This window comes from Rhinoderma darwinii, chromosome 12 (assembly GCF_050947455.1).
Source record: "Rhinoderma darwinii isolate aRhiDar2 chromosome 12, aRhiDar2.hap1, whole genome shotgun sequence".
NCBI classification, from domain to species: Eukaryota; Metazoa; Chordata; class Amphibia; order Anura; family Rhinodermatidae; genus Rhinoderma; species Rhinoderma darwinii.
The window spans coordinates 12,610,655-12,682,743 of NC_134698.1; the positions used below are offsets into that span (position 1 = coordinate 12,610,655).

The 72,089-nt window shown below is 43.2% G+C and overlaps 2 protein-coding genes across 2 annotated transcripts; both read right to left on the minus strand.

Moving 5' to 3' along the window:
- Window positions 1-8,578: 8,578 nt before the first annotated feature.
- On the minus strand, window positions 8,579-9,508 carry LOC142664523 (olfactory receptor 6N2-like). The gene has a single exon (XM_075843665.1). It carries the CDS (start codon window positions 9,506-9,508, stop codon window positions 8,579-8,581), a length of 930 nt encoding a protein of 309 aa, XP_075699780.1.
- A 13,911-nt stretch (window positions 9,509-23,419) lies between these two features.
- Window positions 23,420-54,731, minus strand: LOC142665119 (uncharacterized). Its single transcript, XM_075844667.1, has 10 exons — window positions 54,546-54,731; window positions 51,406-51,510; window positions 50,433-50,559; window positions 48,601-48,693; window positions 43,112-44,038; window positions 39,094-39,154; window positions 30,430-30,517; window positions 27,482-27,608; window positions 26,513-26,593; window positions 23,420-24,529 (listed from the first exon to the last, which is right to left on the minus strand). The coding sequence occupies exons 2-10, from the start codon at window positions 51,496-51,498 to the stop codon at window positions 23,583-23,585; spliced, it is 2,544 nt and encodes an 847-aa protein (XP_075700782.1). The 5' UTR covers window positions 51,499-51,510; window positions 54,546-54,731; the 3' UTR covers window positions 23,420-23,582.
- Between the last annotated feature and the right edge of the window lie 17,358 nt (window positions 54,732-72,089).

A 72,089-nucleotide genomic window follows, 5' to 3' on the forward strand; every position in this document is an offset into this window, starting at 1 on the left:
GTGTGGGTTTCCTCCCACACCCCAAAAACATACAAATAGGGAATTTAGATTGTGAGCCTCAATGTGGACAGTAAAAGATTGGTGCTATATAAGTAACAGAAATAAATACATTACCACTGTATCTAATTACACTGATTCAACCCCCTCCTTCTCCTGACACTGGCCAGAATAAGGGAGGGGGGATTGTGTGAGGACACTAGAGTGTGTGTCTACCCCATATTTGCAGTGTAACCACATTGCCAATGCTGCAATTTTGGGACCAGCACATGGAAATGTTATAAATCTAATTTAGAATATTTCCTGACTTGTAAAAAAATGTAAATAGATTAAATAAACTTACATAATAACTGTTTAACTTTAAAAAAAAAAAATTCTAGCGACACATTCCCTTTAAATGTTAGCAGGTATCTATCCTAACATTGGTTTTGACATTGCCCAGCACATGGGGAGGACAATGGCAGTAGCGAGAAACCCCCTCAAGCAAATAATTTCCTTTTGTCATGGATATCAATTTAGTTCTTAGCTTCTTATCTGCCAGACCTGGTGTCTCTAACCTAGCAGGGTGCCTCACATCCAAGCCAGCTTGAGTTCTCCAGGGCAGTTTGGAAAAAGACCAACGAGGATCATTGCCAAAGACAATATTTTATACTGCGTTTGCTCGTTCATCGGCTGATCGTTGCCCTGTTTACATAGGGCAACCATCGGGAACGAGCGTTCATATGAACTCTCGCTTGCCCGATATATGGCCCGTGTAAAAGCTGGTGTGGGACTTGGAGTCTGGTCTAGGGGTCATGATCTCGTCCAGACAGTCCATCAGCAGGAGTGACGGAGTTGTGGATGGGGAAGCGATCTCGTCTGCGAGCCAATCTTAACCTGGGCATCTACCTGAAAAGCAAAGAGACACGTTGAAGCAGCTTTACTGGAGAGCACAGCAACCTAAGAAAGATGCGAAGGCCGCTGGTGGCTGACTAAACCTTGCAGTGCGGATAAGTGGAAAGTTACACTTTGGCGCACCCTGTGTAAAAGAACATTGCGCGGATTCTTTGAGAACTGGACAAGGCTGTGATTTGGTGAGAGTGACGGGGACTAGTTGAGGAAACACTTGGGTGATTGATTCATTATTTTACTGTATTTGCTGTACTTTAGTTATTTTAGTATAGCCGTGATGTATAGTTTTTTAAACCAATACGCCAGAGTACTGTACGATCCCAAGGAGGCACCTGCAGCTGGCCAAAATAAGGGCTTCCTTTGAAAAGGCGGGTCGGCCTGATATGCAAAGGGTGGCCTGAGTCCCGATGTCTTCATAGGTTGTACCATGAAGACAACCTTTTTTAAATTTAAGGCGGCACGGCAATCAGACACCCTCATCAATAATAGCTGACCGCTGGGGGTTTCTGAAGCTGGACACAAGCTGCGGTTGGCCCTATATTTAAGAAATGTACTGGCCGATCATGAAATATATGGACGAGTCAGGTCCACCAAAGTGAGAGCTTATCTTTGTTGTTGTCTCTCCACATTGGCTTAAGGAGGGGGTCCCGAGCGGGGAACCCCATCAATAAAGTCCCTATGGCCTAATAGGGCATATGAAACGGAGTAGTCCAGGTGAGAAAACCCCTTCGAGGCTTATGCGGGTGAGAGTGGGTCAAAATGGGAATCTATTAGCCACACTGGAGATCCACCAGAGTCTATGAATTACATGGACATCCACTGATTTCAATGGGTACCATTTAATGGTTCCTTTCTCCGGCAGTGAAACCTTGAGAGGCTATATTACAAAATAATATTTCATATTACTAAATATAATGACATAATATATTATTTTCTTTCATGCTGTTGTAAAATTGTCATCAACTGTGAAGACATTGCACGTGATTATGTCATAGATGGCAATAATTTCACGATATGACTATTAGGCTGGGTTCACATGACCTATTTTCAGGCGTAAACGAGGCGTATTATGCCTCGATTTACGCCTGAAAATACGACTCCAATACGTCGGCAAACATCTGCCCATTCATTTGAATGGGTTTGCCAACGTACTGTGCCGACGACCTGTAATTTACGCGTCGTCGTTTGACAGCTGTCAAACAACGACGCGTAAAATAACAGCCTCGTCAAAGAAGTGCAGGACACTTCTTTGGACGTAATTTGAGCCATTTTTCATTGATTCCAATGAAGAACAGCTCACAATTACGGCCGTCAAAGACGCCTCGCAAAATGCGAGTACGAGCAATTACGTCTGAAATGATGGAGCTGTTTTCTCCTGAAAACAGCTCCGTAATTTCAGACATAAATGCAGTTTACGTGTGCACATACCCTTAGAGTGAGAAGGATTATTTCAGAGTCATTTAAGGACATTCAGCATAGAAAGATTTACAACAGAATGTAATCTTGTATCTTCACTCTTTGGCTTTGTGATGGATAATTGGCCTCCATGGTATTGTATGACTTAATGTGTAGCCATGGGACCAATAAGCTATGCCAACATTGAAATCTCAGAACAACACAGGGCAATGGATGTTATGTAGGTCCTTCATCATTACCATGTCTAACAATCATACCCTCAGGATTAATTATGTGAGACAATATTAGTAAAGGATTCGTTTTTATTTTCAATTTTAATTAAAGGTAATTCATTGTTTAATGAAAAGTTATACAATTTTTCAATATTATTTCTGTATTAAATGCAAAGATCACATTTCCAGAGTCCAGTTTCTACGTGCTTTACACTACTCCAGCAGACGCTTGGCATTGTGCGTGGTGATCTTAGGCTTCTTGACCATGAAAACCAACTTTATGAACGGACGCATAGTTCTTGTTCTGATGTCACTTCCAGAGACAGTTTGGAACTCTGTAGTGAGTGATGCAGCATAGGATAGGTGATGCTTACACGCCACACGCTTCAGGATTCAGCTGCCCTACTCTGAGTTTGCATGGTCTACTGACTTGGAACAGAGCTATTGTTACTTCTAGATAATTCCACTTCACAATAATAACACTTACAGGTGACCGGGGAAGATCTAGCAGATCAGAAACTGCACAAACCGACCTGTGGTAAAGGTGACATCTTATGACAGTGCCAAGTTTAAGGTCACTGATTTCTTCAGTGCGTCCTGTACTACCACCAATGTTTGGTTCGTGTCGCCTGGTGGGCCGTTGCTTGGCCGAGCATGTAAGCAGCTGCACAGAGTAAGTGTTCATGCCAAAATATCTTAATAAAGTGCTTTGGGGTGCAAAAGAGCAGCTGACAAAGGACCTCACACTATTACATACCGCTCTAGTGCCAGCGAGAATGCAGAAGATCCCAGGGGCAGCAGCCAGGAAGCATACGGAGGCAGCGGGACATCCAACGTGGCTCCGATACATCTGCAGCGTTGAAATACTTCAGCAAAGTGCTAGTAGCAAGGGTAATGTCCAAGCTACCCCGCAATGCCAGAATACCAGGTCACCACACTATGACTGCTGAGGATGCTTTTTCTACTTCTGAACGAAGTGAGCAGGCAGAGCAGTGGCATAGCTATCAGAAGGGGGGGGGGGGGTGACGGCCCCCGCTCTCGCCATGACCGCCGCCACGCCACAATACTTTTCAATTTAGCAGACGTGCCGCACGCTAGGGATGCATACAGGGATGATGGGGTTATATACAGAGATGATGGCTGGTATATACAGGGATGATGGGGTTATATACAGAGATGATGGCTGGTATATACAGGGATGATGGGAATTATATATGGGGATGATGGCTGGTATATACAGGGATGATGGTGGTTCAGCCATCATCCATGTATATAACCCCCATCATCCCTGTATGTAACTCTCATCATCCCTGTATGTAAACCCCACCTTCCATGTTTATACCGGCCATCATCCTTGTTATATGTAGGGGTGATGGCTGGTATATACATTAACAGGGTTGATGGCTGGTATATACAGGGATGATGGGGTTACATACAGGGATGATGGGGGTTATGTACAGTGATGATGGCTGGTATATATTCTTTCATTTACTTTCAGAGCGGTCTGTAATACTTTCTAGAGCAAACTCCTCTGTCAGATGTCAGAGAAAAGATTAAATTTTAGTAAGAATGAGAAATATAGCAGCATATACTGCACAGCGCTCATTCAGAATGATGACCACTAGAATTAGAATGTGCCTCTTCAGTTGTAAACATGTGTTGGGGGGCACTCAGATATGTTTCGCCCCTCCGTGTGCTAAACCCCTAGCTACGCCTCCGAGGCAGAGGATTGGGTAGAAGATGAGACCGCTCAGGAGGAAACTGACCTCAAGGATGTCAACCACGTGGCTCCTCAGGTATAGTCAGTTAAACAAAATGGGGCACAAAAACCACAGGCTAAAGAGCCTGCACTAAGGCTGAGTTCACACGGGGCGGATACGCTGCGTAAAAGCCACAGAGAATTCCAGGTGAAAAACAGCACCAAACTGTGGTGCAGTTTTTCCCTCGGATTGTCCACTACGGAAAATTGCAGCACGTAGCCGGCCTGCCAGCAGGCTTACCTCCTGGATGACATCTCATCCCAGGAGACCACTGCAGCCTGTGATTTGCTCCAGCGGCGGTCACAAAAGGATGAAGCGTCAACCCAGGAGGATGAAACGCAGACTCATAAGTATATTTTTTGTTTTCTGAGTTGCGTTATTTGCCGCGGGATCCCTACAAACCCGACGCAAAAAATTCAACAACTGCTATTTATTGCAGGTTTTACCTCCCCATTGACTTCAAAGGGGAAATCCCGCAACAAATAAGCAGCGTTTACGTAAATACAATTGACATGCAGCGGAATAAAATTCTACACCGCAGGTCAATTTCTGAGCCTTTTTCCGCTCACTATTTACGCAGAGTTTGGATGAGATTTGTTTTACCTCATCCACTGTGCTGCAGATTTTTCACAACTAATTTTGTTGCAGAAAATCCGCAGTACATCGTGTTCCAAATTATTATGCACATTGGATTTAAGTGTCATAAACATTTACTTATTAGTTTTTCAATGAAACTCATGGATGGTATTGTGTCTTAGGCTGGGTTCACACGACCTATTTTCAGACGTAAACGAGGCGTATTATGCCTCGTTTTACGTCTGAAAATAGGGCTACAATACGTCGGCAAACATCTGCCCATTCATTTGAATGGGTTTGCCGACGTACTGTGCAGACAACCTGTCATTTAAGCGTCGTCGTTTGACAGCTGTCAAACGACGACGCGTAAAAATACAGCCTCGTCAAAAGAAGTGCAGGACACTTATATACATTATATGCAGGACACTTCTTTCAGACGTAATTTGAGCCGTACTTCATTGAACTCAATGAAGCACAGCTCAAAATTTACGGCTGTCAGAGAAGCCTCGCAAAATGCGAGGAGGAGGAATTACGGCTGAAACGAGGCAGCTGTTTTCTCCTGTAAAAGCCTCTCACCGTGTGCACATACCCTTAGGGCTCTTCTATCATTGTAATCAATCTCAGACACCTGTGATAATTAGTTTGCCAGGTGTGCCCAATCAAAGGAAAACTACTTAAGAAGGACGTTCCACATTATTAAGCAGGCCACAGGTTTCAAGCAATATGGGAAAGAAAAAGGATCTCTCTGCTGCCGAAAAGCGTGAAATAGTGCAATACCTTGGACAAGGTATGAAAACATTAGATATTTCAAGAAAACGTAAGTGTGATCATCGTACTGTGAAAAGATTTGTGGCTGATTCAGAGCAAGGACGGGTTCGTTCAGATAAAGGTATAATGAGGAAGGTTTCTGCCAGACAAATTAATAGGATTAGGAGAGCAGCTGCTAAAAGCCATTGCAAAGCAGCAAACAGGTATTTGAAGCCGCTGGTGCCTCTGGAGTCCCGTGAACCTCAAGGTGTAGGATCCTCCAGAGGTTTGCAAGTGTGCATAAAGCTATTATTCGGCCACCCCTATACAATGCTCACAAGCAGAAACGGTTGCAGTGGGCTCAGAAATACATGAAGACTAATTTTCAAACCGTGTTGTTTACTGATGAGTGCCGTGCAACCCTGGATGGCCCAGATGGATGGAGTAGTGGATGGTTGGTGAATGGCCACCATGTCTCAACAAGGCTGCGACATCAGCAAGGAGGTGGCGGAGTCATGTTTTGGGCTGGAATAATGAGGAGAGAGCTGGTAGGCCCCATTAGGGTCCCTGACGGTGTGAAAATGACCTCTGCAAAGTACGTAGACTGACTTTCTTCTGTGGTACAAAAAGAAGAACGGTGCCTTCCGTAGCAAAATTATCTTCATGCATGACAATGCACCATCTTATGCTGCAAAGAATACCTCTGTGTCATTGGCTGCTATAGGCATAAAAGGAGAGAAACTCATGGTGTGGCCCCCATGTTCCCCTGACCTCAACCCTATTGAGAACCTTTGGAGCATCCTCAAGCAAAATATCTATGAGGGTGGGAGGCAGTTCACATCAAAACAGAAGCTCTGGGAGGTTATTCTGACATCCTGCAAAGATATTCAAGCAGAAACTGTCCAAATACTCACAAATTCAATGGATGCAAGAATTGTGAAGGTGATATCAAAGAAGAGGTCCTATGTTAACATGTAACTTGGCCTGTTAAGTTTATTTTGATTGAAAGAGCTTTTGATTTGTGTAAATATGACCTCCTGATGCTGCAAATTCAACAAATTACCATTTTAGTTCTCTTTACAACCTTTAAAATGTTTTGATCTTTGTTGTGCATAATAATGTGAAACAGTGCATCTGTTATCATTAGCAGATTTGTTCAATACAATTTGCATTCTACTCCAACGGTTGATGGCTTGAAGATTATACTGACTGTCATTTGCATCGACTATTTAGGAAAATCAGCGAAAAATAACATTTGCATAATAATTTGGAATGCGGTGTATTTACGCGATGCGTGAACTGGCCCTAAAGGATGTGTTCTTCTTGCTGTTAAACAACAAAAGTAACGCGTGGCTGGTACAGGTGCCTTACTCTGTAATATGCCCAGAAAGTGTGTTGTGGGGAAAACCCAATTTTTAGTAGTACCCCAAAGATGCTTTACATTTATAATGGCCTCCGCTGGCCGCCGCGCTATACTTACCGCTCTCCAGCTTCCTGGTCTACAATGTTGTCCTCTTACTGCAGCTCTGCTCCTATTCCCTTGAACAGGAAAAGCTCTGCAGTACGGCCACTATATAGAGGTCGGAGCCTTCTGCTTCCAGCATCGACCACTATATAGCTTTTGACACCCGGAGGCAGTCAGATATTGGAATAAGACAAAATCTCTACATATGGTTTTTGGAGTTCTGTAAAATAATTTTTCTTACATCAAAATAAAGGACTTTCTGGACTTTTCTTCACTTATGGACATTTGCAAGTGGGAGTAGTACATATGATTTATGTTTTTGGTAGTTGAAGGATTCTTAGTAGTAGGGGTTATGAAGGTCTATTTCTGCAATTTTAAAATCTCAATAAAAATATGCAATTAAAAAGAATTGTCAACGGAGATTATATGGCTGTGTGCTTGATTTTATGCACCTGCTCATAGCTGAAACACGTGAAAATAATTAAACTTTGTCACATAGTGTATTTTGCTCTGTATGAACCCAATATTGTTTACTATTATACAATCATGAGCTTATCTGAAAAGGAAAGGCATTTATTTCCAGACTGTATTTTATTCTGATTATTTCAAGGCTTACATACAGAAAAATCATATTAAATATTTATATGGATCTTAAAAGGGGCTTCCGAAATCGGAATAAACGTGACCGGGGAAGGGGGGGGTATATGCCGTTAAATAATAAAAGATCCATTACCCACCTGATAAATCCCCCACCGTTCCAGCGCTGCTGCTCTGGTGGTCCCCACCGGTCTATGTTTACTGTATACCCTAGAGAAAGTGTCCGTATGCATAAGAGACCACTAAAACCAAAACACTGGCCTCAGCAGTCTCGTGCCTTACACCACTGAGGCCAGTAATTGACTGCAGCGGTCATGTGGGTACAAAACCGGTGGGACCACCAAAGTGACGGCACTGGAATGGTAGGGGATGTATTATTGTTTATTTTGTTATTTTATAGCATTTCCCCGCTGGCAAATTTTTTACCGTTGTCGGAATTCCTCTTTAACGTAGCAAAAACATAAAAAAGACAAAGTCATCTAAATGACAATGGAACATCTCAAATAGGGATTAGGAAATATAATGGATTTGCAAAAAATATTAAAAAAAGAATGTTTGCTGTAAGTATAGTCAACGTCATATAGATGATCATCAAAAATAGTCTTAGGCCTTGTGCACATAGAACATCTATGTAAGCCGTCTTCAGCTTGACAGGGATCGCCGATCACATCAGAAGGTGCAAGGCTCTCAACGGTGGTTGTCTCAGCATCCGAACCCCCACCGATCCAAACTTTTAATAGGTCTCCATTACATATCAAAAGTTTAATAAAAGTGTAGTTGCTCTTTAAGTATAAAGGACAATAAAGTAAACACATAAGGACTGTTGTATAAAGTTCACTACAGTAGTAGGCCTTACTAAAAGGAGAATTGTACAAAGTGTTCAGTAGTTGCAATCCTACAAAGGCGACTTAGACTCTCTAGAATAGTTCACTGAACTTCTTCCGCAAAATCTCTCTGATTTCTCGATTCCGCAGGCTATAAATGATCGGATTACACATTGGAGTTAAAACGGAGTAGATGACAGCCATCACCCGATCATAGTTCACTGAATTATTTTTGGTCAGTCTTATATAAACAAAACTGACGCTGCCAAAGAAAAGCAGGACAACGGTAAGGTGGGCACCACAGGTAGAAAAGGCTTTTTTCCTGCCTTCTGTTGTTTTTATTTTTAAAACGGCAGAAATTATTTTGATGTAGGACATGATAATGCATACAAAGGCCATGTAGAGAAGGAACGAGTTGATGGCAAAGTCAACTTTGACATTGAGTGAAGTGTCAGAACATGCCAAGTTCATCAGTGGAGTAAAGTCACAGAAGATATGTTCAATCTTGTTTGACCTACAAAAGGAAAGCCGAGAGAGCAAGAGGATCTGAGTCAACGGTCCAAAGAAACCTAAAACCCAACAACAAGCTGCCAACTGAAAACAGCAACCATTCGTCATTATGGATGGATATCTTAATGGGTTGCAAATGGCCATATAGCGATCGTAGGCCATGACAGTTAGAAGATAGGTTTCCGTAATACCGAAGCAATGAAGAAAGTAGGTTTGGAGAAGACAACCAAGATATGAAATGATCTTCTCATTCAGCAAGTTGGTCAGCATTTTTGGAATAGTAACTGCCGTGTACCAGATTTCCAGGAAGGAAAGTATCCCAACAAAGATGTAAAGAGGGACATGGAGGTGATGATGAGTGCAGATTAGAGATATAACTAGAAGATTACCACTAAGGGTGAAGACGTAGATAATACTCAGAAGGGTGAACAAAAAGTATTGAGCTCCATTGAGGTCAGGGAAGCCCAAGATAATGAATTGTGTGACAAGAGACTGATTTGAAGTGGCCGTCATGCTGCTGTTTAAACATCTCTTACTTTACATCCTAAGAAATGCAAAGGCTCTTCTGGAAATATCAAGTTCATTGGATCAAATGGTTTATTTTTACTTTTTGTATAACTATTTCTAATAGTAACTCACATAAAAGGTAAAAAGTCAATTATCCTGTAACGCTGATCTAGGATTCTAGAGAAAAGCAAAAAAAAAAAAAAAAAAACATTAGGCAAATCAAAATAAATCCCTTGATCAACAACCGTCTACAGTAATCTAAGTAACCATATCTGGTAATAGTATTACACTCTAGAAAGACATCCAGGCCTCCTTTAAACTCCTTTAGTGAATTAGCCATGATAAATTTCTCTGGCAGAGCGTTCCATAGTCTGATTGCTCTTACAGTAAAGAATCCTCTTCTAAGTTTGTGTAGAAACCTTTCCTAGTGCAAATAAGACGGAGTGAATGTAAAATTTTCATATGTGCCCATGTGGCGTGATTGATTTATGAGCAAAAATAGCACAATCCATCATATTATAGGGGCCCCTAATTCAGCACTTGAATTCATCTAAGGGCTACACATCATACTCAGCCAGGGATATGTCATGGGGTAGGCGCACACAAACACACATACTGTACATACATATAACTTTTTTTTGCACAGCTGTATTTGTGGTCTGAATTATCTGTATATATTTACCTAAAACAGGCTTAGACTCCACAGAAGCAAAAAAAAAATAAAAAATCCCCAAAAAGATGTTTCGAGACCTTTCGACATAAAGTCAACACAATGTTTGAAGAGGAGAAAGATACTATAGTGCCCTATAACAGAAAAGCTCTCCTGTTTTTTTATGGTTGGTCTGAACATGGAGAGTACGAGACCCCTTATACCTGATCATTATGTTTAATCCCTTATGGACCAAGCCAATTTTGTCCTTAAAAAGGACCAATCAGTTCTAAGAAAAACACAAAAACAAAATTATTTTGATTACATATCATTAGCGAAACAGCGGATTTCCTTCAGTATTACAGGGACTCTGTTTCTACATTCATTTCAGCAGAGTACGGTCCAAATCTCATGAGATTTGCTTCTTTTCTGGGAAGTACCAACTGTGAGGGGGAGGAGCTGATTAGTAGGGGTTTTGTCGATTTGTTGGTCAATAGAATAGAATCAGAGTTTTCTGAATTCCCAGCCAATAGTGCTGGAGGACAGCTGTCAATCCAGCCAGGTGATCGTACGGGCAAATCTTCTGTGCCCCATGTGATCACCATGACTTACGTCGAGATGCTTCCCCCGATTCTGTATTATTAAATTTCAAGCAAGCTTTAAATTATTTATTTAAAAAAAAGTTTCACTTTTTTAAATATAGCTTCTGTGTGTCCCGTATCCTGCCGTCAAAACCAAATCCGTCAGGTCAGCAGGACTAACGGCTCGACAGAAAGCCGGTACTGCGCATCTCTGACACTCAGGTTTCATCTGTTATCGATCACGTCTAATTTCATGAACTTATATAATCGTTATTAACTGGATCCTGAGTGTCAGAGACACGGAAGACCCGTTCTCAGCCGAGCCGTCAGTCCTGTGACCTGACGTATTTGGCTTTGATGGCAAGATAGAGCTTCTATGTTTACAGGATACATAGAAGCTGTATCTTAAAGAGTTATAAAAAAAATGTAAAATAAAAGCCAAATTAAAACTTGCATAGAATTTTAGAACACATTGGTTTTTTTAAAAAAAATAATTAGTTCAAAGGTTACAAATCCTCTAAAAAGTTTTGGTTTTATTTTTACTAATACTAATTTAGAATCTGTATTATATAATTTGGGAAATAAAACACTACGTAAACCGATTGAGCTAACAAGTATGCTGCATAGGTAAAGTAAATCAAAACTTAATTGAAATGAAACAAAGAGGTGGAGAAGAAGAAAACGAATTACGAGGAGAAGAAAGAACATAATTGCTAGATCTTACCTTAAAGATGACAAATCTCTAAAAGAAAAACGATGTCAAAGTAATGCGTTAGCATATATAGGCAATAATATATAGCATCCTTTTTTGAATTATTGAAATAATAGAGGAAAAAAAAATAGATTGCTAATGTTATACATAAGTACAGACGTAATAAGTTATTTACAAATGGGCAGAAATGATGAGGAACAGAACTGGCAGATACTTATATACCACTACAACAATCATCACCAGGATTCATCCATTTGGGATATACATTCTGCCGGAGTTAGCTAATGATTATACAACAGATAAGTCACATGAGTCTCGCTCCCGAGGCGTTTTCTAGAACCCAATTAAGAAAAACTTGTAAAGTGTCTTACTGAAATTGTAGTTATATTTTAAAAGAACTTTATAAAGTACAGGATATACACTTTGATTTCTTGGAAGTTTGGTCACATAAAAACTTAAAGGCCATGTAGACCTTTGGAGATATTTTTTAATTGAAATCATTTTTATTTAGTTTTTAAAATGACTTTTGTAATGAACTTTTATAAAAATAATTCAGTTTCACTTCTGCAGCTTCTATGTATCATAGTACATAGAAGCTGCAGAAAGCCGTTCTGAGCCAAATCCGTCAGTGAGATGCATGGACTGCTTGGCCGACGGCGGCTCCTGAGCGATTTTCTATGCTCAGGTCTGCTCAAGTCAAAGTGGATCTACGCAGGAGCCGCTGTCAAGCAAACCCTCAGTGCAACTCACTGACGGATTCGACTCAGAATGTCTTTCTGCAGCTTCTATGTACTGTGATACATAGATGCTGCAGAAGTGAAAGATCTTTTTTTTAAAGGTACATTACAAAAGAGTTTTTAATCAATAAATATTTAAATAAAGAAATAGTTTACACTATATGGCCAAAAGCATGTAGATACTTCTTATAATTATTCAGTTCAGGTGTTTTAGCCACACCCATTGCAAAGAAGTGCATAAAATCAAGCACACAGCAATGCAATCTCCATAGACAAACATTGCTAGTAGTATGGGTCGTAGAATGCCACAAGTCCATTTATGAAAGATCTGCCCCAGTCAACAGTGCCATTTTCTTCTTCTGTGCTCCCATATTAAGCCCATCCTCTGGCAAAGCTTAATAGGAGGGCATAGAAGGCAGACCTACAGGCTGTCACTAGACCTCCATGTGCCATTGCGACCGGGCAATTTAGTTGTGGTGGAGGGGGGGGGGGGGAATCGATCAAGGGACAGAGGGAGCCCCCTCCCTCTGTCTAACTGCTCAGATGCCCGGTCGCTATTGACCATGGCATCTGAGGGGTTAAACTTCTGGGATCCCGACCACCCAGAGCCCGAGTCATATTGACAGAGCTCACATCTGACATGTCCAGTGGATGTTGCTAAGAGGTTAATCAGGCCATTTGTTGACTAGGATCTAGATGACGGAGAATTTTGGACTGTTTAGTTTTGATGATTTTGTGAAGATACCGTATGTGCATGTAGACAGAGGTATAAGTGGCATGCATGAACTTTTCACACTTGAACTTTTATTTTTAGGATGTTCTTGTACATCTAAGGTTTTGCTTGGGTCAATTTGAATTTTTATGCATTATTTACAAAACATTATGTTTTGATGCAAAATTCTACCCCTTGGACCTGGGATACATTTCACCGCGTGCACCACCCATGATTGGGGAGTTGTCCTTTCCTGCTGGTGAAACCTTTTTGGCTGTGCTGCTGATTTCTTGAATATATGCAAAATTGCATTAACAGGTTAAGGACTAGGCTGTTTTACAGCTAAATGACCAGAGCAAATTTCACAATTTTGCTATGCGCTTCTTTAGATGACTATAACTCTGCAGGTGAATAAAGTTCATCTTTGAATTTTATACTCTTTTTAAAGGACAGATAGGGCTTTGTTTTAGTGGCATTTGTCAGTATATATCATTTTTATTTTTTTCTCTAAAGTGGGCAAAATTGGGAAAAAATGCAAGAATTTAGCAATTGCGTCAGTTTATACCAGCATTTTTCACACGCAGTATGGACCACGGACAAAATTAATCTCCTTTCACATTCTTCCACTTCTCCCGTGCATGGGGATACCAAATATGTGTGCCTTATTCACCGTGCGGGCATGTGCCAGGGCTTGGCATAAAAGGAGGCTTTTTGGCCTTTTCGGTCCAGGAATTTTGCATTTGATTTTATAGCCGCATACTGTTTTGTTGGGGGCGTAATCCTGCTGAAACATTAGAATCACCCCATAAATGACTTCATTCATGCAAGTAGACCCCACAAGGTTTCCTTCAAGGGGTTTATCATATTTTTAGACAGTCCAGTTTTCTTCTGAAAGTTTCTTGAATAAGATGGAACAAAAAAAAAATCAGCTATTTTTTAGCAATTGCGTCAGTTTAGGCTAGTATTTTTCACACACGGTATAGACCATGGACAAAATTCATCTCCTTTCACATTCTTCCACTTCTCCCGTGCATGGGGATACCAAATATGTGTGCCTTATTCACTGTGCGGGCATGTGCCAGGGCTTGGCATAAAAGGAGGCTTTTTGGTCTAGGAATTCTGCATTTGATTTTATAGCCGCATACTGTCTTCTGGGGGGCGTAATGCTGCTGAAACATTAGAATCACCCCATAAATTACTTCATTCACACAAGTAGACCCCACAAGGTTTTCTTCAAGGGGTTTATCATATTTTTAGACAGTCCAGTTTTCTTCTGAAAGTTTCTTGAATAAGATGGATCAAAATAAAATTAGCAATTTTTTAGCAAATGCGTCAGTTTATACCAGCATTTTTCCACACACGGCATAGACCACGGACAAAATTAATCTCCGTTCACATTCTTCCACTTCTCCTGTGCATGGGGATACCAAATATGTGGGCCTTATTATCACATAGAGATGTAGGAGGGCGGACGATAGAAGAAGCTTATTTCACAAATCGCTTTTTTTCAAAGCTGGTTTTACAAAACTCAACAGAGTTTCTATAACACTTCCAAAATATCTGCTCTTGAAGCAGAAATCCCAAAATATTCATCTAGGGGTATAATGGGAATTTATTTTTTGGGGTTTTCTAAAATAAGAAATTGCAGGTTTATGCAAATGGAGCCCTCCAGCAGATGATCTTTAGAGAATATGCAAACATGACATCCACCCCCCACCCATTCCCTCCCTCACCCTTGGAGTAAAATCAGGGGAAAAATAAAAACGTAATGTAGGGCAAATATATTTTCAACGAATTAACTAAAATCTAATAATTCAGAACAGTGTGGTATTTTTTAAAACATGGCTCAATGCACAGGCCTGGTTGTGAGGGACATGAGGGACAGAAATATCGGGAATCTTTGCGGTGCCCGTCTTTTCTGCAGACGCGGCACTTTTTCTGAGGGTTGCTTCTGGTTGGTGTTGGGGGAATCCGACTGATGAAGTGTCTTTCAGTCAGTCGCGTGACATCCTCAGACTGGGGGCATTCTCTGGTGTCCTGAACATCAAATATGAGGCATTCAATAATTTTTTCCTGGAAATCCAGGTATGTGTCTCTGCCTCTGTTTTTTTTGTAGAGCACGAATGAGTTGTGGATGGCCACCTGTAACAAATAAATGGCCACTTTTTTGTACCAGGTTTTAGTTTTGCGTTTTACTAAATAGGGCTGTAAAACCTGGTCGCTTAAATCCACCCCCCCCATGTACTTGTTATATTCGGACACGCTCACTGGTTTGTGCTTGTCCGATGTTGCCCCTCTTTCCCTCACTGCCACTGTTCCTGCGGTATGAATCGTGTTTAGCACATATACATCTTTGCGATCCCTGAACTTGACCGCCGGCAATTCTTCAGATGCATAAGCACAGGAGTCCCCCTTTACCATGCTCTTCCCCACTAATTGCTGTGGAAAACCAATTCTGTTTTTGCGCATGGTACCACATGCCCCAGTCCTTGCAGCATGCAAATGCCTAAACAGGGGCACACTCGAATAAAAATTATCACAGTACAGGTGGTACCCTTGTGAAGCAGAGGCTGCATTATCTCCCACACGATCTTACTGCTGGTGGAAAGATCAGGGGGGCATCCAGGAACATTTATTGTGCGGTCCCGCCCTTCATAAATCCTGTAGGCGGTGGTATATCCTGACCCGCTTTCACATAATTTGTAGAGCTTAACACCATATCTTGCCCTTTTGGAAGGTAGATATTGGCGAAAGCTAAGTCTGCCATGAAAGTTGAGGAGGGATTCGTCCACACTTACATTCTGCTCAGGGGTGTACAGTTGCAGAAATAAATTATTCAGGGAATTTATTAGTGGTCTTATTTTGAACAACCGATCCCGGTTTGCATCGGTACTTGGGGGGGCCTGTGCGTTGTCATTGAAGTGGAGGAACCTCATTATTGTCTCATAACGAGACCTGGGCATTACTGCAGAATATACTGGGGTGGCTTGTGCGGGTCTTGTTGACCAGTAAGACCTAATGGAGGGCTTTTTGACAATACCCATATTTAGGGTGAGCCCAAAAAATTATTTTAATTCCTGTAAATTGGTGGGCGTCCAATCTCTGGCATGGGTGGATGAAGGTTTCTGCCTAATATATTGAGTGGCATATAAATTCATTTTGTGGAGAATCTGATTTAGGATGTCGTCCGTTATAAATAAATGGAAGTAATCCATTTGGACAAAATTTGTATTGTCCACGGTTATGCCAGGAGTGGCAGTAAATCCGTGGATTCTAGGCCCAAAAGATGGGGCAGGTGCCCATACAAGAGCCTGGACTGGAGGGACCAGGCTGTCCCGTGCTACAGCGCTACTTGGCCCTGCGCTTTCATGTTCTGCAGTTTAAACTGCATCAGGGACAACGTCCCCTGAAGATGAACCTGAAGTGACGCTGTCATCGTCACTGCCCAAAACAGGTTCCATCTCTGACGCCATCTCTGATGCGGTCTCCGACTCAGACCACAGCATGGCGTATGCCTCCTCGGCGCTAAACAACTTCCTCGCCATAACGTAACGAACACTAACTAAACAAATTATTTTTTATTTTTTTTTATTTTTTTATAAAACACACAAACTAACTGCTATATATATCTACACTACCGCTAACAAAAAAATAAACCGCTATTGCTATATATATTATATATATGTGGATATATAAATAATTATATACTCCCTACCTGCCTATTCTAATAGAATAAAAGAAAGAAAGGTAGATAGATAGAAAAAAAGATAGATGGATAGATAGATTGTATAGATAGATAGAAATCTATCTATACAGGGAATGTTTTAGAGTGTAACTGTATTTTTTCACTGTATTCTTCTGGCAGCAATTCTCCCGAGTCTCTTCTTCTCCTCAAACTGAAACAATGTTTGAGGAGAAGAAAAGAGGCAGGAGATTTACTGCCAGAAAAGTCAAAATAAAACAAATGTGGTCGCTGTGATTGGTTTTCACAGCGACCACATGTTCAGGGACCATCAGATTGGTCCCTGATACTCTGCCCAGTGCCCAGAGCTGTTGGTAACAGCATGAGCACAGGGCTGTGTGCACGCGATCGCGTGCACACTGTTTTCTATGCAGAAATGCATGTGATCGCTGTGATTGGTTGTCACAGCGATCACATGTTTAGGGGCCAAAAGATTGACCCCTGACATTCTGCCCAGTGCCCATGGCTGTTAGCAACAGCCAGGGCATAGAGCTGTGTGCACGCGATCGCGCGTGCACAGTCTCTGAAGTCCGCCGTAAATAGTCTATACGGCGGACTTCAGAGACCCTGACCGCTAGCCGTATAAATACGGCCAGCGGTCGGGAACCTGTTAGAGGAGCTCATGGGTGTAAACCGGTAGGGTGGCATTTTCACAAGGTGCCAGGTTTACTTTCAGAAAATATATAGGTATAGGGGTATACTAGTCCTTCTCAATGAATTAGAATATCATCAAAAAGTTCATTTATTTCAGTAATTCAATTAAAAAAGTTAAATTCATATATAATATAGATTCATTACACACAGAGGGATCTATTTCCAGCATTTTTTCTTTTAATGTTGATGATTATGGTAACAGTTAATAAAAATGTAGTCTCTCAAAGAATTTTAATATTATATAAGCCCAATATCAAAACTTATTTTGAATACCAAAATGTTGGCCTAGTGATAAGTATGTACAGTATATGCACTCAATACTTGGTCGGGGCTCAGACTGGCACTGCTGAAGTGTTATCAATGCGGCGTGGCATGGAGGCGATCAGCCTGTGGCACTGCTGAGGTGTTATCAATGCGGCGTGGCATGGAGGCGATCAGCCTGTGGCACTGCTGAGGTGTTATGGAAGCCCAGGTTGCTTTGATAGTAGCCCTCAGCGCGTCTGTATTGTTGGGTCTGGGGTCTCTCATCTTCCTTTTGACAATACCCCATAGATTCTCTATGGGGTTTAGGTCGGGCGAGTTTTCTGGCCAATCAAGCGCAGTGATACTGTGGTTATTACACCAGGTATTGGTACTTTTGGCAGCGTGGACAGGCGCCAAGTCCTGCTGGAAAATGAAATCAGCATCTCCATAGAGCTTGGCAGCAGAGGGAAGCATGAAGTGCTGGAAAATGTCCCGGTAGACGGCTGAGCTGACTCTGGACTTGATATAACACATTAGATCAACACCAGCAGATGACATGACCCCCAAACCATCACTGACTGTGGAAACTTCACACTGGACCGCATGGAACTTGGATTGATGCCTCTCCACCCTTCCTCCAGACTCTGGGACCTTGATATCCAAATGAAATGCAAAATTTACTTTCATCTGAAAGCAGATGGACCACTGAGCCACAGACCAGTCCTTTTTCTCCTTATAAACCTATTGGTACATGCAGGAAAAGGGGTCTAATAAGTATGTATATGAATATACACTATACTAATGCCTATACATAAAAGGCTAGACCTCAGTGCGCTAAGTAACCCTTGGTGTGTTGCCCTAAACAACTAATATAAACCTATAGAATATAGGGCACAATTAACACAAGTAAATTGAAAAATGTATAAATTTTATTAGATATTACAACATTAAAAAATGAGTCATAATGAGCATGAAACACAGAAGACGTCTGACACATACAGAGAACATACAGAAAAAATATATTAAATGACACTGTCACGGGTGGCGGTATATATCTCTATCCCTAGGTGATGTAAGCCTTGTACCAGATAGTTAAAGCTTCTGTGTGTTTGAACATCTGCTGCCAAGTGGACACATTTATGTATGCAGTTGAAAAGAGCTAGAATATAAGACATATGTGCCCAGTGCACAGATATGACAGCAAAACTGCAAGCTTTAAGCTAGGGTCTGGTGTGAATAACACAGCATGTCTGCAGTGGTAGTGAAGGTAGTTGAATTAAACAGATACAGGGGAGAGAAGATATGTAACATACCCATTTGTAGTCCTCTGCATGGAGAGAACGTCAGTCCCGACGCGCGTTTCGGCGAAATGCCTTCGTCCCGGGGTGCCGTCTCTCCAGCAGGAACCTCCCTCTTTAAAACATATGGCCGTCCAATCGTGTCAGCAATTGAGGCTCACATGGGGCAGTGAAAGTGTATACACTGGCGTCATGCATCGGGAGCAGGAAGACTCGTAGCAATCCCCCGAACGCGCGTCATCAAGGGGGCGTGGATCAACGGCGACTGACGCCGCAGATACACGCCCACCCAGATGCAGACGCACGAGTCAGAGGGAAGCCGAGAAAACCCTCCCGGCGCAAGAGCACAAGCACCTACTGCTATGAAAGAATGTATCCCATGAGATATACGCAGTGCAGGATCAGACAGCAAATATGAAGTAAGAAGGGAATGAAAATACAATGTTTAAACAATAGTGACCATATATTCCATCAGGTGCGACAGCTATAAGCATATTTGACAAACTGTGGAACAGCATGAAATCCAATCAGGAACAATGTACATAGGACCCAACGACACATTTAAGGATGTTACTAAATATATGTCAAATTGCACTATATATAAGAAGACAGATATAAGATATTGGAAATAAATCATGTATCTCAAACATAACCACTGCAATACAAATAACAGCAGCATCCATGAGTCAAACTTGTATGACAATACATCCAAACAATTATAAATAGATAAAACTGCATATACATTGGTTTTTATATATATAAGACAAAAAAATATTAAAACAAAAAATATATATATAATACATATAACTAACATATTAGGAAAATATATATAGATACAATATCTGTGTAAAATAAAATTTGATAATGCATACAAAGCTTAGTGAAAAAATGATAAATAAGGAATAATGAATAATTTTTCTCCTTAGCCCAGGTAAGACGCTTCTGACGTTGTCTCAAGAAACACGACAGTTGTAGCCCATGTCCTGGATACGTCTGTTTGTGGTGGCTCTTGAAGCACTGACTCCAGCCGCAGTCCACTCCTTGTGAATTTCCCCCAGATTCTTGAATGGCCTTTTCTTGACAATCCTTTCAAGGCTGCGGTTATCCCTGTTGCTTGTGCACCTTTTTCCTTCCTCTCAACCTTCCATTAATATGCTTGGATACAGCACTCTGTGAGCAGCCAGCTTCTTTAGCAATGTCCTTTTGTGGGTTACCCTCCTTGTGGAGGGTGTCAATGACTGTCTTCTGGACAACTGTCAAGTCAGCAGTCTACCCCAGGATTGTGACGCCTACTGAATCAGACGGTTGGACCATTTTAAAGCTTAGGCAACCTTTGCAGGTGTTTTGTGTGTATTAGCTGATTAGAGTGTCACACCATGAGTCTACAATCCTCAACTTTTACCCAATATTCAAATTTTCTGAGACACTAAATTTTGGATTTTCATTAACAGTTAGCCATAATCTTCAACATTAAAAGAAAAAAATGCTGGAAATAGATCCCTCTGTGTGTAATGAATCTATATTATATATGAGTTTCACTTTTTGAATTGAATTACTGAAATAAATGAACTTTTTGATGACATTCTAATTCATTGAGAAGGACTAGTATAATGACTTTTTATTTTAAATTGTAATTCAGGTATTATTTTTGTATATCAAAAGTGGAAAAAATTGTCCCGTAAGCCATGGCAGTAAAAGATCTAAAGCAGATGTCCAGTTATGGAATAAAAAAATATCTGAAAGGAACTACATCGGAGAAAGGTTTACATGCAATTTATTTTCTTCAGTGTTGACAGCTTTTCGGTTCAACCCCATTAGGGAACAACTATTATCAGTGACTGCAGCTTAGCTGCATTATCTAATGGAAGTTAAAAGGAGCCTAAAATCCATCGATGTCAACACAGCTTTTCACTGAAGCTCTGCTTTTTCAGACTGGCTGATGTATATTAGCACAAGCCCACCAGGAAGTTAGTACATAGATGGATAATTGACATTAAAACAATAGATTTATTAACTACAAACAGCCTAAAGGGAACAAGTTTGCACCATGAAATAGAGACAGGTGCACTTACTTTACTCTGGCTCGTCTCCATCTGGCTCAGCTTAATTGACAGGTCTCTCTCCATTTATGTATAGGGAGAGATCGGTCAATTAAGCTGAGCCAATTCGATAGAAGACCGAGGAGAGCTGGATGATTAAGTCTTTTCCTCACTCAAAGTTGAAAAGTGTACCCGTCGCTTCAGGTGACTTTCCAGAATAAGATCTCGTGTGTGAATATGGGGAATAACACGATTTCTGGGCATTATATGGCTGGTCTTTGGAATTTTTTGCAAATTTTCAACTTTGTATGATCTCTCTTTCATTGTCAGTTTTTCCTGAGTTTAGCTCCAGAGGGAAGCAGAAACTAGATGTTATGATGTCTCCCATAACCTGCACATACACAATAAAGATCCTACTCTTCTACCTCTCTGTAGCACACCCTCAGAAGCAGCAGCATGGAGGACATTATACAGCAGCAATGAGCAGTGTAGCTGTGAATCCAGCACCGGGGTGAGATATTACACTTCGGCCCAAAGCACACAACCGTAGATTTCGTCCGTAATTACGGACCTATTCATTTCTATGGCCGATGGACCCCTTCCCATATATTTACGGGGAAGTATCCGGGCCGTAGAAAGGCTCTGTGAGAAATAGGACATGTCCTATTGTTTGCTTTTTACAGACTGAGTTCCCATACTTTATATGGGAGCACGGGCCGCAAATGCGGGTGGCTGTCCACGGCTGTTTACGGGCACAGTCGTGTGCATGGGGCCTTACAAGTAGCTCCTGCAGTTCCCTCCACTTCCCCTCACCATATACTTTTATGGGCATCACGTAACCTGATCCCTCAGTGAGCTGATAATCTCTCTTGTGAATGAATGATCAGCGCTGGAGGCAGTGGTGAGGAGAAGAGAATCGTAAGTGGAAAAAGAGGAAGTTTTTTCTAATAAGAAATATTACAAAGTTTTATATATTCGCTTGTACTATTGATTTATGCAAAGTTTATTGAAACGACTGTGACCATTTAAAGATTATCTGACAATTCAAAAAAAGTTCTGACAGGTCAGTCAACTTTTGATCGTAGGGAACACAGGTGTGGAGATCCTTAGGATACAGGGAACGAAGAGGCAGATGCGCTCAGCTGAGCAATGTGCCCTTTCAGCTCTGATCATCTTTTTCTGGATCTCCTGGGCTCAGAGAAGATCTATGGACTGTACACTACTTACCTCGCATCTCCCACGAGTGAAAAAACAAGCGGAGCCCTTCTGTCCCTTTTTGGAAACAATCCATAGTGGTCTTAGCACCTGGACCCGTTTTGATCAAAGCTTGACATGTCCCTAGGTCACAAAGTTTTGGAAATGCTAGTGACCCTATATAACTAGGACTGTAGGACTAGAAAAAAAATACAACATTTCATGCTGTGCCACTTGTGCTATTTAACACAGTACAGCTGTGTGCACTTCTGCTCTTCTTCATAGCGGTTCATGATAATAATGAAAAAAATAGTCACTCTTAGTAGAAGCCGCTCCTGCGCTGGTGTGAAGGTTTGGACCAAATTCCCAGTCACAGCAGAGTGTCACAATAAATGGAAATGTATTTATTTAAAAAAGACATGTGTGATGAAATGTGTTGCACAGGTGGTCACAGAAGCTACGCGTTTCGACCTCAAACTGAGGTCTTCATCAGGCTTATATAAGCTTTTTTAAAGAAATAAATTTCCATTTATTGTGAAACTCCGCCTTGACTGGGAATTTGGTCCAATCCTTCACACCAGTGCCTTCTACTAAGAGTGACTATTTTTTTCATTGCTATCTGGAACTTCTTCTCCACGTCGAATCCTGCCGATTCTTCAGCCGCCGGTGTCCACTCTGAAGGCCAGCAGGCTCCACATGCTGGATGATCGAGTTGTGCCGACCACCTAGTACAACTCCAAAAGGTTAGTGTAACACACACACACACACACACACACTATTTTTGACCACCCTGTTTCTGTGGAATCACCCCAGAGGAGCGCTCTGTGTCTCTTTCTTTTTTTGCTACTTCATTGCCTCATAGAGGTTCATAAGTGTGAAAGTAAGTAAAGTGTGTTTATGTGACTCGCTTGTATGAAGAATCTATTGTATAGTTTGAAGTATCTGTTCCCAGTAAAATCAAGCTCATGCTGGGACGGTCTGTGAACTCATGATTTTACCTTTCCTTATCTAGGTTTCCTATGAGAATGTAGAATTGCTGGCTTTGCAGCTGTAAGATTCTCGTAGGAAGCTTTATCTTACTCATGATTTCTTATGAGAAACCTGCCTTTTTTGGGATTGGTTCAGCTCGAGCCAACTCCCCACTTATGGTATACAATTGTAACTGCATGCTAACAATAAACTAGAGAAGGACTTTTGGGTATACAAAGCATGTCTCGGTGTCTTCTCTCCGATATATCGATATAACTACTGGATTTGGATCTGGGCAAATTAACTGAAGGGTGTCCGTTGACACACCCATCCAAACCTTCAGTCTAATATATTTTGCACGGGATTGCGTCAACAATAAGACATGTATGCAAACAAAGCTTTATGTTTCAAGACAATTACATTCAAAAACATGTGCTGCAGTCTTTACATTTACAAAAGTAAATGTCAAAACCAAATGAGGTACGAATTTACAAAAGTATCTCCTAAAATTAATCCAGATATTATAGGTACTCTGACATAAATCGGGTCATCATTCATTTACATGATGCCTTTGCTGATGTCTTTGGAGCAGTGGCCTCTGGGAAAACTTCTTCTTGCATTTATCACAGCTATATGGCTTCTCCCCGGTGTGTTTCCGTTTATGTAACACAAGGTGGGTGCTGTGCTTAAAGGCCATCCCACATTCTTTGCATGGATAGGGTCTTTCTCCAGTATGGGTCCTTTGGTGGGTGATCAGGTGGGAACTAGAGGTAAAGCCCTTTCCACATTCAATACAACCATACGGTTTTATACCCGTATGTATTCTTTTGTGCGTAACGAGGTGAGAACTTTGTGTAAAACTCTTCTCGCATTGGTCGCAGACATAAGGTTTCTCCCCAGTATGAGTTCTCAGGTGAACAATTAGATAATTACTAATACTGAAAGTTTTGTCACACTCCGAACATTTATATGGCTTGTGCCCGGAATGAATTCTCTGATGTTTCACCAAAGAGGAACCGTCACTGAAAGATTTGCCACAATCAGGACAGGCAAACGGTCTCTCCACAGCATGGATTCTTTCATGTCTCCTTAGATGACACCTTTGTGTGAAAGACTTATCACATTTCATACAGATATAGCAGGACACGCCTGTATGTAATTTTTGGTGTTTGACCAGGGTCGATTTCTGCTTATACTTTTTCCCACATTCACTACAACAGTACAGCCCGCTAATCGTTGGTTTTATTTTATCATATCTCAACTTCACCGGTAAACTTTTCTTCCTCTTAAGCGCTCTTACTTCATCTTCAAAAAACATGGAGTATTCGAATGCAACTCTGTCTCGAAAGTTGTACCGACGCTCGGTGGCCATGGTGTCCTCTTTTAATGGGGTGTGCAGATCTTCTAAGTCATCAATTAAACGTATACCTTCTACTGCCACTCCATCAGGTGTAAACAACGATGTATGCAGCGCATCCGATTGGTATCTGGAGGCATCTACAAATGGTATACACCGGGAGAACCTGGTCAATCAAAAAGCAAACCGGCCAACATATAGATACTTTATAGCATGGGTGTAGTGATAGGTGAAAAAGTTACTTTCACCACGTAGACTATATATATTATATATATATTGTGTATAAATTGCAGGTAAGGCCCTGTTCACACCATGTTTAGCACGTAAGCCATTAAAGCTCCAAACATACACGCAAAACATATCCATAGGGTTTATTAGCCCGACAGATCAAAAGAATGTCCTTTCGGCCTTCGTCATGCTGGTATACTTCGGTATCCCGCATAAAAAATGTATACCGCATGGTATAACTTTTTTAAACATGGAAGACAATGGGTGACGCATGTCACAGGCATACATTAATCGTATGAGCTTTTCATGACGTATACGTTAAAAGGATCCATAATTGTCTATGGGTGAGGGATTACCGTGACGCATGACTAACAGTGGCATCCGTCACCCGTAGGCTTTTATGGCATCCGTTTAATGAATACGTCATAAAAAGGTCCTAAGGGTTCTTGACGTATCGGTCAAACGTATCCCATAATAGCCTATGGGTGACAGATGCCATTGGCCGGCATCCGTCAACGTTTAGCATATACAATGGGAGCTTTTCCAAACGTATACACTAAATATAGGAAACAAAAAACATGATGTGAATGGGACATGACTTAGTAACTCAGTACTGTTACCAGCACATGTACACTGCAGCAGACACCCTTCGTTCCGAATACAAAGTCCCTGGGTCGTGCTCGTGTCAAGCTTTTAATTTAAGAGTTTGGGCCTTAGTACGTAGCATATTTTGCAAATTTTCATTATATTATGTGTGTGCTTCTGTGCACTAGGAGCAATAGCCAGATGGATTACAGGGGGGACAGAAGGGGCGATTGCCCTTGGGTCTCCACCACCAAAAGGCCCCTACATCAAAATCATTAATATTTTTTGGACATGGTTACGCTTTCCGTGTACACTTTAAAGGCTATGGACACCATTGCAAAAAATAATTATTGCATTTTATGTATTTAAAAAATAAAATATTTACGATTGGTTTTACTAAAAATTGTGCGATGTTTGTCTTCTGCAGCTTGTATGTCTGACAATACAACACAAGCTGCTGGATGCCATTCAGTGCTCAATCCGACAGACCATCTAAATGTCGGCTCCTCTCTACCCTGCCTCTCTCGCTGCTCTCCTGAAGCCTAATCTAAGTTGACATCTAATTTGATTTAGGTTTATTTCCTTTGGTTGTAGAGATGTTAGCTTAGCGTTCAGGAAAGCAGAAAGAGAAACGTTAGAAAGTAGCCGATATTCAGCTGGTCTGTCGGACCGATCACTGTATGGCTACCAGCAGCTTGTATTGTATTGCAAGACATACAAGCTGCAGAAGACAAATTGCTAAATCTGAAATTAAAACCAATCTAAAATAGGTTTTACTTGATGAAATGAAGACAATGCAATAATAATATTAATAATAAAAATGTCTGCTAAGATGTCCATTGCCTTTAAGGCAGAGTTAACATAGTATTAACTGGATTTAAAGGGGATGTCTCTACAGAAAGAACCCTTTTCAGAATGTGACAACCCCTGGAAGGAAGCTTTAACAGAGTCTGTAATTGGAGATCGGAAGTGACATCAGCAGCCTCCCCTAGATAACACATCACTCAGCAGCCTCCCCTAGATAACGCATCACTCTTCTCAGCAGCCATCTTCCCTTTGCTATGGTCAGTATAGAAGCTACTTATCTTGGCTCAGAGGGTGCTGAATATATGCGTTTACCCTCCATTATAGTGAAGGAGACAGCCTGATGTGTTACCACAACTCTCCTCATCCTGCAGTAATAGAGTGCCTGGGCATACAAGCAATGCCACCTCACCATCACGAATGGTAGACCTGCCTTCTAAAGAGCAATAAGGGTCCCAGTATTAGCCCCCCCCCCCACTCAAAAATATCAAGAACTGCATACTCACCCAGTCTTCCTGGGCCTGTTAGTGTTGGGTCTTCTCCATGTTCAAGGCATGATATTAATTTGGGTTTTTGATTACGGTGGGCTGAACAAAGGCAATGAAGTCAGTATTAAATAGAAATCATGTATTGGTAAAAATCCTACATTTGTCTCCTATTTAATAACACACATTCGGTGGGTTAGGGAGAAGCCGAGTGACGGAGGATCAGACTACACCGGGTTTATTTGTAGTCTGGCAACACATAATCCTGCATAGGAGCTGCAGACATAAAACGTTTTAATCGAGACTATTGGCGAAATTTCTTATTTTAGATTCCAGGGAACAATAAAAAATGGTGGAATTGGACATAACCTTCCTTTATTTATTACTAGTTCCATTTAAAAATGTTTTCAAAAACAGAATAAACGTGACCCTGAGGCCCCATACACACGACCGTGCCTGTAATCACAAACCAGCACGGTCGGCCGCGGACAGTCACACGCATTTGCGTGCCGCGCTCCCATTATAAAGTATGGGAGAACGGTCCATAAAATCTAATAATAGGACATGTCCTGTTTTTTTTACGGAAGCTTTCTACGGCCTGGACACATTCGCGTGTATATGTACGGAAAGGTGTCCGTCGGCTGTAGAAATGCATGGGTCCATAAATACGGATGAAATCTACGGTTGTGCGCATTGGGGCCTAACGTCTGGCATTTTCAGAGACCTGTTGTCATTGGTGGGGGTCTGAGCTCTGTGACCTCCACCGAGTGAGAGAGCGAAGGGGCTGCGGTAACTCCGACCACTCTCTGCTTCATAGGAGAAACAAAGACCGTACACTAGAATACATTACAGTCTGAGGCCCGTGAAGGCAAGAGAGCGCTCAATCCCTTTGTTCTACAGATTGGTGGGAGTTCCCGGAATGACCACCTCTGACAGGTTTCTATGACAAGTGAGAAGTTCGTGGTAACCGGAGATGAAATTTAAACGTACCCGGGGTGCAGAAGGTTTGGTAATTATCCATCATGACTTGTCGGTAGAGCTCCTTCTGCCCTTCTTCTAAACATCCCCATTCTTCCGTTGAGAAATATACGGCAACGTCTTCAAACTCTGCAGGAAACTTAAAATACAAAAAAAGAAATTATCTTTATTTAAAACCAAAATGGATGAACTATTTACTTAACCTCTTAAAGGCAATGAGTAGAAAATATATATGCTTTTTATTAATTTTTTTAACATCGGAACCTACGTGTGACATACGCCATTGTATGGCATCAGCCACAGTTATATACGTCAGGGAGTTTCCCCAGGGCCGGAGTCCACGAAAGGAGCATCAGGTAGCTGTCCATATAAAGATAGTGACGTCCGCAGCTTCTCCAGGGTCGGAGTCCCCAGCCAAAGCACTCCCAATGTTCTGGATGGGGACTCCGGCGCTGTAAGCACCTGACATCACCGTCCATACATGGGCAGTGACGTCAGAAGCCTCCATGGGCACAGTGCTTCAGGTAGCGCTCTGCCAGGAGTGTTAAGGATACGAATCCCACTGTAAGCCTATACAATTGGATATGTTGCAGCCTTCAATATGAGATATACGTGGGGAGTCCTCCCCACGTATACCTCCAACAGAAAACTATACGCTGATGTGTAGAGGGCCTTAAAGGGGTTTTCTAGGTACGCTGATGTGTAGAGGCCCTTAAAAGGGTTTTCCAGGGATATTTTTTTTCTCAGGCCGTGCAGCGCACGAGCACTGAGTTTCGCTAATAAGGAGGCAAATGGTACGGACATTGAGGCGTAATCAAAGAGGCGGGCATCGAGGAGACTGTGGACCAATAGGTTGCCTCAAATCCAGGTGTACGTCAGCAGTCTCGGGTTTTGAGGCATCCTATTGGTCCACGGCCTCCTCTATGTACGCTCCGTTCATGCTTTGCTTGCACTTCAATAGCAGCACGATTTTATTATATATATATATGGGGTACATATATTATGATGGGGATCACATTAGATATCTGAGGTGCAGTAACAGGATTTTGTGACTGCACCTCAGATAAAGCAGGTGGGCAGGATAAGTAGTAAAGAGCAGCCCTGCGTCATTACGTAGGTTAGTGAGGTATCACAAAAAAAAAAAAAAGAGACAGACGAAAATCAGAACTTCCGACTTCCGGCAGCTCAGATGTAGGGAGAATAGGAAGGAAAGTCTTCAGATTTAATACAGACTTTATATTAGCAACTTTATTAAATCGTAACATAAAATGTTAGTTCAAACATTTTGTTTCCCTGGAAAACCCCTTCAATGGTTACCTTGAGTTAAAAATGTTGCATTAAGTTTCAGGGTGCAATTTCCTTTCATTATCAAACCCCCTGATATTCAGTTTACAACCTGCTCCTAGTTTTAGATCTGTGTCATGTGGACGTGTCTCCAAGTAATATATGCTGGGTGTGACGTCTGTGACTCCAGGATGCTGCTGCCTTCACTAGATGTCATGTAACAGCACAGCTTCATTCTTGAACTGCTTTCTACTTCCAATACTGATGCATGTGTCTTTGATCTCTCCTTACTCTCCATGGATATTCTGCCGTGGGTTCTCACACATTCTGTTATGGGTTCTCTACTCTCACTACACTTGATGCTGCCTGTGTAAACTTTCCGCCTCCTACTGCAGACTCTGGTTCCTCTTGAATACTGCTGGCTCTGCTGTTTATAACCACAGTAGCAGTGTGCTGTCAGTGAGTGGTCTGACCTCTGTTTCGTAGTTCTGGACCCCGCTTACCAATCTCCAAACTGGCCACCACAGTCTCAGACTTTCCTCTGGAAATCTTTGAAAGTCTGAGACACACCCCCTCCTCCTCCACCGCCCACTGATGGACCAGCGCTGATGACGTCGGCGCTGTGTTCCGCAGCCCCGACGTCATCAGCGCTGGAAAATTGTTAGAAGATTCCCTTGGTAATAAATGGATCGCAAAGTGACCCCAAGCGATCAACTATAATCTATGTGGAACCCATGGGGAAACCTGGCCATGAGTGTTAAATTTCACTGCAGCGCCAACACAGGGGAAGTAAGCATTACACATTGCCCATTCCAATTAATGGGCTGTCTCTATGCAATACAGGACAGGTCCTCCAGTGTGGGAGACATTATTTGTAACCGCTCCCCACTCTGATCAATAGATGAGGAGCCTGATAGAGGAACCTCTATTAATCCCCTAATACGGTGTATTCTAAACTGGACAACCCCTTTAACCCCTTAATGCACCAGGGAATGCCAGTACGTCCTGGTGCAGGGGGAGAAGTATGGAGAGCACTCAATACCCTGCCAGTGTTAGCTGTGTTCCACAGCTGACACCCGGGACTAATGGCGATCGCGTTGTTACTGACTGTTTAAGCCTTCAAATGCTGCGGTCAATCACGACCACAGCATCTGAGGCGTTAGAAAGAGGGGGGTGCCACCCTCCGACAGCTCATCGGCCCCCCCTGCAATGAGATTGGGGGGTGACTATGGTTGTCATGGCAGCCCAGGAGCCTAATGAAGGCCCCCAAAGCTGCCTTCACTCTGCCGCTGTTAAGCCCTACTGAAATACATTAGTATTGCAATATATAAGTATCGCAGTTTATTGTACCAGCGATCTAACGATCGCTGGTTCAAGTCCCATAAGGGGACTAATAAGGTGTAAAAAAAAAAAAAAATTAAATAACGTTTTTAGTAGTGAAAAAAAACAAAAATGTAAAAAAAAAAAAAACTTTTCCAACTAAAGTAATGTAAAAAATATATATAAATAACGCACACATTGAAGTCCCCCATATTGCTTATAAAACACGGCCAGATTGACTTGAGCCAATTCATAAATTGAATAGGTGTCCAAAAATAAATAAGTCATGCCGCCATCTTTAAAACGGTAACGCAACAATGAATTGTATATACACAATAAAACGAGGCGTATGTAACCTGTAGAGACGTCTTCCTTGGTTTTTTCCCACGATTTATAGGAGGCTTTCTCTTCTTTAATCTCTTCGTTCTCTTTAGTCGTGGCATCCTGGAAAGTGGTGCAGTAAAAGATAAAAGGTGAAAGTGATAATAAAAAATACAAATGTGTTACAATTCCAACATTGTATCTTACAGGTCACATGTAGGTTCTGTGACATAATGCACATATATCTGAATAGGAAAACAGTAACAAGTGTACAGACCATGCTGGCTATCCTGCCCAAAGCTTAGAACGGACGGCGGGGTGGGCCGGTTGCGAAGGCAACCATCGTTCACGAAAACCCACCCAAACAGGAGCTTTGCAGGAGAGGGTTCGGTAGCTTTGGGCCGGAGAGCGGGCTACGCTTAACCCTTTAACGACCCAGACATTTTTCGTTTTTACGTTTTAGTTTTTCACTCCCCGCCTTCCGAGAGCCGCAACATTTGGTTTAGCAGGGGCAGAAAGAAGGCAGACCAGGGGGCATTTATTAGGGCCCCGGACTGCCATGACTACCATCGGCGCCCTCCGATCGCGCTGCGGGGGGGCCGTTGGGCTGTCGGAGGCCCCCCCCTCCTAATGGTTTAAATGCCGAGGCCGCTATTGACCGCAGCATTTAACTAGTTAAATGGCCAGGAACAGCACGATCACTGTACCTGGCCGTTAGAGTAGCGTGTCAGCTGTAATACGCAGCTGCGTTGTATGGAGCACGCTCAGCACGTGAGCCCACACCAAACAACACCCCCTGGTCCATGACGTATTTTCGTCATGGGTCGTTAAGGGATTGGGTTTTCCCGTAATCGATATTTAATCACCTACACACAGGATAGGTAAAGAGTATCGGATTGGTGGGGGATCCAATTGCTGGGAGCCCGACCGTTCCCGAGAATGGGCTTACCTGCTCGTCCCCGTGCGCCCCATGTGAACGTAGAAGTACTGCGCTTGCTCGGCCACCGTTCTGTTTACTTTCAATGTAACATGCGCAGTACCGCTCTATTTACACGGGGCCACAGAGACGGACAGGTAAGCGCGTTCTCGGACTCAGTGGGGCTCCCTGCAGTCCCTAGGGGGACTAATAAAAAATAAAAAGCAAAAAAAGAATTAAAGAATACCTGGTGGTCGTGGGTGAAAAATCATTTTCATGTAACCTAGAATTCTATTCTAAGTCGGCTCTGTACCGCCTAGTATTCAATTTTTTGGTGTTCCAGTGCCGTATGCTAATGAGCAGAAAAGAGTCACGTCTTCATTCCTCAAGCTTTTCCGAATTTACCTCGTCTCCCCCCAGCACACACAAAATCTTGCGCATCGATGTCGTGTTCTGATGAGTGCGCACAACGGGTCACTACAGCAGCGCATCCGCAGTAACTAGATTTGAGGCCCGGACCAAGCAGGGAAGGCAGTCAAAAAGTTCATTGCCGTTATCCCCTCTCCTAAACTCCTCCTCCAAACGTAAATAACGGTCTGCAAACACTTTGCGCCTTTTATTGTAGTAATCCTGCAGTCTCATTCGCTCCTCTTCTTATGCCCACCCACCGTCGAAAACTGTCCCGCCCTGAATTTCGAAGTCTCGTCTGAGATAGCTCGCATGCGCCCGTCATGTATGGTCCGTCACCTTTCCCTGCTTCGTCCGGGCCTCAAATCTAGTTACTGCGGATGCGCCGCTATAGTGACATCGATGCACAAGATTTCCTGTGTGCTGGGAAGGGGGGGGGGGACGGACGAGCTGTCACTCAAAAGGAAGGAGGTGATGCAAGGCTTGAGGAATGAAGATATGATGTTTCATCCCATGTGACCGCCGCTGCAGCCAATCGCAGGCTGCAGCGTTCTCCTGGGATGAGACGTGATCCCAAGGGGCCGGCCTGCAGTTTTCTGCAGCGGACATTCCAGGCGAAAAACTACACCACAGTTCGGTGCGTTTTTTCGCCCGGAATTCCATCCAGCTGGGGGGGGGGGGGGGGGGTGTAAGCTGTCTTCTCAGATGCAGCAAGGGATCATGGGTACGGTGGGTTACAAGACAGGAAACAGCCAGAAGCAAAAGATGTAAACAAACAGAAAGAGCAGCAGTGACCATTGAGATCAAACAGAAACTGGTTAGGCCCTGTTCACACAGAGTTTTTTTGCAGGCAGGAAAATCTGCCTTAACCCTTTCAAGACCGAGCTCATTTTGACCTTCATAACCAGCCCCATTTTCTCAAATCGGACATGTGTCAATTTATGTGTTAATAACTCTGGAATGCTTTTGCCTATCCAAGCGATTCTGAGATTGTTTTATCGTGACATATTGTACTTTATGTTAGTGGAAAAATTTGATCAATAAATTCATTGCTTATTTGTGAAAAACACCAAAATTTAGAGAAAATTTGCAAAAATTATGATTTTTCTCATTTTAAATGTATCTGCTTGTAAAACAGATAGTAACTATTTTGTGTGGTATTACTATTTTATATATTCTATATGTCTACTTTAGATTGGCATCATTTGTTGAACATCCTTTTATTTTTCTAGGACGTTACAAGGCTTAGAACATTAGCAGCAATTTCTCACATTTTCAAGAAAATTTCAAAAGGCTATTTTTACAGGGGCCAGTTCAGTTCTGAAGTGGCTTTGAGGGCCTTATGTACTAGGTAGACCCTATAAATCAACCCATATTAAAAACTTCACCCCTCAAAGTATTCAAAACCGCATTCAGAAAGTTTCTTAACCCTTTAGGCGTTTCACAGGAATTAAAGCAAAGTACAGGTGAAATTTACAAATTTAATTTTTTTTGCTGAAATTCATTTGTAATACATTTTTTTCTGTAACAAAGAAGGTTTTACCCGAGAAATGCAACTCAATATTTATTGCCCAGATTCTGCAGTTTTTAGGAATATCCCACATGTGGCCCTAGTGCGCTAATTTACTGAAACACCGGCCTCAGAAGCAAAGGAGCACCTAGTGGATTTTGAGGCCTCCTTTTTTTAGAATATATTTTAGGCACCATGTCAGGTTTGAAGAGGTCTTGTGGTGCCAAAACAGTGGAAATCCCACAAAAGTGAGACGGTTTTGGAAACTACACACCTCAAGGAATTTATCTAGGGGTATAGTTAGCATCTTGACCCCACAGGTCTTTTGCTATATTTATTGGAGTATGTCTGTGAAAGTGAAAATCTACTTTTTTTCTGAAAAAATATAAAAAAAAATAATATTTGCAAGGAATAAAGATTAAAAAGCACCCCAGAACTTGTAAAGCTACTTCTCCCGATTACGCCAATACCCCATATGTGGTACTAAACTGCTGTTTGGACCCACAGCAGAGCTCAGAAGGGAAGGAGCGCCATTTGGATTTTGAAGCGCAGATTTTGCAGGATTGTTTTAAGTGCCATGTCGCGTTTGCAACGCCCTGGAGGGACCAAAACAGTGGAAACCCCCCAAAACTGACCCCATTTTGAAGACTACACCCCTCAAGGAATTTTTCTAGGGGTATAGTTAGCATTTTGACCCCACAGTTTTTTTGCTGAATTTAGTGGAATTAGGCCGTGAAAATGAAAATCTACTTTTTTCTGAAAAAACATAGAAATGTTTAATTTTTACAATGAATAAAGGAGAAAAATCACCCCAAAATTTGTAAAGCAATTTGTCCCGATGTCAGCAATACGCCATGTGTGGTAATAAACTGCTGTTTGGACCCACGGCAGGACTCAGCAGGGAAGGAACAATATTTGGCTTTTGGAGCTCAAATTTAGCTGGAATGGTTTTCGGGTGTCATGTCGCATATGCAAAGCCCCTGAGGTACCAAAACAGTGGAAACCTCCCAAAAGTCCCTTTAGGGGACTGGAACGAGCTATCATTAGGTCGCTGGTACAATACACTGCAATACTAATGTATTGCAGTATAATGTCATTTTACAGGCTCCTGTAACAGCGCGATCGCTGTTCCTGTCCATTAGTCCCGGGTGTCAGCTGTAATACACAGCTGACACCTGCAGAATATGGATTGGGCGCAGCGCGTGAGCCCGCTCCATATATAACCCCTCGCACCACAACATTGTATTAAGTCGTGGTGCGCGAAGGCGTTAATGCGCAGCGGATGGTGCAAAGTGAAAATTAAAATTTTCCACTGATATGCCATTTTAATGCACAATATGTTGTGCCCAGTTTGTGCACTGAAGACAAATACCTCATACAATGTTGAGCGGGTTCTCCCGGATATAAAATGTCATATATGTGGACGTAAGCTGGTGTTTGGGCACGCTGTGGGGCTCAGAAGGGAGGGAACGCCATTTGGCTTTTGGACCGCAGATTTTGCTTGGTAACTGTTCTGTTTTGGGTTTTGCTGGTATTTCAGTTATAATGTGGGGGCATATGTAATCTGTGCGGAGAACATCAGGGCATAATAAGAGGGTATAATAATGGGGTACATAAATAATAATCCGCAGATATGTGGCCAGAGTCGCACTGATAAATGGCGCCCGATCTCATCTGCTTTTGGAACACTCTGCACATTTTGCATCGCCATATTCTGAGAGCCAGAACGGTTTTATTTTCTTCACCACCGGAGCCGTGTGAGGGCTTATTTGTTGCGGGACAATCTGTACTTTTCATTGGTACCATTTTAGGGTACATGTGATTTTTTTTTATCACTTTTTATTAGATTTTTTTGGCAAGCAAAGTGACAAAAACATAAATTCTGACAATGTTTTTTGTATATTTTTTTTTACAGTGTTCACCATGCGGTATAAATTACATTTTACTTTATTCTGCGGGTCGGTATGATTACGGCGATACCAGATGTATATAGGTTTTTTATGTTTTGTGGCGATTGCGCAATAAAATCACTTTTCTATAAAATTATTTATTTTCTGTGTCCCCATATTCTGAGAGCCATAATTTTATATTTTTCCGTCAAATAAGCGGTGTAAGGGCTTGTTTTTTGCGGGACGGGTTGTAGTTTTTATTGGTACTATTTTGGGGTACATGCGACTTTTTATTCTATATTTTGGGAGGGTTGATGACCAAAAATTTGTGATTCTGACATTGTTTTTTAATTATTTTTTTTGCGGTGTTCACCGTGCGGGAAAAATAATATTATAGTTTTATAGTTGGGGTCGTTACGAACGCGGTGATACCAGATATGTGTACTTTTTTTAACATTTTCATTTTTTTCCTATAATAAAAGACTTATTATAGGAAAAAAAGCATTTTTTGTTTTTGTAACTTTTATAACTTGTTTTTACACTTTTATAAAACATTTTTATTACTTTATTTTTTACTTGAAGCCTGGCAGCACTGATGGCTGCTATAATACATTACACTACCTAGGTAGTGTAACGTATTATAAACTGTCAGTGTGACGCTGAGAGTCACACTGACAGGAAGCTTATGAGGACCTGCATCCGGCTGGTTCTCATAGGCTGCTGTGCATGGCAGACCCAGGGGCTGTTATATGGCCCCCGGTTCTGCCTTATAACCGACTGCAGCACCCGCAATCGGTCCCTGGGAAAGTTTGTTGTAGCAACAAACTTTCCAGTTCGTTGCTACAACACACTTTCCCTGCGATCACATGACCGGGACCTGAACTAATCAGGTCCCGATCATATCTCCGGGACCAGAGGCAGGTGATAACAGCGTGATCTGGGTGTCAGCGCTACTCTGAGACACCCGGATCGCGCTTTTAACACCCACCGTGAATTCACGTCGGCACTGCACAGAGCCCAGCAAATGCCGACGTGAATATACAGTGGGCGGTCGGGAAGCGGTTAAAGAGGCTCTGTCACCAGATTTTGCAATCACTATCTGCTATAGCAGCAGATCGGCGCTGCAATGTAGATTACAGTAACGTTATTTTTAAAAAACGAGCATTTTTGGCCAAGTTATGACCATTTTTGTATTTATGCAAATGAGGCTTGCAAAAGTCCAACTGGGCGTGTTTAAAAGTAAAAGTACAACTGGGCGTGTATTATGTGCGTACATCGGGGCGTGTATTGTGTGCGTACATCGGGGCGTTTTTACTACTTTTACTAGCTGGGCGTTCTGATGAGAAGTATCTTCCACTTCTCTTCAGAACACCCAGCTTCTGGCAGTGCAGACACAGCCGTGTACTCGAGAGATCACGCTGTGACGTCACTCACTTCCTGCCCCAGGTCCTGCATCGTGTCGGACGAGCGAGGACACATCGGCACCAGAGGCTACAGTTGATTCTGCAGCAGCATCGGCGTTTGCAGGTAAGTCGATGTAGCTACTTACCTGCAAACGCTGATGCTGCTGCAGAATCAACTGTAGCCTCTGGTGCCGATGTGGCCGACACGATGCAGGACCTGTGAGTGACGTCACAGATCTGCACTGTCAGAAGCTGGGCGTTCTGAAGAGAAGTGGATGATACTTCTCATCAGAACGCCCAGCTAGTAAAAGTAGTAAAAACGCCCCGATGTACGCACATAATACACGCCCAGTTGTACTTGTACTTTTGCAAGCCTCATTTGCATAAATGCAAAAATGGTCATAACTTGGCCAAAAATGCTCGTTTTTTAAAAATAAAAACGTTACTGTAATCTACATTGCAGCGCCGATCTGCTGCAATAGCAGATAGGGGCTGCAAAATCTGGTGACAGAGCCTCTTTAAAATTCCTTCAGGAATTTTAAAGGCAGATATTGACCTGCCTGCAATTTCTTTGCCTCGTTTTTCGGCCGTGGCCACGCACCGGGCGAAAAACGCTTTCTCCGCCTCCCCGTTGATGTCAATGGGAGGTCACAGACAAACGCCCGAAGAAAGGGCACGTCGCTTCTTTTTCCCGCAAGCTTTTTTTACCCGCGTAAACCGCAGCAAAAAACGTCCGAAATCGCCACCCATTGATTCCAATGGGAGGCAGAGGTTTTTTTTCCCCACGAACGGAAAAAGATGCTCGCGGAAAAGACCGCCTCCCATTGAGATCAATGGGAGGCGATTTCGGAAGTTTTTTTGCAGCGTTTTCCGTGGCAAAAAACTCTGTGTGAACAGGGCCTTAGAAGTTATGTAAGGGGTTTTAGGGAAGGCAAATCAAGGCTGGGGGACACTTTTTAGAAAATATTTTTTTTTATATACGGTGTAAAAAAAATAAAAAAAAAATTACTCTTTTAAAAAAAAATCCCTTTCCCTAGAAAAGTGTAAAAAAATAAACATTACTGGTATCGCCGCGTCCGTAAAAGTCTGAACTATTACAATATATCATTATGTAACCTGCACGGTGAACGCCAGAAAAAAAACAAAAAAAATGCCAGAATGTTTTTTGGTCACTTCATCTCCCACAATAAAAAAAAAAGTCATCAAAATACAGCGCCAAGGGGTTAAAGAGGATCTTCTCCTGACACGTCTGTCATAGTAAATATTGGATTCCCCATGAAACAACAATTCTAGAACATCTTTTCTTAGAACTCTACATTGTGTCATTCCTCTGTTATTCCTCCTAGAAATGTATGAATCAATTGAGAACTGGGTGTTACCAGTTGGGGGTGTGTCCCCACACAGACTGACACTGTCCAATGAGAGCTGATATAGTGAGAGCGCGCAGGGACACGCCTCATTGACAAGATGAATGATAACACCCAACTGTCAATTTATTCCTACATTTCCAGGAGGGATAACAGATGGACAGCACAACACATAAGAAAAAGATGCCCCAGCATTGTCAGGCTATATTCACTCGTAGCAGATTTTCCGTTCGGATTGGGGGGACGGGAAATCTGCCCCGGAAAGTAAGCCGGGGCAGATTTGGAGGATGGGAGCCATTACCCACCTCACAGATCCTCGTCGTTCCAGCACCGCCGCTCCGCTCCTCCCCACCACTGTGTACCGACGTAGCTGCAGAGATGATGTGCCCGTATACCCATGTGATCGCTGCAGCCAAGCACTGGCCTCCGCGATCCTGTGCCGTATACCCACTGAGACCAGTGATTGGCCGCAGCGATCACGTGGGTATACGGGCACATCATCGCCGCAGCTATGTCAGTACACAGTGGTGGGAAGGAACGGAAGCGGAGACGCTGGAACGATGGGTATCCATGACCTGGAAAACCCCTTTAGGGGGAGTTCACACTGAGTTTTTTGATGCGGAAACCGCGTCGGAAAACGCGCCAAAAAAGCCTCCCATTGATTTCAATGGGAGGCGGAGGCGTTTTTTTCCCACGAGAATCATTGTTTTCCTTGCTCTTCTTTATACGATCCGCATTTTGCGGATGACATTTCATCCGCAAAATACCGTCCACGGTCCGGGAATTTACGGACCGGAAAAATACTACGTTGGTGTGCGCGAGGCCTTATCTCAGAGGGAATACCAGTATTTAGAAAATCAGATGTCAGGAGAGGCGACAGAATCAAATCTGATCATCCAGAACAAGATTTAAAAAAAAAAGAAGAGCAAAAGAACCAACAAGGAGATTCCTCTGACTGCAAAAATAAATAATAATAATAATTAGAACTATTCTGACCATTCAATAATTCAGAAAGTATCTGATAATCCGGTAACATATAAATATATAGAGAGAATGTATTTATTGATCTATGATACAGATATCAGTGCTATAGAAATAATACAAATCAATAAACGGACAGCCGGAGCTGTAAACGCGTCAGTCGGCGCCGTCCGTATTGTCAGCACGGTGCTCGGTGCACGGTGGAGCCGCCATACTGTCACCTACCTCCCCTCACAAGCTGCTACATCCAGCCGCCACCGTCTACTGTGTACACCGGAAGTGACGTGTCACGTCATCACGCCACTCCCATACCTGTAGTCTCTGCGAGAGCAGAGCAGTGATTGGCTGTTGCCAGGACGACGCGTCGCCGCTGAGTAGTAAGGAGCACGCAGACGTCAGTCAATGTTCTGTAGTAGAAAGATGGAGGATTCCGCTGCACCGGGACAGGAGAGACGATGTGATGAAGGGAGCGAGTGACGGATCTAATGCCCAGAGAGGGAATATATGTGGGATTTCTAGCACTGTATGGGGGTATATTTATCAGCACATGTGGGCGTCTCTGGCACTGCATGGAAGTACATATGGCGCTGTGTGGGGGATACTTGGCACTGTATCGGCATATATGACACTGTATGGGGTGATCTGGCGTTATGTGGGCACTGCATGGGGTATGCATGGCACTGTATGGGGGTCTCTAGCATTGTGTGGGGTATACATGGCACTGTATGGGGGTCTCCAGCATTGTATGGGGTATACATGGCACTGTATGGGGGTCTCTAGCATTGTATGGGGTATGCATGGCACTGTATGGGGGTCTCTAGCATTGGATGGGGATTTCTAGCACTATGGTGGGGCATCTTTATCACTATATGTAGGCATCCCTGGCACTGTTTGGGGGCATCTCTAGGAGCCATGTGCTGCAATGTCCAGCACTATATAGGGTGTATCAAGCTCAGTATCTGGTACTGTATAGGGGGTCTCCGGCACTATATGAAGCCATTTATTTCACAGTGGGGGCACCTCTCTTGCATTCTGGGGGCACCTATGGCAGGCAAAGAGCACATGTTGTACAACAAGCACATGACATGCATTGCGTCTGCTCCGGCCACCGGGGTCCTGAATATTTCAGGATATACAGGCGTAGAGGGCACTGGGCATTGTGTCACCCGAGTTATTTTTCTTAAGCTGAAGTTCTGGAGACTCTGAGATCTTAGGCTTTGTTCACATCTGCGTTGGGACACTTCATGGGTTCCGTCGGACCTTTCCATCAGGGGAACCCAAACTGAAACACATGAAAACCATGAATAGCGCGACTACGGTATTAATTCAGTCAAAACCTTTCCACAACGGTGACAAACGGAAACCATTTGCACCGGATCCGTCACCATTGAAATCAATGGTGATTCAAACGGAAGCCTCTGGTTTGTTTCAGTTTGTATTCCGTTCATGGGTTCCCCTGACGGAAAGCCCCGACGGCACCCATGAACGGAGTCCCGACGCAGATGTGAACGAAGACGGAATTTTGAGGCAGATTTTCCTCTTATTGCACGCCAATTTTCGTGGTGTTTTTCGCCCGCGGCCATAAAATGCAGCGAAATACGCTGTCTCTGCCTCCCATTGATGTCAATGGGAGGTTAGAGGCGTAAACGCCCGAAGATAGGGCATGTCCCTTCTTTTTCCCGCGAGCCAGTTTATCCGCTCGCGGGAGAAAAACACCTCCGTCTCCCATTGAAATCCATGGGATGCATTTTCGGCCGTTTTTTGGCACGTTTTGAGTAAAAAAAAAACTCTGTGTGAACTCCCCCTTACAGGTACGTGTGAAATATTGTTATTCAATGAAAAGCCGCAGGAAATGTGACAACTTTTTTTTGTCATCTTGAAAACTCATACTGGTGATGCGATACCTGAACATGACTTAGTAAGGCCTCGTGCACACGGCCGGCCGCAGACACCCGCGGGCTGCATTTTCGTGCCGTGCTCCCCTAGAAGGTATGGGAGCACGGCCCGCAAAAAACAAAAAGTAGGACTTGCTCCATATTTCCCGGCACGGACACCCTTCTGTAGCGATACGGAAAGGTGTCCGCGGCTAATAGAACCGGGCAGGTCCGTAATTGCATTTTTTTTTTTTACGGTCCTGTGCCTGGGGGAGTGAATACCCAGATGGTAGATTTAGAGGATCAGGTAGCTACTACCTGGAAGGATAAAAGCAGCCTGGTCTAAGGCCCCATACACATGGAAAACCAATCATCAGTCTTCAGGCAGGGATGAGCTGCAATGACAGCCACAGACCATGGACAAGAGTGGCGCTGTTTACAGAAATAAAAGCAGACCCTTTGTTCTAATCCCAGATAACCCCTCCAAACTATCCTGTTTGCCTCAGGCCTCTTTTCGTTCATATGAATGTTGGTGTGATTTCCATGTGTCATCTATTTTTTCTGGTCCGTTTTTCTCCTCTGCAAGCGTTTCCTGTTTTGTTTTTTTTTTAATTAGCAACTGATTCGTGACAAATAGCCCGCACACCGATGTCGTCCATGTCCTGCCATTTTTTTTCATGCACCCAATGGGTGAGTCTGGCCCGCAAAAATGGACCAGAATAGGGCATGCAGTAGATTTCCCGCAACTAACACGTTTGGTTAAAAAGAATGGATGTGTGAATAGCCCCATTGACTTTTTGGGTCTACGTGCTGTCCAATGTTAGAACGTAAGGCACGCGAAAGAGAAACATGTTCGTGTGACTAAGGCCTAATGCACAGAACCGGCCGGGTCCCGTCCGTGATCCGTGGAAAGATAGGACATGTCCTATCTTTCCACGGATCGGAGAGTCCGTTTTTATGGACGAGATTCACCCGCTAAAGTCAATAGCTCCGTAAAAACGATTGAATGCCTTGAAAAACGGCCCCAGTGGCACTCGTTGGTGTGCAACTCCACTTAGTGGGTGCCAGGATGCCACCTCCGCCAAATAAGAAACCTTGTTTTTGGTAATTAACACTTCTAGGTTGTTATTGCTCACAAGAGTTACAATCTGTGAAATACAATAGCAGTAAAATTCAATATGTATGGGATATTGCAAATCAAAAAAGTGCCCCTAGTCCTCACAACACTTACCTTCCCACTGGCCTACGTCTTCAGATGCAATAAGGAAGAGTGCGCGGTCCCGGCTGTTCTTTCGCAGGGACCGCGAATGCGCGTTACTGGCCGTATAACCGAACAGCCCATACATGGCACGGCCCTAGTGACGTGTCGTATACCAAGAAGAAACTTTGAACAGTTTGACCAAGTAATAGGTATACGGCTGGTAAACACAGCGGGCAAAGAGTGTGACGTCACCAGTCATGTGCCCCATGGCAGCATCGGGAAACGGGGCTAGTTTAGATACAGTAAATGCATTGCAAATGTAATCACATTCCCAGGTTAAAAGCACTGACATGAAAGTTTTGACTCAGAAAACCCCTTTAATACTTCTTTTCAACAGGAAAAACAAGGCGCTAACTGGTACCACTTGACTCGATTATGTAGAGTCCAATTATGGGATGCCAACTGTGCCCTGATAGGGTATGTTAAATGGGTTGTCCAGACTGGGGGCTGTTTTATATACTGATTACCTATCCACAGGTTAGTATATGATAGATGGGAGTCCGACACCCGGACCCCGCACCGATCAGCTGTTCCGGCTGCCTCCAGGAACCGTAAGCTATGTAGGGTCGTTGCCGGAAGTAGAATGCTCCGTACACTGTATAGCGGCCATGTTGGGTTACTGCAGCTCTATTCCTATTTAAGTGAATAGGAGCAGAGCTGCAGTAGCCCAGCATGGCCGACACACAATGGTCAGAGGCATCTGTTTCCAGCACCGACCCTGCATAGTTTCCGGAAAAGCATCATCGGTGCAGAGTCCGGGCGTCGGACCCCCACCGATCATATACTGCTGACCTATCCTGTGAATAGGTCATCAGTATAAAAAAAAACATCCCGAAACCTGGACAACCCTTTTAAGAGGAATTGTTCATACCAGGCATCCTCTATAGGGGTTTTCACTTTTCTGCTTTTTCAGTTTTCAAACAACGAATGGAGCGAAAGATGCAAAGACGAGTAAGTGGACGTGACTTCGGGTCTTAAGACATTTATTATTTTTTTGCGGAGACTGAAAAGTAAAAATGTCAAAAAAAACAAATGGGAAAAGAATAAAACATTATAGACCTTCCTAAAGACTTCCGACACTAGAGGTACTTGGGCGTTACCGGTCATCATTCACCTGCATGATGCCTTTCCTGATGTCTTTGGAGCAGTGGCCTCTGGGAAAACTTCTTCTTGCATTTATCACAGCTATATGGCTTCTCCCCGGTGTGTTTCCGTTTATGTAACACAAGGTGGGTGCTGTGCTTAAAGGCCATGCCACATTCTTTGCATGGATAGGGTCTTTCTCCAGTATGGGTCCTTTGGTGGGTGATCAGGTGTGAACTAGTTGAAAAGCCCTTTCCACATTCAATACAACCATAAGGTTTTACACCCGTATGTGTTCTTTTGTGCGTAATGAGTGAAGAACATTGCGTGAAACTTTTCTTACAGTGGTCGCAGACGTAAGGTTTCTCCCCAGTATGAGTTCTCAGGTGAACAATTAGATAATTACTAATGCTGAAAGTTTTGTCACACTCCGAACATTTATACGGCTTGTGCCCGGAATGAATTCTCTGATGTTTCACCAAAGAGGAACCGTCACTGAAAGATTTGCCACAATCAGGACAGGAAAACGGTCTCTCCACAGCATGGATTCTTTCATGTCTCCTCAGATGACACCTTTGTGTGAAAGACTTATCACATTTCATACAGATATAGCAGGACACGCCTGTATGTAATTTTTGGTGTTTGACCAGGGTCGATTTCTGCTTATACTTTTTGTTACATTCACTACAACAGTACAGCTCACGCGTTTTGTCATAGTTCAACTTCACCGGTAAACTTTTCTTCCTCTTCAGCTGTCTAATTTCATCTTCGAAAAACATGGAGTATTTGAATGCAACTCTGTCTCGAAAGTTGTACCGACGCTTGGTGGCCATGGTGTCCTCTTTCAATGGAGCGTGTAGATCTTCTTCCAAGACCTCTATCAAATGTATACCTTCTACTGCCAATCCGTCAGGTGTAAACAACGATGTATGCAGCTCATCGGTGGAGGTATCTACAAAAGGTATACACTGTGAGAACCAGGTCAACTGAAAAGTAAACCGGGCAAAATATAGACACTTCAAGAAATTGGGGAATCAACAAGTTCGAACTAAACCGTCGAAGAAATACCATGCAAATCTATGGACGCCGTCAATCATCTAAAGCAGAGTCGGGATAGAAAACAGTAAAACCAATAAAGTGTGGATTTAAGCTGGAACACTTTGCCCCAATCTGTTCTGTTCCGATATTTCGACTATTAGGAACCTGGTCGAGAGTGGACCATGTCCTACAAGATATTTAAGGGAATGAAGAATTGTTCCGACACATGCAACTCCCAGCTGGTATCATAGGGAGAAGCAGCTGGCGGCACACATGTAAGGCTGGGTTCACACGACCATGTTACGGCCGTAAAGGATGGAACGTATTTCGGCCGCAAGTCCCGGACCGAACACACTGCAGGGAGTCGGGCTCCTAGCATCATAGTTATGTATGATGCTAGGAGTCCCTGCCTCTGCGTGGAACTACTGTCCCGTACTGAAAACATGATTACAGTACGGGACAGTTGTCCGGCAGCGAGGCAGGGACTCCAAGCGTCGTACATAACTATGATGCTAGGAGCCCGGCTTCCTACAGTGTGTTCGGTCCGGGACTTGCGGCCGAAATACGTTCCGTCTTTTACGGACCGAACATTCTCGTGTGAATCCAGCCTAATATTACATGCCAGTTATTCAAATAGATGGCCAATCGAATAATATATGGATATGCCAGAGCCTTTAGTGCAAGGACCACACTTGCATTGCGGCTGCCGCTCTGCATCATAAAGGGAGATCCTCAGTGGAGGACCCCCCTCTATCATGTTCATAAGTCCTAATAGGGCATATGGAAAGGATTTGTCTTGATGAGACAACCCGTCATGTGTATAGACAGCTTTGTGTAGAGGCAAAGCATTCCAGATCATAGGTGCAGCTCAAGAGACGCCCAGTCTTAAAGAGTAACTAAAGTCTTAAACTTTAGACATGTCATAGTGACATGTCAGAAGTTTTAATCAGTGGGGGTCCGAGCAATGAGACCCCTCACCCATCGCTAAAACGAAGCTGCAGAAGTGCTCGGGTGAGCATTGTCGTTTCGTTTATGATCGCCTTTCCCTGAAAAACCGAGCAAGCAGTGTACGGACTCATAGACTTTCTAATGAGTCCGTACACCGCTCGCTTGGCTTTCCGAGAAAAGACGTTTAGAAACTACGCAGCGCAGCACTCACCAGAGTGCTTCTGCAGCTTGGTTTGAGTGATCGGTGGGGTTCCCATTGCTCGGACCCCCCACCGATCCAAACTTCTGATATGTCACTATGATATGTTAAAAGTTTTAAAAAATGTTTGTTACCCTTTAAGAGGTTGTGATGAGGGAGGACAGTAGCTGTAGGTCATTGGCTGAATGGGGTGAACGAGTAGGTTTGTAGACATTGATGGGAGAAGAGATGTAGACAGGTGCAGCATTGTGGACAGCTTTATAGATGAAAATGACATTAGGCAGCTGAGATATCGAGGCAACAAAAGGAACTCAAGATCTCTTAATGTTGTTAGGAAGCAAAGTCACAGGCACTGAGCACAGTAACTGGTGTCTGCCATCAATGTCAGATCTGTGAGGGTCCGACTCCCAGTACCCTATCGATTAGCTGACTGAAGAGGCTGCAAAGCGCCGGCAAGCGCATCGTCCCCTTCATTCACTTGATTGGACTGAGTTGCAGTGAGGTGCAATACCAGGCATAGCCACTACCAAGTGTACAGTGCTGTGCCTGGTAAACAATGAAGAGCATAGAGCGCCACAGTCCCTTCAGTCAGCCGATTGTGGGGGTGCTGGGAATTGAAAATCCACTGATCTGATATTGATGGCCTCTCATCAATACTATAGTCCCAAAAAAACCTCTTTAAAGGGGTTATCCAGGATTTTAAAATTGATGGCTTAGCCTTCGTGTCTATGACCTTAGACCTCTATCCTTAGGATAGGCCATCAATATAAGATTACTGGGGGTCCGACTCTCGGCACCCTGGCCAATCGGCTGTTTCAAGGGGCTGCAATACTTACAAGAGCGCTGCAGCCTCTTCATTGTTTAGATCGGTTTCGGTCTGGTCAAGCAGCTGATTGGCGAGGGGGAAATGAGTCAGACCCCACTAATCTAATATTGATGGCCTATCTTAAGGACCTAAGGATAAGCCATCAATTTTAAAATCCAGGATAACCCCTTTAGGGGCAGTAACATTCTTTGTGACTAAATGGGCAGTGCTGCATATAATCTAAACCACCCACTTACCCATGTACACAAGAGAGGGACCAGGAGGGACAAAACTCGAATAGGCAAGAATTCAACAATGCATAACTTAGGCTTCGTTCACATCTGCGTCAGGACTCCATTCATGGGTTCCCTCAGAGCTTTCCGTCAGGGGAACCCTTGAACGGAATCCAAACGGAAACCATAGGTTTGCATCACCATCGATTTCAATGGTGATGGATCCGGTGCAAATGGTATCCGTTTGTCACCGTTGTTTAACCCTTTCCCGGCTTTTGTCGTATGGATAAGTCATGGAAAGCCAGTGGTTCCCGCATTTTGTCGCATCCATACGACAAATGGATGGCACCGGCTTAGAAGTGGAGTCGGTGCCATCATCGCCGGATGTCAGTGGTGTATTACAGCTGATATGCGGCTGTAATGGCGGGGACAGAAATTAGCTTCGATCCCCGCCATTAACCCCTTAAATGCCGCAAAAAGCGATCGCTGCATTTAAGGAGTTTACAGCTCATCGGAAACCCCAGCAATGAAATTGCCGGGGTTCCGGTGGCTGCAATGGCAACTGGAGGCCTAATACTGGCCTCCCGGTCTGCCTAGCACGGATGTCGTTCAGGCCCCACACGGAGGCGGGACCTGAAAGGCTTCTGTAGCCGATGGCAAGATGGCGCTGGCTTAGTAGCTGAGCTGGCGTCATCAGCTGTGGATGTCAGCTGTATTTTACTCTAATAAATTCTATGAAACGCCTGTGGGGTCAAAATGCTCACTACACCACTAGATGAATTCCTAAATGGAGTCACTTTTGGGCGTTTTCACTGTTTTGGTCCCTCAGGGGCTCTGCAAATGCGACATGGCCTCCACAAACCATGCCTGCTAAATTTGAGCTCCAAAAGTCAAATGGCGCTCTTTCCCTTCTAAGCCCTGCCGTGTGTCCAAACAGCCTTTTATGACCACATGTGAAGTACTATTTTACTCGGGAGAAATTGCTTTACAAATGTTGTGGTGTTTTTTCCCCTTTGGTCTTTGGGAAATTACCTACATTTTATTTGAAAAAATGTAGTTATTCATTTTCACGGCCTACTTCCAACAATTTCTGCAAAAAAACTGTGCGGTCAAAATGCTCACTATACCCCTAGATAATTTCCTTGAGGGGTGTAGTTTCCAAAATAGGGTCACTTGTGTGTGTGTGTGGGGGGGGGGTTCCACTGTTTTTGCACCGCAAGAGCCTTTCAAACCTGACATGCTGCCTAAAATATTTTCTAATAAAAAGGAGGCCCCAAAATCCACTGGGTGCTCCTTTGCTTCTGAGGCCGATGCTTCAGTCCATTACCGCCCGAGGGCCACATGTGGGATATTTCCTAAAACTGCAGAATCTGGGCAATAAATATTGAGTTGTATTTCTCTGGTAAAAACTTCTATGTTACAGAGAAAATGGATTTTCAGACAAAAAAAATATATTTACATTTGTAAATTCCCCCTCTACATTGCTTTAATTCCTGTGAAACGTCTAAAGGGCTAAGAAACTTTCTAAATACTGGTTTGAATACTTTGAGAGGTGAAGTTTTTAAAATGGGGTGACTTATCGAGGGTTTTTAATATATAAGGCCCTAAAAGTCACTTCACAACTGAACTCGTCCCTGTAAAAATAGCCTTTGAAATTTTCTTGAAAATGTGAGAAATTGCTGCTAAAGTTCTAAGCCTTGTGAGGTCATAGAAAAATAAAAGGATGTTCAAAAAACGATGCCAATCTAAAGTAGACATACGGGGGATGTAAATTATCAAGAATTTTGTGTGGTATAACTGCCTGTCTTATAAGCAGATACATTTAAAATTTAGAAAAATTCGAATTTTTGCAACTTTTCACAAAATGCTGGCGTTTTTTTTTCTATAATTTAATACTGAATGTATCGGGCAAATTTTGCCAGTAACATAAAGTCCAATGTGTCACAAGAAAACAATCTCAGAATCGCATAGATAGGTAAAAGCATTTTGACGTTATTACCACATAAAGTGAAACATGTCAGATTTGAAAAATGAAGCTGTCAGGAAGGTCAAAAGTGGCCAAAGAGGGGAAGGGGTTAAAGGTTCCGAGACAACGGAGACAAACGGAAACCATTTGCACTGGATCCGTCACCATTGAAATCAATGAAGATGCAAACCTACAGTTTCCGTTGTTTTCAGTCAGGGTTCCCCTCACGGAAAGCTCTGACGGAACCCTGACGCAGATGTGAACGAAGCCTTAGAAACGGTTATGTGGTCTAGCGACCAAAAACAACAAAAAACTAGAAACTCACTCGTTGTTCTGAGGTGTCGTCCCTTGTCTCTTAGCGTTGGGTCTTCTCCTTGCTCAAGGCTTGATATTAACTTGGGTTTTTTATTACAGCGCCCTGGAAAATGGAAGTGTTTGTGTAGTAAAACCAGTACAGTATCTGCACTCCTTTATCTTCTACTCTACAAATGACATATGGGACAAGTTTCCATAACCTGTAAATAACATGGACAGAGAGACCAGGCTGTATATTACCATCTAGGTCTGCTGTGCTGGGAAATCACTGCACGAGGCCACCAGAAGTGGAAAACCACATGGTCATAGACACTGATGGGTGCAGCAAATGTATACACAGACATGGAGGGTTAGGGTATGTTCACACAGGCTATTTTCAGGCTGTAAACGTCCTGAAAAACGGCTGAAAAAAATCGGAAGCAGAACGCCTACAGACATCTGCCCATTGATTTCAATGGGAAATACGGCGCGTAAAAAGACGCCCCATAACAAGAAGTGCATATGACTTCTTGAGCCGTTTTTGGAGCTGTTTTTCATTGACTCAATAGAAAAAAAAAAAAAGAGCTCCAAAAACGGCCGTAAAAAACGTTGCGAAAAACGCTGTTTTCCCTTGAAAACAGCTCCGTATTTTCAGCCGTAGTTTGTTAAGCGTGTGAGCATTCCCTAACATTTCTAGCAGTGCTCTCGAACAAAGGACAGTGGCATCACAAAACCTGGAGTTACAGAGAAGAGTTGGCACATTTTTACCGCAGGTGTATACATCCGACACTCGCCGTGCAGTCGCCTTTACAGACATTTGTGATAGAACGGGTCGTTGTAAAGACATCACTGAATTCCAGCGCGGTCCTGTAATAGGACGTCACCGATGTAACAAGTCAGTTTGGGAAATTTCTTCCCTCCTAGATATTCCACCATCATCTGTGAGTGATATTATTGTAAAGTGGAAGCATTTAGGAGCCACAGCAACTCAGCCACGAAGTGGAGACCACGTAAAGTTACAGAGCGGGGTCAGAGTGCTGAGGAGCATAATGCATAAAAGTCACCAATGCTCTTCTGATTCAGTAACTGCAGCGTACAAAACCTCCTCTGTCATTAACATCAGCACAAACACTGTGCACCCGGAGTTTCACAGCACGGGGGCCGAGCAGCTGCATGCCAGCCTTACATCACCAAGCACAATGCCAAGCATCGGATGGAGTGGTGTAAAGCCGCCGCCGCTGGACTCTGGAGCAGTGGAAACGTGTTCTGTGGAGTGATGAGTCACGCTTCTCTATCTGGAGTCTGATGGACGAGTCTGGGTTTGGTGAATGCCAGGAGAACGTTACCTGCCTGACTGCATTGTGCCAGCTGTAAAGTTTGGAGGAGGAGGGTAATGCTATGGGGTTGTTCTTCAGGGGTCGGTCTAGGCCACTTAGTTCCAGTTAAGGGAAATCTTAAGGCTATGTTCACACTCAGTGTCTAAAAACGTCTGAAAATACGGCGCGGTTTTAAGGCGAAAATAGCTCCTGATTTTCAGACATTTTTGTAGCAACTCACGTATTTTATGGCCATTTTTGGAGCTGTTTTTCAATGGAGTCAATGAAAAACGCCTCCAAAAACGTCCCAAGGAGTGTCCTGCACTTCTTTTTCGCGGGCGTCTTTTTACGCGCCGTAAAATTAAGCCTCGTGGGAACAGAACACTGTAATTCCCATTGCAAGCAATGGGCAGATGTTTGTAGGCGTAATGGAGATGTTTTTTCAGGCGTAATTCGCCTGACTCCATATTAATGTGTATGGTGAATTGTGGAGGTGTCCCTATACTTTTGGCCATATAGCGTATGTGAATGAATACATTGGACGTACCCGGGGTGCAGAAGGTTTGGTAATTATCCATCATGACTTGTCGGTAGAGCTCCTTCTGTTCTTCTTCTAAACATCCCCATTCTTCCGTTGAAAAATATACGGCAATGTCTTCAAACTCTGCCAGAGTCTTAAATATACAATAAAACTTTATTTAAAAAAAACAAAACATACATAAACGGTTTGGTTAAAGGGGTTGTCTATGATTAGAAAAACATGGCGGCTTTCTTCCAAAAAAACAGTGCCACACCTGTCCACAGGTTGTGTATGGTATTGCAGTCGGCCCCATTCACTTCAATAAAGCTGAACTGCAATACTGGACACAACCCATGGACAGATATGGCGCTGTTTCTAGAAGAAAAAATTCATGTTTTTATAGTTCTAGACAATCCCTTTAAAATGGGTTGTCCAGGCTTAGGGAATGCTTTTATACTAATGGCCTATCCACAGTACAGGTCATCAGTATATGATTGGTGGGCCACCGATCAGCTGTTCCGGCTACCCCCCCCCCTCCCGTCACCAGAATCTATGCATTGGTGGTACCAGAAGAGTTGACTCCAGTCACAGTACAGTGGCCTTGCTGCAGTAACTCAGTATGGCCACTATACCGTGACTGGAGTCATCTGCTTCCGGCACCGACCCCTGCATAGCTTCCCGCGCCCAGAGGCAGCCGGAACAGCTGATTGGTGCTAAGCCTAACCCCACCAATAGAACCCAAAAAAATTTAATCATTCCATGTGCCACGCTTGTCAACAGGCTGTGTTTGGTATTGCAACTCAGCCCTGTTTATGTCAAACAGGAAAGTTTTCAAAGCTTGCAGGATCCTTTTGAGACCTCAAGGTCTCAATATCCTATGAAGGGATCCTAAAAGCCCAAAATGCTTTATAACGGGACCACGGAGATCCAGAGGTGTCAATCGGTAAGAGAATTACTGGAACTTTTTGTTTTCCAATGAATGAAATAAAATGCACATAACCTGTAGAGGGGTCTTCTTTGACTTGGTAGGAGCCTTCCTTAGTGGAGGGGTCTTCTTTAATCTCCTCATTCTTCTGTTCTTTTTATTGGACATCCTGAAGCGGGTCTATATAATACATTGGTATAAATTATAAAAACATTAAAAAAAAACGGAAAACCGTAGCGGATAAGGGTCTATTCACACTGGGATTACGGGCGCAGCCGGCCACCCGCATTTTCGGCCCGTGCTCCTATACAAAGTATGGGAGCACGGTCCCAAAAAAGCAAAAGATAGGACATGTCCTACGGTATCTTTTGCGGCGGCTTTCTATGGTAAATATAAGGGAAGAGGTTTTCTAAAAACAAGAAAACCCACTGAGCCTCCTCCATATCGCAAAATAATTCACTTTGCAATATACCTACTTTGGAAATTGTACCCCAGTCCCCTGCCCAAGTGGCCTCCAGCTTGGGCAGACCCGGCTGTCCATCTATTACATGATTGGCCAGCATGTAATACTACATTTATCCTGCAGAGGCCGCTCCAGGAGAAATGTATGGCTGGCAACTTTCCCTGGTAATAACGCCTGATCGCCGGGGTTCCGGGAACAGCAGATCGCCATTGTTAACTGTAGGGAAGTGGTTGTCATGACGAGACGGGAACTCTGTAACTAGAGGTGTGGTGAGAATATAAGAATTTTTTTTTTTTACGTTTTGAGTCCCCCACCTATGCTGAGAACTGGGTCCCCCCGGCTCGTCTGATGATATGGCCGCTGCATCCAGGCAGAGAATGAATGAATGAAGAGGTGGCCGCACATGTACACAGCTCTCTCCAAGGGCCTGTTCGCACCACCTTTTTTACCCTACGTTTAGCGTGTACGTCGGGAACGCTCCAGGCGTACGTTAAACATGTCCATACAGCTCTATTAGCCCGATGGAGGCCAAAAGAAGTCGGTAGACCTTTTTTTTTTCCGGAGTATGGAATAACATAGTATAGTACGCTACTCCATCCGGGGGGGATCCCGCAAAAAACCACATACCGCACGGTACATTTTTTAACATGGTAGCCTATGTGTGACCATACATGACAGGTATACGTTAAACGTATACCTTGGGAGCTTCCCCAGGGCCGAAATCCCTGTGAAAATAATCAGATCGCACAGGAATTCCGGCCCTGGGGAAGCCCCTGATGTCACTGTCCATATATGGAAAGTGATGTCAAGGGCTTTCAACTCCAGTAACAGGAATCCCTGGCCAGAGTGTTGCTGGCATCTTAAAGCTCCCAAAGTCACTATTCATATATGGACAGTAACATCAGGGGGTCCTTACAGTAGCGGAATCGCCAGCCAGAGCAATGGGGGTCCTCCCTGGGCACAGCGCTTCAAGTAGTGCTGTGCACCGGGAGTATGGGCTACGTATTCCAATGGGATACGTCTCTACCTTCCAGAGCACGCTGCGTGGAAAAAAGCGCCACTGACCACAAAATCGCCTAAAAAACGCCACAAACCAGCGCATTTTATACTTTACTATAGACTTTAAAGTGTCTCATTTCTGATCCGACATGGCGTATGAAGAGGCTCTAGTGCACGCCGTGCGGTACAATTGCCGATACAGACGTGCGATGCACACAGAGAATGGCGCAGGGTCGTATGATGATTAATAGGATCGCTGCACCATACTCTCCGTGTGTCATACGGTTGCCACGGAAACTATACCGCACGGCGTGCACTAGCGTCTCTCGATGCCGATAGGAACACTTTAATGTAACATCTGGGCGCACTCAAAAAAAAACGCCGCTAAAAACGTTTGTTTTTTTTCAGGCGGAAAAATCGGCCTCAAAATTCCTTCAGGAATCTGCGTGCACTCTCTTTGCCGCGTTTTTCAGCCGCGGCCATTGAGCGCCGCGAGCAAAAAATGCAACGATAACCGCTTTCTCTGCCTCCCATTGATGTCAATGGGAGGTCAGAGGCGGAAACACCAAAAGAAAAGGGCATGACGCCCCCAATGGGAGGCGTTTTCGGCCTTTTCTTGGCGCGGTTTCCGCATCAAAAAAAGCGCCAAAGAACTCTGTGTGAACAGGGCCTAAGGATGTGTTCACACAGAGTTTTTTGCAGGCAGAAAAATCTGCCTCAAACTTCCTGAAGGCGTTGAGCGCGACGGGCAAAAAACGCCGCAAAATACGCTCTTTCTACCTCCCATTGATTTCAACGAGGTCAGAGACGGAAACGCAGGAAGAGCATGTCGCTTTTTCCCGCGAGCGTTTTTTCTGAAAATTCAACCAACGGGAGGCGATTTTGGACGTTTTTTTTGTATGGTCTCCGAAGCAAAAACAGCGGCAAATAGTTTTTTTACATTGATTTTCACTGGGAAACCGCGTCAGAATCAGTGGCAAAAAATGTCCAAAACCGCCTCCCGTTGATTTTATTTTTCTTCCGCGGCGGTTTTTAGCCTCGCCCTTTTTACTTCTGACCTCCCATTGAAATCGATGGGAGGCAGATAAAGCGTTTGCGCTGCGTTTTTTGCCCGCGGTCGACAAACTCAGCGAAAAACACGGTGAAAATTGCGGCAAGAATTTGCAGGCGGGTCAAAATCAGGCTCAAAATAAGGTTACCGCTGTACACAGCACTTTCAGGAACGACGCCATGTTTTTTGGGGCGTTTTTTTCCGAATAAATCACATGAAATACAATGTGAAAAAGTCACATAAAAAAAAAACGCATGGACCAAAACACGCCATTTAAAAAAAAAAAAAAAAGACAGAATTTCCGTTTACCAAAACAATCTTTTTTTTTTTTTTAAACGGCGGCTATTTTCTTCAGCAGACTTAGCTGCGTTTCCGCAACGAATCCACCGCAAAATCTGCGTTGTTCATACAACCTCAATTTTGCGCCGGTTTTTTTCCCGCTACACATGCATGGGGTTTTACAGTATTGTACTGTAAAACGACGCGGATAGTCGGTGCGGAATCCGTACGAAAAAACGTACGGCAATTGCAAAATGTCTGAACTCACCCTCGAAAATAAATAAATAATAAAAAGAAAAAATATCACAGCAATAATAACACTCACGGGGTAAAAGCCGCATTGGAATGCCCCGGTTGCAAGGGTTAAATCGGATGCGGCAATTTAGTCGCGTAATTAGCAGCAGCGAAAGGGTTACTCCTCACCGTACAAGACACGGAATAGAGCCGGCAGCACTGCAGGTGTTAACTACAAGGGACTTCCGTCGTGACTGTCCCCGTCTCCGGTGTTTGCAGCGGAAGGTCCGGACGCCATTCTCTCACCGACCTCACTACGAGACACCCAGCGCCACTGTCACCGTGTAAACAGGAAGTGACGTCACGCGGCCGCGCGCAGCGCCCAGTCCTCCAGCCAATGTGAAACGAGAGACGTGATTGGCCGTTACCAGGACAACAAGACGCTGCAGTTGCGGTCCCATTGTCATGAATGGACAAATTCAATGTAATCAATGGAGGACTAGTAATAAAAATAAGAAGTGCTGTGGCCGATAACAACCAATGACCACAAATTTTCACACATAAATGTTTTTTTTTTATCAGCAGTAAGATAGGAGGCTCCTATTTAGGTGTCTGCGAAAATTGCGCAAAAGTACGCACATGGCGGGATACATTTGGCGCAACTTATTAGGATTTTTACTAACGACGTCTCGTGGGTGATGTAAATTTACAACAACAGTATGCGCCAAAAAATGGTGCATGTTTTTAATAAATTTTGCGCATTTTGTGACTTAGCCACGCCCCTTTTATGACGCTTTTTAAAACTTTGGTGTGTAAAATAAATAATACATTTGGCAAGCGCCATGTACACCATCTTGTTGGCGTGACGTATTAATTTGGCTTCGGAAGTGACCTGGAGGGAAAAAATACATACGGCACTCATACTATACTTTTGAGAATAGCTTTTATTTGGGAAATGAATTTGCACATACACTCACCCCCAAATACTCATCCCTCATAGCAACAAACAGAGTCATCCCATTCACAGTTGCAGAGTGTGCCTATAAATAATGTCAGAGTGCCCCCATAAGTAGTAAGAACCAGAGAGTGAGTGTCTATATAAAAAGTAACAGCCAAAGAGTGCCCCATATAGAGAATCATCTATAGAGTGCCCCCATAAACAGAAACAGCCAGAGAGTGCCCCCATATAGAGAATCATCTAGAGAGTGCCCCCATAAACAGAAACAGCCAGAGAGTGCCCAATAAATAGTAACGATTAGAGAGCACTTCCATAAACAGAAACAGCTAGAGAGTGCTCCTATAAATAGTAACAACCAGAGAGTGCCCCCATAAACAATTACAGCTGGAGAGTGCCACCATAAACAGAAACAGCCAGAGAATGCCCTCATAAACAGTTACAGCTAGAGAGTACCATAGTTGCCAACAGTCCCGAATTCGCCGGGACTGTCCCGAAATTACAGAGACAGTCCCGGCAAATTACTGTCCCTGGACGTGTCCCCGCAACTGCCTTTTCAATTGTATCTGCGTCCTCAGGAGGCAGATACATTTGGATATTATGGCAGAGCAGGAAACTATCCGCTCCCTGCTCTGCCATTCAGCTCTCTACAGGGGGTGGTTGTCACTATCTACAGTGGTGTGTGTGTTGGCACTATCTATAGGGGGTTGTGACACTCTATAGAGGAGGTGTGGCACCATCTATAGGGGGTGACACTATAGGGGATGTGGCACTATATATAGGGGTGTGTGACACTATCTATAGAGGAGGTTTGGCACTATCTATATGGGGTGACACTATAGGGGATGTGGTACTATCTATAGGGGTGTGTGACACTATCTATAGAGGAGGTGTGGCACCATCTATAGGGGGTGTCACTATAGGGGGTGTGGCACTATCTATAGTGGGTGTGACACTATCTATAGAGGAGGTGTGGCACTATCTACAGGGGGCACTCTGGCATTATCTACATAGGGCACTTTGGCATTATCTACAGAGGGCACTCTGGCACTATTAACAAGGCACTTTGGCACTAACTACAGGGGTCACTGTGGCACTATCTACAGGGGTCACAGCGGCACTATCTACAGGGGGGCTGTGTGGCTCTATCTACAGAGGGGGTGTGTGGCTCTATCTACAGAGGGGGTGTGTGGCCCTATCTACAGAGGGGGTGTGTGGCTCTATCTACAGAGGGGGTGTGTGGCCCTATCTACAGAGGGGGTGTGTGGCTCTATCTACAGAGGGGGTGTGTGGCTCTATCTACAGAGGGGGTGTGTGGCTCTATCTACAGAGGGGGTGTGTGGCTCTATCTACAGAGGGGGTGTGTGGCTCTATCTACAGAGGGGGTGTGTGGCTCTATCTACAGAGGGGGTGTGTGGCTCTATCTACAGAGGGGGTGTGTGGCCCTATCTACGTTTTTATATATGCATTTTATATATACAAAAATAGAGAAGTATGGAACATATACAGTAATGTTCAATATGGTAATTACATAATGTCAGTACATTTATGAGATAGAAATACTAAATGATCCATTCAAAACAAGCATGTAGTCCACCTTTATTATCATAGGGAGGGCTATTACTATACATTGCTGGATTCTCCATACTGACATTTGACGTCAGCTAATTGAGAAATCCTCACTCCTCCTCTCTTTTTTCAACTGTCATCCCGAAAAAAACTTCCTTGCTGTTTTTCCCCCTGGTCTTTCAGTGTATAAAAGGATGCTTCTTTTTGTGTATTGCCGTATGAGCCTGAGGAAGGGACCTGTCCGGTCCTGAAACGCGTAATGTTATTTGCAATAAAAATACCAAATGTTAAATACTTTTGTGTCAAAAAAGACAAAAGTATAGAAGGTATGATACCTTTATTGGCTAACCATAAAAGTTCTATATGCGGCTTTCAGAGCACAGAGGCCCCTTCTTCAGGCAGTTTACAAATGAATGACTTAGAAAAAAGCACAACATTTAGATGTTACACAAAGACAATTAGTACATGAGGTGATACATCATTAAGATAAGCCGGGCAATAAAACTGAGGTTATAGGGGTGATGACTTAGGAGTTAAGGCATCTGGAGTCAGTCTGATGGGGGACGTGACGTGTGTCCATGTAGTGGCTCATAAATCCTGGTGTTAGATTGAGGCCTTGTGTCAATGACTGGAATTTTATCATCATCTTGAATTCCCAAATTTTTTTTTCTCTGTTGTTTTTAAAATGACCCTTTAGAATGAGTACCTTTAGATCTGCCAAACTGTGGTCTGGTCCAGAGAAGTGTTTTCCCACGGGTGTATCCACCTCCTGTTTTATTGTATGTCTGTGAAGATTCATCCTGGTTTGTAGTTTTTGTATTGTTTCTCCAATGTAGATTCCTTTATTGATGCACCTTGTACACAGGATCATGTACACTACATTGGAGGATGTACAGGAGAACGTGCCAGTGATTTTATAGTCCTGCTGCGTGTTTGGTATCTGGATGGTGTTTGATGACCAGATGTTGGTACAGGTCTTGCATTTTCTACTGTTGCAAGAAAAGTGCCAGTCTCTGATGGTGGTGAGAGGACACTTCTGACCAGGAGATTCCTTAGGTTTGGTGGCTGTTTGTAGGCAAGGAGTGGTAAATCTGGGAATATTTCCTTCAGTTTATTGTATTTGTTAAATATAGGTTGGAGATCAGCAGCAATTTTCCTCAAGATGTTCATTTGTGGGTTGTATATGACCACTAGGGGCACCCTGCTGTTGTCTTCCTTCTTTTTGTACTCCAGAAGATTGCTCCTTGGAATTCTTGTTGCTCTGTAGATCTGATCATCTATAATCCTTGGATGGTATCCCTGTTGTAAGAATGTATTCCTCAGTGATAGCAGGTGTTGTTTTGTGTCTTCACAGTCTGAACACATCCGTATGTATCGCAGAGCCTGGCTGTAGATGATGGATTTCTTTATGTGTCTCGGATGGAAGCTGCTCCATCTCAGAAATGCTGGACGGCCTGTAGGTTTATGGTAGATTGTTGTTTGTATGGTATTGTCTCTCATGTATATGGTCATGTCCAGAAAATGTATTTGAGATGTAGAGTAGTTGAGAGTGAGTTTGATGGTAGGATGGAACTTGTTGAAGTTTTTGTGGAAAGAAAGCAGTTCATGTTCAGAGCCGGTCCAGATTATCAGCAGGTCATCAATGTACCGGAAATATGCTAGAGGTTTAGTTTTGCAGGTTGATAAAAACTCTTCCTCTAGTTTGGCCATGAACAGGTTAGCATATTGTGGTGACATTTTGCTACCCATAGCGCTTCCCATACATTGCAGATATATGTCTTTGTCAAATAAAAAATAATTGTGATGGAGTACGAACCTGATGAGTTGTAGGGCTGGCTCTGTCGCTAGATTGTTCTTTTGAAGAAAGTGTTGGCATACGGCTATGCCCTCCTCATGGGGGATGTTAGAATATAAAGATTCCACATCCATAGTTGCCAATATTGTTCCCTCTGGTAGTGGACCTAGGGCTGAGAGTTTGCAGAGGACGTCTGTGGTGTCCTGAACATAACTGGGTGTGCACCTCACCAAGGGCTTTAGAAGATTTTCCACCCAGCCAGAAATGTTCTCAGTTAGAGTCCCAACAGCTGAAATGATTGGTCTCCCTGGATTGCCTTCTTTATGTATTTTAGGTAACATGTAGAATGTTCCCATTCTGGGATTGTCCGGTATAAGGTCCATTAAACTGTCTGATACAGCGTTGAAATTATTGATGATATGGACAAGTTCTACTGTGTATTGTTTGGTGGGGTCTTCATTAAGCCGGGTGTAGTATTTTCTGTCTGAGAGTTGTCTGTGTGCCTCCTGGATATAATCGGATGTATTCAGAATCACTACAGCGCCTCCTTTATCAGCTGGTTTGATGATGATGTCTCTCTTGGATTTTAGTGATTTTGTTGCATTCCTTTCCTCCATGCTGAGATTGTGTGTTACTTTGTGTTGTTGGTCCAAGATCTCAGATTTAACTTTTTTTCTGAAGCAGTCTATGTAGTAATCCAGAGTTTGATTGTATCCAGGTTGTGGTGTCCAGTTTGTCGCCTTCTTCTTTCTTGATGTTTCTTTTCCCATCCCGGCTTGTGATGTCATATCTGTTTTGTCAGAAAATAATTCTTTCAGCCGCAATCTGCGGAAGTATTCCTCCACATCACTGCAAAACTGGGCTCTGTCAAGTGTTTTAGTGGGACAAAATGTAAGTCCTTTAGATAGAACATTCATTTCCATTTTGCTTGGTTCATACTGAGAGAGGTTTACAACAGAGGATGGTATATCCAAATGGTTATGTGGATTTTGCTTTCCTTCTTGTATTTTGAGACCCGATTTCTTCCTTAGTCTGTGGAGTTTCTTTTGTTTGCAGATGATAAGTTGATTTTGTAATTTATTGTAGAATTCCTTTAATACTTGCTTGGTTAGACTTGATCCAGGTCCTTGTATTGTATCACTTAGGGAATTAATCTAATTTTGGATGTTTCTTTTCTTGTTGTAAAAAAATCCAATAAAGTGATTCAGCAGTCTTTCCGATGATCTGTAGCAAAGTTTCTGTGAAAAGTGAGTGTTGTAGGTATATTCCGTTGGGTTCTTGATCATGAGGCCTTTGGGGATAAGATTCTCCTTTTTGCATCTGGTTAGGAAGAATATGTCGCTATTGAGTTGTGCCAGTTTCTTCAGTAGGTTTTTAAGATCCATTTGTGTTCGGTACATTGGGGTATCCTCCATTTTCACGAAGTACCGAAACATATACATCGATTGAGTACTTACCTGTCAGGTGCCGTGTCCCGAATGCTGCAAATTTTCTTCCCCTTCTTGTCTTACTATCTACAGAGGGCATTGTGACAATATCTACAGAGGGCACTGTGGCACTATCTAAAAAGGGTGTAGATGGCACTATCTACAGAGGATCGTGTGGCACTATCTACAGGGGCGGCATGTGGCATTATCTACAGGATGCAGTGTGTGGCAATATCTAGAGGGAGCTGTGTGTGTAACATTATCTACTAGGGGGCAGTGTGGGGCACCATCTACAAGGGGCACTGAGTGTGCCCCTATCCATGCTGGTTTTTACGTTACCAGTAGTGGTCAGCACATATCGCCTAGTCCTAGTGATAAAGTGAGACATCACCTGCCACCATAGTAGTTGTCAGCCAAACTAGTGCAGACATTTTTGTTTGGTTATTTGTATGTAGAAATTCTGGAAAGATAGCCACGCCCATTAGCCACACCCACCAGATAAGCCACATCCCATATGACACACCTACCAAAGAAGCCACACCCTAAGTTTCCCTGGAATTTTTTTTTTAAAATGTTGGCAACTACAATATGAGCAACTAAATATCAGTTTTTTTCATCATAGTCCTGATTATTTCAGCTTTGCCTATTTCGGGTGCACATAGTTAAATATAAATAGGATTTGCAGGTTCTCTGAATCACATTTCATTCCAGTATCACATATCTCCGCACATTTTAGCCATGGAATGAATACAAGTAGAAAAAGTCAGAGACCATTCAAAGTGATGTCTGTCACCAGTTTATTAATTCTTTATCTCCTAACTAATCTAATAGGCACTTTGCTGCTGATAACTACGGTGTCATTTGTTTAAAAAAAACAAAAAAAACATTTATTATTTGAAAAGTTATGAGGATTTTTCTAAATATGGTAATTTGTCTCTAGTAGCCAAATAGGAGGTGACTCTTTCTTTTCCCTCTGGGCTGTGTAATATTTTCTATATGACACTGTCCAATCAGCATACAGCTTCTTCCCCTTCCCTGACAAGCAACACAGCGATCATATAGTATACAGCTTCCATTCCTGACTGTGTATTCAACGCTGTTGTCTATTCAAGCGATACCTCCTAGAACTGTGGCATATGAAAGATTAGAATCTCATCTTTCATATGCCACCAGGACCGCTGTTCTAGGTGGTCCACAGCCGGAGATATGGCTATTTGAAGTGATCCCCCTTCCCTCCAGCCTCAGTCTCTCACACTGTGTGAAGCAGCTACATGCTGATAGGACAACGTCAGAGGCTGTGAGGAGGCTCCACCTCAGGAGAATCGCTGGTGGTGACACCCACTTGTCTAGTATAGGCTCATTTGCATATTTAGAAAAAAGCTCATAATTTTTCAAATAATCAACTTTTTGGGACACAATTTTCATTATCATTGTCAGGGTGACTGCGCCCATTAGCTAGGAGATAGGGCATTACTAAACTAGCAAGCCCCGCAATGTAACCGCCGGTGTAATGTAGGGAGCATCATGACGGAGGGAACATTAGCGGGAGATATAAGGTGATATTTGAAGAGTTGGTTGTAATGGGTTAACACGGGGTAATGTTTTGTTTGAGGAGAAGTTAGGGTATGTAATAAAAAGGGGGGTTGAGGGAGATAACAGTCCTTTTATCCTGGGAGCTGCAAGGAAGAAGATTCCCGCCCTTCAAAAATCCTTCAAGAACAAACAAAAAACAAAAAGAGGTTTGCAAAAATGAGGTTGTGAGTGTACATTTCATGTTTTGTTGCTTTCATCATGGCAGATATGTCCATGGCAATTTGGGACCTTATGTTTTGTGCGGTTATTTTTGTTGATGCCAATTTATCTTTGTTGCAGCAGCTTGGAAGAAAGGGGTCCTTAACCCCTTCCCGCTATGTGACGTAATAGTCCGTCACAGGAGTTGTCCTGTTAACGCAAACTGACGGTCTATTACGTCACAGCATTAACAGGGCACTGTGTCGGCAGACGCGTCTGCAGACACAGTTTCAAGGCCAGGACCGGTGCTAGCCTCTGATCCAGCCGATTAAGCCCTTAGATGCAGCCCTCAAAACCGAGAGCTGCATCTATGGTCTTTACAAGCTGATCGGAACCCTGCAATGAAATTGCGGGGTTCTGATGACTGCTCCAGCAGACCGGAAGCCTAACAATGGCCTCCTGTCTGCCTAGAACGGAAACCTGCTAGGTCCCCCAGAGGCAAGGCCTAAAAGGCGCCTGGCCGCAGTTTCAAGATGGCGCAGGCTCAGAAGCCGAGCCTGCGACATCAGCCGTTGGTGTCAGCTGTATGTTACCCCTCAGGGGCTTTGCTAATGCGACATGACACCCAAAAATCATTGCCACAAAACTTGAGCTCAAAAAGCCAAATGGTGCTCCTTCCCTTCTGAGCCCTGCCGTGTATCCAAACAGCAGTTTATCACCACATATGGGGTATTGCTGTAATCGGGAGAAATTGCTTTTCAAATCTTGTGGTGCTTTTTCTCCTTTATGCCTTGTAAAAATAGAGACTTTCTTTGTTTTACTGGAAAAAAATGTAGGTTTGCATTTTTACAGCTTCATTCCACTAAATTCAGAAAAAAAAAGTGGGGTCAAAATGCCCACTATACCCCTTGATAAATTCCTTGAGGGGTGTAGTTGGCCAAATGTTGTCTTTTTGGGGGTGTTTCCACTGTTTTGGCACCACAAGACCTCTTCAAACCTGACATGGTGCCTAAAATATATTCTCATAAAAAGGAGGCCCCAAAATCCTCTAGGTGCTCCTTTGCTTCGGAGGTGTGTGTTTCAGTGAATTAGCAAACTAGGGCCACATATGGGATATTTCTAAAAACGACAGAATCCGGGCAATAAATATTGAGTTGCATTTGTCTGGTAAAACCTTCTGTGTTACAGAAAAAAAAGGATTAAAAATAAATTTCTGCAAAAAAAATTACATTTGTAAATTTCTTTCCTACTTTGCTGCAATTCTTGTGAAACTCCTAAAGGGTTAATAAACTTTCTAAATACTGTTTTGAATACTTTGAGGGCTCAGTTTTTAAAATGGGGTGATTTATGTGGGGTTTGCATTACATGGGCCCCTCAAATCCACTTCACAACTGAACTGGCCCCGGGAAAAATAGCCTTTTGAATTTTTCTTGAAAATGTGAGAAATTTCTGCTAAAGTTCTAAGCCTTGTAACGTCCTAGAAAAATAAAAGGATGTACAAAAAACAATATCAATCTATAGACATATGGGAAATGTTAATTAGCATTTATTTTGTGTGGTATAACTGCCTGTCTTACAAGCAGATACATTCAAATTTAGAAAAATTTAAATTTTTGCAGTTTTTCGCTAAATTTTGGTGTTTTTCACAATAAAATACTGAATGTATCGACAACATTTTACCACTAACTTAAAGAATAATGTGTCACGAGAAAACAATCTCAGAATCGCTTGGATAGGTAAAAGCATTCCGAAGTTATTACCACATAATTTGACACGTGTCAGATTTGAAAAATGCCAACTAGTCCATGTCCTTAAGGGGTTGAAGGCAGAGTGGAAAGAAATTAAAGTTATTTAATTGGTTTATGGAGTTTTGGGCCTGGGTGGATCACTCGGTCTGGATGGTTTAATTCCTGTGGGCAAGGTCTCCACGGAGGGTTACAGGTCTTAATGAAAGTTGGTGTCCTTAGGTCAGGTGCAGAACGGCTGAGGGCAATGTAAAGACCTGCTTAACAATAAAAGGGGGATATGCCTTCAAGGACCTCTGAACTGTAGTCTTATTATATAAAATTATATATCAAGTTTATTATAGTATTTATCAACTGGATTGTAATCTTTGTTATGTTTGTTTAATAAAAATGGCTGCTGATGCCTTTTTACCAAAAAGAAGTTGTCTGTGTGGTTTATCATAGGCGTATAGGTTATAGAGCATATATAGTCAAGTGACAATTAATTTAGGAGACAATCTCATTTTCTATCTGGCTTCAACCTCTTGTGACATTTGTGTCTTCTACTATCTGAAAATTGTAAACAGAGGCTTTATATTGATCTACCGAAAATATTTCTCAAAAACTTTCACAGCGATTTCTTAGCTATTTTTTAATGAGTGACAAAAAGCTGACGTGTATCCCTAGCCTAAGGGTACCCATACAAGCTGTGGCCAAGCTATGGTAGTCGCCACGAGGCAAAACCCCACACGGTTTATCGCAAATTGATGCGTTTTTGCACTTGAGTTTTTTTTAGCACAACCTTTATAAATGAAGCATCTTAACTATGTTCTAATCATTTGTACCTGATCTGGTAATTTTAGGTCTTCAAAGCAGTGTTAAATTTACTATTAAGAAAATGGTATATCTTTGAAGTTTTGGTTTAATAAATGATCATATGCAATATTGATATATTAAAATGGCCCTCCAGCCCAAAAAAATAATAATATCTCTACATTGCAAATGTGTAGTAAACTTTCCTGCTTCCCCGCTCCTGAATTATCTGGCCTATGTTCCGATCCCTGGCTGATCAACGTCATCATCGCTGGTTTTTCGGAGGGCACTAGAGGGAGCGAGGGCGTGTCTCAGACTTTCAAGGAAGATCTCCATAGGAAATTTTGAGACAATAGAGGCCATGTTGGATACAAGTGGGAGACCGTAATACAGGAACGGAGGTCGAATGATTCTGGAGCGGAGCAGCAGGTAAGTTTATTATACATTTGTAATGTATAGTCAATTATTATTATTTTTGGTCTGTAGGTCGCTTTAAGAAATAGAAAAGTACATGTTTAGCAAGTTACATTCCTAATAAGTTAACCTTTAGGGTTTTTTTTTTGGCATTATGTTCCAAAGGAAAGTCAAACATTACTAAATATTTTATCTGTTATGTGATATTTATTCTCCAAGATTATTAACAAGCACACAATGTAATAAACAGAAATGTGAGCAGATAAAGCAACATACTGGATGCAAATGATCCTTTATCGATTTGACTTCTGTACAAAATATTTAATAACAACCTGTAAACCCCCCCCCCCCCACCCCACAAAACTCACACACCAATGAGCTATGACAGAACATCTACAAAAACCCCCAATTAGCTGCTAACTCTAAAGTAAATATAACATAAAGCGCATATAAAATGATTAGCATATTATTAGAAAACAAATAAAATATATTGAGTCACATCATATATCATGAATAAAACCTGCACTGGTGATGACAAGGCATCATGGTCCCACACTTTTAGGAACTTTTTGTTTTATCAATTTAGGTAAAGGTTATTTTAGTCTTTTTTAGCATGTTAATTAAGTGACTATAATGTTTTTACTTTTTTACTATCTATCTGATTTTTTGCTGCGTTTTTTTCCCATGACCAATACAGATTTCTTTTTTTAACTAATTTTTACTCTAAGTTTTTGCTTTTTTTAGATTTATTTTGTTTTAGAAACATTAGACTTATAGTTTGTAAAAACAGTAAAGGATATATGCTTTTTTAAAATTACAGCAATTTTTTTCTAGTAATCATATAAAACACTAAAATAGATTTTATATCTATATACGCTATTAACAGCAACATAAAAACAAATTACGTATTTTCTTTTAAAACATTTTCTTTATGGAAAAAGTAGTAAAACCTAAAAACAAAACTATACATATTTGGTATCTCCATAATCATACCGACACATAGAATAAAGTAAGAATGTTATTTATTCCACACTGGGAACGTCGTGCATTTGAAAGGCAAAAAACAATGTCAGAATTATTTTTTCCATTCCCCTCCCAAAAAAAAGGTAATAAAACTTAGTCAAATTCTATATACCCTAAAATGGTGTATAGTAGAATTGTCTGTTATCCAGAAGAAAACCAATTTTGGAATAATTCTTGAAGTGCCTTATTCAGTTTACTGTTTCCCTTTATAAGAACCAAAGGCATGAGTATGCTACTGATGGATGAGAAAACGAGTGAAATATATGGAGAAATATAAGTGATATTTAAAAAAAACCAGTGTAGCCCCGAAAAAAAAATTAGAATATTAATTGCCAATAGAGATAGAATGGTCCTAATAGCACGGAGGTGGGCATTACCATTGGGAGTGTTTCTGGATGCTTTACTATTATCCCTCATCTTTTTCATGTGTCTATAGAGGAAAAAAACAATGGTCAAGGATGAAGTATATGAAATCATAAATGAGATGGAAAATGTTGCACTGTATAAATTAATGCGTGGTATATACTTTCCATACATCTTCAGAGATCCTTCACCCTCATCTTCAGTAAGGGTGGTATTGGATGAAAGGACTTTTGAGTTGGTCCACACTGAGAAAAAACTGGATAAAAATGACTCTAGGACAGTGAATATGAAAAGCCATGTAAAAATTTTTGGAAATGTTCTCTGTAGGTAAATGTAAAATCGTTGGTTAATCTTCACAATTTTCAGACAGAAGTATACACTGAGCCAGGTGGAAAACCAGATGTTGCTGGAGAAGATAGTCAGAATCAAAACTAAAAAGCATTTATTGGCTGTTTCAACAGATATCTCTATCGGCCTTAGTGAGAAAAATATACTTTCTAAAATATTCAAAATCGTGTATGAAATATTGAATACAGAGATGTTACAAATGAGCCAATCCCCTAAATGAAGTCTTCTTGACTTGGCTACATCCAATGCAATCACCAAAAGGATGAACATATGTCCCAAAGTAGATACGATTACAGCGCATACATCAGCGAAGACAGTCAAAATAGTTTCGATTGACATTTTGCATCAATGGTCCAGTATCACGGTATACAAGCTTGTTGTTTAGTCCACTAGTAAATCAGATAATATTTTGTCTGCAATATATAACGAGCTATGATGTGCATAAATGTAACGTAACACGCTCATGTGGAAAATAATACATGCACAAAGAAAGTGGAGAATGGCCATCCAAGAAAATTTGCATTTGTTCTTTTCCTGCAAATTCACGCTGATAAGTTTTAGAAATATTTGACATGGAACTAAGGGTGGCATTCTATGTCATTAACCTGTCGAAAAATGGTAGAAACTGTAATGATGGGGGGGTAGGGAAACAGACAAGTGAGCCCTAATCTACCCGCCACTCAGTCCCTGCCTACTGGCAACGACCCGCCCTAGGCGACGGGGTACAACTGGGCGACGGTCCCTACGCTCAGTAAGTGCACGACAGACAAACAGACAAGGGTACACAAAGCTAAGGGAATTGGGGCAGTTGCCCATGGCAACACCGTGAGCAACAAGAGTAGTGAACGAGCCGAGTCAAACCAGGAGTGTACGAGGTACCAAACGCAGAGCAGGAGAGTAGTCAGTAAGCCAGAGTCAGTATGAAGCAGGGTCAAATAGTTAGAAGCTGCAGCAGGGCCTGGAAGCCACACGAGAAGAATCACAAGCAAAGGAGGAACAGGAAAGGCAGGTATAAATAGACAGAGGGCGGGAGCTAGCTCCGTCTGGCCAGGCTGCGATAGGCTCTCCCACTCCTAAGCCTGCCATCCTGAGTGGTGGAAGATGGAGTCAGTGTCAGAGACATAGAGGCAAGTGCAGACTGATTACCTATGGGCGTATATACAGAAGTTGTGCCTGGCAGATCCTTTACAGTACCCCCACCTTTAATGAGGGGCCACCGGACCCTTTCTAAGTGGACCTGGTTTATTGGGGAAACGAAGGTGGAACTTCCTGACCAATACCCCAGCGTGAACATCCCGGGCAGGTACCCAAGTTCTCTCCTCAGGCCCGTATCCTCTCCAATGGACCAGGTACTGGAGGGAGCCTTGGACCATCTTACTGTCCACAATCTTGGCCACCTCGAATTCCACCCCCTCAGGGGTGAGAACGGGGACAGGAGGTTTCCTCGAGGGAGCCAAGGACGGGGAGCAGCGTTTAAGGAGGGAGGCATGAAACACGTGTATTCGAAAAGATGGGGGCAACTCCAGTCGGAAGGAGACAGGATTGAGGACTTCAATGACCTTATACGGCCCTATAAACCGGGGAGCAAACTTCTTGGACGGGACCTTAAGGCGCAAGTTCTTAGACGATAACCACACCAGATCCCCGACCATAAACAAGGGGTTAGCAGAACATCTTCTATCAGCCTGAGTTTTTTGTATGCTCTGGGACGCCTCTAGGTTCTTCTGAACCTGGGCCCAGACTGTGCACAGTTCCCGATGAACGACCTCTACCTCGGGATTGTTGGAACTACCAGGTGAAACGGAGGAGAACCGTGGATTAACCCCAAAATTACAGAAAAAGGGGGAGACCCCTGACGAGTTACTGACCCGGTTATTAAGGGAAAATTCGGCGAGGGGAATGAATGAGACCGAATCATATTGACAGTCAGAGATAAAACACCTTAAATATTGTTCTAGAGACTGATTAGTCCTCTCGTTTTGGCCATTAGTTTCAGGATGGAAGGCAGAGGAGAAGGACAGATCAATCTCCAACTTTTTACAGAAGGCTCTCCAAAACAATGAAACAAATTGTACCCCTCTGTCCGAAAAAATATTGACAGGGACCCCATGGAGATGCAGGATTTGTTTGACAAACAAGATAGCTAACGTCTTAGCATTGGGTAGTTTCTTGAGGGGCACAAAGTGGCACATCTTACTGAAGTGGTCTACTACAACCCACACCACCGACTTGCCTTGAGATGGAGGCAAATCGGTGATAAAATCCATGGAGATATGGGTCCAAGGTCTCTGGGGAATGGGCAAAGAACGTAGTAAGCCCGCTGGTCGGGACCTGGGAGTCTTGGACCTAGCACAAACCTCACAAGCGGCGACGTAGGCCTTAACGTCTTTAGGCAACCCAGGCCACCAATAGTTTCTGGCAATGAGGTGTTTGGTACCCAGGATGCCTGGATGACAAGATAGTGCGGAGTCATGATTTTCCCTAAGTACCCATAGCCGGAATTGCAGGGGAACAAACAGCTTGTTCTCAGGAAGGTTCCCGGGAGCTGAACCTTGATCAGCCGCAATTTCAGAGACTAAATCAGAATCAATAGAAGAAATGATTATACCAGGAGGCAAAATACAAGCAGGATCTTCCTCCGAAGGAGGGCCGGCCATGAAGCTACGCGACAGTGCATCGGCCTTAATATTTTTAGACCTAGCCCTATAGGTAACTAAAAGGTTGAATCTGGTAAAAAATAGCGCCCATCGAGCTTGTCTCGGGTTTAGCCTCCGGGCAGATTCTAGGAAAAGCAGATTCTTGTGGTCAGTAAGGACCGTTACCTGGTGCCTAGCCCCCTCCAGGAAGTGGGGCCACTCTTCAAATGCCCATTTAATGGCTAAGAGTTCGCGGTTGCCAATATCATAGTTACTCTCAGTGGGCGAAAACTTCCTGGAGAAGTAGGCACAGGGACGGAGATGGGTGAGGGACCTGGTACCCTGGTACAAGACAGCCCCCACTCCCACCTCGGATGCGTCAACCTCCACGATAAATGGCTCCATTTGGTTGGGCTGAACCAGCACCGCGGCCGAGATAAAGCACTTCTTAAAGGGATCCTGTCATCAACATCTTACCTGTTAAACTCGCCTGACCCCTCAATGGCCGCAGCTGTCCAGAGTTCATTCCTGTTCTCTTCTTTCCTGAAGTCCTCCTCTGTCAGTAAATATAGTCGTTTAAACTTTTCCCGCCTTTTATGGTAATTATTTTTCCCTCTGGGATGCAACTTTTTAACCACGCCCACTGCCACCACCTGTCCGGCCCTGACTGGCTAAGGAGCTGTCAATCAAAAAGAAGGAGGTGGAGTCCACTCTGAGATGCTGGAGGAATGAAAACCTGACTCTTTTCAGATGAAGATTTGACTCTTTTCTGCTCATTTGCATACAGCATGGGACCACTGAAAAACAGAATACTAAAGCTACAGAGCTTACTTAGAACATATTTATAGCTTAGATGACAATGATTTTTCACCCACTTTCACCAGGTATTGCTGGCTTTATAGCTAAAATGCTGGTGACAGGTTCCCTTTAAGGACCTCAAAAGCCTGGACAGCCTCAGGAGGCCAGTGGAGGAGATCAGCACCTTTGCGAGTGAGGTCCGTAAGAGGCTTAGCGATGACCGAGAAGTTAGCAATAAATCTCCTGTAATAATTAGCGAACCCCAAGAAACACTGTAACGCCTTCAGGGAGGCAGGTTGGACCCATTCCGCCACAGCCTGGACCTTGGCGGGGTCCATGCGGAATTCATGAGGAGTGAGTATTTGACCCAAAAATGGTATCTCCTGCACCCCAAACACACATTTTTTGGTCTTCGCAAACAGTTTGTTTTCCCGAAGGACTTGGAGCACCTTCCTTACATGCTCAATGTGGGAGGACAAGTCCTTGGAAAACACAAGTATGTCATCAAGGTACACTACAAGAAGTGCCCCCAGGTAATCTCTTAAAATCTCATTTATGAAATTCTGGAAGACCGCGGGAGCATTACACAACCCAAAGGGCATGACGAGGTATTTGAAATGACCTTCGGGCGTGTTAAACGCAGTCTTCCACTCATCCCCCTCTTTGATGCGGATAAGGTTATACGCCCCCCGTAGATCAAACTTAGAGAATCATTGGGCCCCCTGAACCTGATTAAAGAGATCAGGAATCAAAGGAAGGGGATACTGGTTCCTTACAGTGACCTTATTCAAGTTACGGTAGTCAATGCATGGCCTAAGACCACCATCCTTCTTCCCTACGAAGAAGAAGCCAGCACCTACCGGAGAAGTAGAGGGGCGAATGTAACCCTTGGCCAGGCATTCCTGGATATACTCTCTCATGGCTTCACGTTCGGGACAAGAAAGATTAAATATCCTACCCTTAGGAAGCTTAGCTCCTGGTACCAAATCGATAGCGCAATCGTATTCTCTATGAGGAGGTAACACTTCGGAGGCCTCCTTAGAGAAAACATCAGCGAAGTCCTGAACAAACTCAGGTAGCGTGTTCACCTCCTCAGGGGGAGAAATAGAATTAACAGAAAAACATGACGTCAAGAATTCATTACCCCATTTGGTAAGCTCCCCAGTATTCCAGTCAAACGTGGGATTATGCAACTGCAACCAGGGAAGGCCTAAAACCAAATCGAACGATAATCCCTGCATCAACAGTACAGAGCACTGCTCCAAATGCATGGAGCGAACAAGGAGTTCAAAAACAGGGGTATGCTGAGTAAAATAACCATTAGCAAGAGGAGTGGAGTCGATACCCACTAATGGGACAGGTTTAGGCAAATCAATCAAAGGCATAGCTAGAGACATAGCAAATTCCACAGGCATGATATTAGCAGAAGACCCTGAATCCACGAAGGCACTGCCGGTAGCAGACCTACCACCAAAAGAGACCTGAAAGGGAAGCAAGATTTTATTACTTTTCATATTTACGGGAAATACCTGTGCGCCCAAGTGACCTCTTCGATGATCACTTAGGCGCGGAAGTTTTCTGGCTGCTTATTCTTACGCCTAGGACAGGTGTTCACTTGATGCTTGTCATCCTCACAATAGAAGCAGAGACCATTCTTCCTGCGGAACTCTCTACGTTGTCGGGGGGACACGGAGGCCCCGAGTTGCATAGGTACCTCCGAGTCTTCCGTGGAAGAGCGAAGCAACGGGACCTCGGGAGGCATCATGGGGGAGTCAGAGGAGAAAACACAAAAACGTTCAAGTTGTCGTTCCCTGAGACGTCGGTCAAGTCGTACCGCTAAAGCCATAACCTGGTCTAGGGAGTCAGAAGAGGGATAGCTATATAGCAGGTCTTTCAGGGCGTTCGACAGACCCAACCTAAACTGGCACCTTAAGGCAGGGTCTTTCCACCGAGAAGCTACGCACCACTTCCTAAAGTCAGAACAATACTCCTCAACAGGTCTCTTACCCTGACGTAAGGTCACCAGCTGACTCTCGGCAAAGGCAGTCCTGTCAGTCTCGTCATAAATGAGTCCGAGAGCAGAAAAGAAAAGATCAACGGAGGAAAGTTCAGGGGCGTCAGGAGCCAAGGAGAAGGC

Coding starts and splice junctions, on each gene's coding strand:
- LOC142665119 (XM_075844667.1), bottom strand. CDS start 51,498: ATGTCCAATAAAAAGAACAGAAGAATGAGGAGATTAAAGAAGACCCCT. Junction 48,694..50,432: donor CCAAACCTTCTGCACCCCGG/GTACGTCCAATG, acceptor TCCATTTTCCAG/GGCGCTGTAATAAAAAACCC. Junction 39,155..43,111: donor AAGGCATCATGCAGGTGAAT/GATGACCGGTAA, acceptor TGATGACGTGAC/ACGTCACTTCCGGTGTACAC.
- LOC142664523 (XM_075843665.1), bottom strand. CDS start 9,508: ATGACGGCCACTTCAAATCAGTCTCTTGTCACACAATTCATTATCTTG.